We start from the raw sequence: 51,012 nt of genomic DNA, 5'->3' as shown, positions 1-51,012 counted from the left end.
CCTTTTGAGCACCACTGCATCCTCCCCACCTCCCAACATTCCTGGGGAAGAGCTTATGCTGGAAGCATGGATTCTCTTGCTCCTCATATACTGCTGCCTGACCGACTGATTTTCTAGCACCACACATTTTTACCCTTCAGGGCCCAGTCTACATAGTGCTGATCACAGTATGAAAAAAAAATAGAAAACTCAAGGAGGTTAGAAAAAAAATAGATGGAACCACAAGACCTTCATAAGCAAAAATGTTTACTTATTCAAAAACAGTTAGAAATGACAAGTACAATCAGACTCTTGTCTAATGCTGCAGTAGAAACCTGCAGCTTCAACTGGGATTTGCAGTCAATCTTTGGAGGTTTTAGAAGCTAGCCAAAATGATAGATTATCAGGAATTTTGTTGACCAAGCTTATCTAATGGATAGCAGCTGTTGAAAATTAAAGAAATGCAGCTGCCTTGAAATCCACCGTAAAGGTTCGACAGTTGCATAAAAGAATGTTCACATGTCCAAAAAGAATCTGACTTAGTCAGGAAAGAAAACCTGCATACTGACAACTGTTTATTCATCACCATGCACTGAAGCATCAAGAATAAGTGACATTGTACAAACTGGAAAGCCCTCAAATCAGAGGCAACTGTTAAGATTAAAGTCTCCAAGAAGATGCCATACGATTTCCTGTTTGTGGATTATTGCCAGATCTGAACTGTTTGAATCCAGAACTAGTTGTCATGTTCCATTGTACTAAAAACAAACCCACCAGTTTAAGTGGAAGCACCAGCTTTTGAGGAGTGGCCTCTTTATCAGGTGGTTGCAGAACGTGACCATACAATGCAGAATTTGTAGCGAAGGCGTTAGTGTCATGAGTTGTAGCAATATGTTCAACAACCAAAACTAAAGTTTAATATCTCATTACAACTGAATGACACTTACCCTTATGCTATAAATTCTGCATTGTATGGTCAGGTTCTGCAACCACCTGATGGAGGCCACACGTCAAGAGCTAGTGCTTCCAAATAAACTTAGATTAGATTACTTACAGTGTGGAAACAGGCCCTTTGGCCCAACAAGTCCACACACCCGCCGAAGCGCAACCCACCTATACCCCTACATTTACCCCTTACCTAACACTGCGGGCAATTTAGCATGGCCAATTCACCTGACCTGCACATCTTTGGACTGTGGGAGGAAACTGGAGCACCCGGAGGAAACCCACGCAGACACAGGGAGAACGTGCAAACTCCACACAGTCAGTCGCCTGAGGCGGGAATTGAACCCAGGTCTCTGGCAATGTGAGGCAGCAGTGCTAACCACTGTGCCGCCCCACTGTTGGACTATAACCTGGTGTTGTGTTATTTTAAATGTTGTCCAGCCCAATGCAACACCAGCAACTCCAAATCATGGTCCTGGATTGACACTGAAGTAAAGAGCTAGCCTGCTCCAGAGGAAGCTCCATTTTGAACTCTATTTCAATTAAAAGACCCTCACAGCATTGCAGAAAAATATTTCTGCAGGACACTGGTTTATTGATCAAATATGCAAGACTTGCCAAATACAACCTTCAACAGACTGACAGCTGTCTGGAATGAACGCCAGCAAGTCTATATAACAAACATCTGCACAACAATTGACCTACACATTTCTATGCATTAAAGACTTGCATGATCTAAACACAATCCAAGTGTTTGGACAACTACTTCCATTGACTTTGGCAGTTTCTGAACATCAACTGTTAGGACCATACAATGCACAGGCACTCAGTCAGTCAGTCATAGAGATGTACAGCATGGAAATAGACCCTTCGGTCCAACCTGTCCATGCCAACCAGATATCCCAACCCAATCTAGTCCCACCTGCCAGCACCCGGCCCATATTCTTCCAAACCCTTCCTATTCATATACCCATCCAAATGTTGCAATTGTACCAGCCTCCACCACATCCCCTGGCAGCTCATTCCATATGCATACCACCCTCTGCATGAAAACGTTGCCCCTTAGGTCTCTTTTATATCTTTCCCCTCTCACCCTAAACCTATGCCCTCTAGTTCTGGACTCCCCGACCCCAGGGAAAAAGAAAGACTTGGCCTATTTACCCTATCCATGCCCCTCAATTTTGTAAGCCTCTATAAGGTCACCCCTCAGCCTCCAATGCTCCAGGGAAAACAGCCCCAGCCTGTTCAGCATCTCCCTATAGCTCAGATCCTCCAACCCTGGCAATACCCTTGCAAATAGTTTCTGAACCCTTTCACGTTTCACAACATCTTTCCGATAGGAAGGAGACCAGAACTGCATGCAGTATTCCAACAGTGGCCTCACCAATGTCTTGTACAGCTGCAACCTGACCTCCCAACTCCAGTAGTCAATACTCTGACCAATAAAGGAAAGCATACCAAATGCTGCCTTCACTATCCTATCTACCTGTGACTCCACTTTCAAGGAGCTATGAACCTGCACTCCAAGGACTTTGTTCAGTAACATTCCCTAGGACCTTACCATTCCCTATACTTACTAGCCTTCCCTTTCACCCCTCCAGAGAAAGTATATTCCTGTCAGGGTGAAAAGGGAAGGCTGGTAGGTAAAGGGAATGCTGGATGACTAAAGAAACTGAAGGTTTGGTTAAGAAAAAGGAGGAAGCATGTGTCAGGTATAGAACCAACCAAAGCCAACAGCCACACCATAGAGACAGTTGTAACAGCTGGACTGCTAGTTTTGCCAGAATCCTGAAGAATCTGGCTGTGTTAATGGTAGTCAAAAAGAGGTCATAAGAAAAATTCTGAAGGCACCATCTAGTTTTGATGTTGTTTCCGTCCAGGGAAAAGCTTGCCAACGTTATTGCATCTGGCAGAACCAAACCTTTATGTCCAAGACAGCAGGTACAACAGGAAGGAGGAAAAATACCAAACCAATAACTCAAATGGCATCATATTCTATTCGGAGCAGGAACATCTGGAAGCAGAACAGGCTAGCAGTCACCTTACATGGCCACTGAACAAACCCCACTGGCTCCCCTAACCTTAAGCACCCAAAAATCAAGAGTTGATCTTTCAGTATAAAGAGGACATCAGTTTGCATGGCATTCCACCAGTCCCATTTTAAATAAGGGGTGGGTTGGTGTGGGCATGGCAGATGCCAGGTGGAAGTCAAGAGGTGGGTTCTCACTTCTTGAGGATTAGTCAATTTGCAAGAAAAAGTGGTGTTTGATCTTCATTACATACATTGTCTCAAGACCTTGCACACAAAGTCAGCTGAAATTCATAGATTGCCAGATTTGTTGAATGATCCCTCTCTCCACCATTCACATTAGCTTTTAATACTAGTGACCAGAGTCCAGAAATGCTTATACAACACCAGCAATTTAGATGCTTAGACACTTATTTGAACTTCCAGATGCCCAATTTACTTCAGTTTTGCAAAACAATGCAAGAATAGACAGTCAGATGTACAGCAAGGAAACAGACCCTTTAGGTCCAACTCTTCCATGCTAACCAGATATCTGCACCTAATCTAGACCCATTTACTAGCATTTGGTCCATATCCCTCCAAACCCTCTGTTCATATAGAAATCCAGGTGCTTTTTAAATGCTGCAATTGTACCAGTCTCCACCACTTACTCTGGCAGCTCATTCTATACACAGACTCCCTACCATAAAGCTCTTTCCACAGTTAAAATACCGAAGGCAGCTTTGTACTGGAAATTTGTTAAGACTAATTAAGCATGTACAACAGCCAGGAATGTATGTAAACCACTCGTAACTTGCAACAAAGCAATAGGCAACATTCTGACAAACAACTGACTTTTCTTCATGCACAACATACCAAATAGCTCAAAATCACTAATAGAAGGAAATGCAGGAGGCAGCTGGATCATCTTTAGCCTGAAGTTTTAAGAACGTATGACCGACCATCAATACAAAATTGCATCCCTTTTTAAGTGTAGCTATTTCAAGTTACAGCCTGATTTCCTTTCAACTTAAAGAGGTAGAACCCAGTAGATTACAGAAGTTCCATGACTTTTTAAACTTCTTATTCTTGGCTCATACTACAAAGTGATTGGGTGACATCTTAATTTTGAGAAAGGATTTAGTTTAGGGGAGTCTTAGTTATTTTATCTTGATTCTTACTTCAGCACAGAATAAAATCTTCTGCCTTGCCCACACCAACACCCCCACCTTCAAAAAAAAAGGAGACAGTGGAATGCCACTAATTCTTTTTTTTAAATATACTGAAGGACCAACTGTTCATTTGGGGTGTTTCAGATTGGGAATGGGGTTTGCCCAGAGGTCATTAAAGGTGGTTGCTAAGCCTGTTCTGCTTCCAGATGTTCCTGCTCCTCTTGCACTGGAGTGTCATTTGAGGAGGAGTGACATAGATGAAGACCATATCAAATGAGGCCTTCTGTTTGCAGATGAAATCTAAAATAACTAGATTGTTCTGAATTTGAGTTTGGGCTGGTGTTCAGATTAAGTTAATTTTGAACATTACAATATGATTAGAGTATCTGGTTATGTCAAAGAATAGCTCTGGGCATTAGTAATATTGAAGGGTTAAACTGTACTGACCAAACATTCTGGAAGTGGGTGGGGACAACATTTATGCAGGAATGTGGATGACTCCCACTCTTTCGACCGTAATTTGCTACTATTCCCCTGCTATCAAATTAAACTATCAGAAAAGCTTTCAATCATTCCCCAAAGCTAGGATATATCACACCTACATTGATTTCCCCCAAAACAGTCAGGAAATCATCTGTGTAACAATTCCCCAGGATTACGGTATTTACATTATCTGGGGATGACCGCATCCTACCATCGTACCTGGAGTAACATGTGACTGTGACAAAGTGGCTGGGGATGTCTTCAGTGGCACATTACTGTGGGGAGTGGCCAGAGTATCTGTATGCATTACCAACTGACCTGTATAAAGACATGTGTTTTCTTTGTTTGGGATCTCTTGACTCAACTTTGCATGCCTGCAAGCAGGGTCAAAGGGGGTCACCTAACTTGTGTGTAAGTTTTAATAAACTTACTGTTGGCAGAAGTTAGTGTGTGAATTGCATCTTGTGTGAAACCTCAGGAAAGAATACTACTGTGTGGAGCTTACGTACACAATCTGATCATATTTCAGGCATTACAACATATGACTCCACTCCAACAAAACAAAAAGGGAGATATGAAATTATGACCAATAATCTTATATTCAAGTGTTTGTACTTTTTAAAAATGTTACTTCTTGCTATCTTGACCTTTTATTTCAATTGAAGTTTGGCTGTTGTCAATGCAGAGGAATCTGGAGTCTTTCAGGCCTTGGTAAACAAAGGCAAACAGTCCAAAATTTTTAAAGCAGAGAATTTAAAAATATCTGACCGTAGCAAATTAAAGTATAATTTGTTCACAAGTCGTAGAAAAGGGCAACAGATAAAGAGGATACCTCGCAAGTCTGGAGTAGAATATTTGGGGCTTATTTCTAGTTTCCAGTCATTATGCTTCAATGATCAACAATACCATACTCAAAAAAAGCTGGCTAAGTACACCCCAGTTCAGCAAACTACTCAGGATTCCATCAATCAAAACAACTGCCCTAAAAGATTAAGGATATGCTCAACATCCAAGCCTGAGCAAATAGTCAAAATATATATGATTCAGTTATGGAAACACCAAACATTTTGTTCTGCAAATTTGATGGCATATTATTAGATAGCTCTAAGTGAAATAACTCATGATAGACCTGGGCATCAAATGCTTGGCCTTTCCCTTATTTATGTTCACATATCATTAATCACTCATTAGGCTATTTGTGACTCATCCTTAAAATCATTCTAAGAAAGGTGTTGGGGAGCAGTCATCTTCAATTCTAGGTGTAGGGACATGCTGTGGTCCATGGGAGTTAAGATTTTAAGCCAGTGAGAGAAGGAATAGCGACATAACTCCAAGTGAGGAGGGATAAACACTGAGGGGAATATGCAAATATTGTTACTATGCATCAGAACCCTTGTCCTTCCAGTTAGGAGAGATGTGTGTTGGAAGGTACTGTTGAAGGATTTAGATCTCCAGTACATCTTGCCCAGGACACTGCTGCCCACCTGCAGGAAAGGAATGCATATTGAAGGTAGTAGATGGGGTGCTAATCAAATAACCCTCGAATCCTGAAGTTACAAATTTATTTTTGGAGTTGCACTCATGTTGCCAAGCAATAAATACATCCCTCACTGACGTGTGCCTTGTATACAGCTATATTAGAGGCAAGTTACTGGTCACAGAATTCATGAAGCTATGACCTGCAATTATAACCACAGTATTCATATGGCTAGTCCAGTTCAATGGTTTACCTCCCTGTCTCGATTGTCAGATTCAACAATAGTAATACCATCGAACATCAAGGAGATGTTGTTTGATTCTCTGCACCACCAGGCAAGGCAAAGTTTCACTTCAAACAACTTTGGTACCACACATCTAAGATTTGGGTTTGATCCTTATCTTACATGCAATTTTATTTTGGAGATCTGTGCATTTCAATTTCCAAACAGTAACCTGCAGTAATTTGCATTTGCCATCATTCCAAAAGGAATCTGCATCCCAGTTTCACTCCTCCCCCTCAAATACACAGGTCAAATTAAAAAAAAAGACTGACATACTCAAACATAACCACACCGATCAATCATTCCCAACTCAGTTGATTCCAAAAAAACTATGCAGAGGACAAAACGCTGAGTGGGATGCCACTTTTTCATACAATACTGCTTTTATAAGATGCAACGTGATTAAAACGGTTTAAAAACTGCACAAAGGAAACTTTGATAAGACGCGCCCTGTTATGAACGGTCTCCAAACTGGAAGTACAGCTATAACACAAGCTGAGCAGCAGCTGCCATGTCTGGAATCCCCTTGCCCAGGAAAGATCAATCGCTTCAGGAGGTTGTTGTAAAACGCTAACTTTCTAACTGAACAATTAGAATTTTAAAAAGGAGGCAGAAGGTTCTAATTTGCTCGTCAGATCAGATAGAACTTAGTTGTAAACACAACGACGTTATACAAACAAGTGGGCAGTTCTGCGGGCTGTGTGGTGAGGTGATCAGAGAGAAAACAAAAACAAGCAATTAGGACCAAGTGCCCTAAGCTACAGGGAAAGGAACACAAGTCGACTAGCTCAGTGCCCAAAGATTATGCTTAGGTGTCACATATGGACACTTGGTCCATTTCCAGCCATTTGCCATACCCAGGACTGGCACAGGGAGCGGCAGACTACGAGCTCACTATTGTCTCCGTCTGATGTAGAGAATGTGGGCACCGGCACCTGAAATTCACGTCTCACCGCAAACAAAACTAATCGTGTGCAGCTTAAAAAAAAACCCATTCCGTATCAGTTATTCCACAGATAAAGAAATAAAGCGCTATCGATCAGTGATCGAGACGAATAAAAGCAAAATACTGCAGATGCTGGAAATCTGAAACAAAGTGCTAGAGAAACTCAGTAGATCTGGCAGCATCTGTGGAAAGGGGAATAGTTAACGTTTCGAGTCCAGCTTGACTCTTCGCCAAGAGAATGATCGAGACACAGTACTCGCCGACTGAGTGTTGGCCATCTTCAGAGTTTTCATTGTTCTGTTTTGGAGATGTGTTAGTGCGGCACTGTAGCGCTATTGATCGAGTATTGGCTCTGAAACCAGACGTTTCTCTAATGCAGCAGTAGCGTAACCCCGGGGAAGGACCCGCCTTCTCTACCTCCCCTTAAAACCCCACTAAAACTGACACCCTTAAAACAGCTGGAGGTTAAAATCCACTCGGCTCCAAAGCCTGGCCACATCTGCATGTCTCGTCCACGTCACCTTGCAGAGTTACACACATCAGGAAAGTCAATATTCCGTGCGTAACAGAGGGGAAAAAAGCCCTTCAGCCAAAAGACCACTGAACAACAAAAGAAAAAAAAAGTCAATTCTTCGCCAGATTCCGTCCCCCTCCCCCCACTTCATTTTACCTTTTTAAGCTTCTCCTCGGGGTTACTGGGCTCTTGCTTCGCTTCGTTAGTCGGGGGGCTTTTCTCCTCGGCAACTGCGGGTTCCTTCTCAGAGTTTTTAGTTGGCTCTTGATTCTGGAGATTTCCCTCTCCGGCTCCGATGTCCTCCACTGGCAGCTTGCCTTTAGCTTTCTCTGGCTCCTCATCTCTCTTCTCCGCTTGCTCTTCTTTCACATCTTCGGGCTTCTTCACCTCCTCGGAATCTTTCCTCTTTGGCTCCTCGTCGGCTTTACTCCCGTCAACTTTAGAACTCGCATCCTGTTCTTTAACACTAGGATCGGACGGTCTGAATCTCAGATATAAAGAAGCGATAATAACAGCCAGCACAGTGAAGAGCAGCGGGACAGCCACATAAACATCCACCGCTAGGTCCATTTTCTCTCTCTTCAAATACCAGAGCCCTGAACTGACTTAATTTCGTCTAGTCACTGCGTTTAAGTAGCTCTGTCGACGGATAACGCTGCTGGTCTAAATCACAGATGGCATGTAAAGATGAATCGGATTTTAAAACAGATCGTCATTTCCTTCATCCCGCCCTCCACTCTGGTATTTAAAGGCTCCGCCATAAACAGGCATCGTCATTGGATTGAACTGAATTGATTGTTCAAACGCCTAAAGGCTGTAATTGACTGGCGCTCCTTTAAATTAAATTTCCATGTTTTTATATTGCGAAACCCATTTCCATTATGGAGAATGACCTCTTTTGGTCTGAAGCCATATGGTAATATGAAATAATCCTGCGGCCCAGACTCATGTTGTGAGGGCACAGGTTCAATCCCACTGTGGCGAAATTCAATTTCAATTAATTCCTCATACTGGAATTAAAAGCGAGTCTCAGAGTCAGGAAACAATCTGATTAAGTGATTGTTGTAAAGCCCCATCTGCATCATACATGTTCACCACTCCCTTCTCAAAGACCGTTAGGTCTCTTTAAACTCTCCCCGAGGCATGGTGATCCTCAGGTTAAACCATCAGCAGTCATCTCATCGCTCTCTAATGAAAGAGCAGCCCTATGCTCCAGTAGGATTATGGTGACTTTAATTTATTACTGTTAAGGATTGAAAAAATATTGATTAGTTTCGAAAGATGTTGCATGATTCCAACTTTTGCTTTTTTTTTCATATTTCCCTTAACAACGAAATCCTTGAAAAGCTATAGCACCGCTTTCAATTAAATCTCGTGATGATGGAACAACCGAGAAGTTGAAGAGTGAATGTTAAAAACAGTTGGCACAAAAGTTGTACGTCTGCACCTGCCCATACTCCACTGAGTAATCATATCCACAATCTCAAGCACAACAATCTTGCAACAGTTCAGTGGTTCAAAGATTTCTCTATATTTTATTTTTCCATACGTTATATACAAAAGCCTATTTTCCACAATGGAAAATGACCTGCTGAATCTGAGTGAGATGGTACCTTGCTCGTAAACATCACCAGGTTGCTAATCCAGTGCAGCACAATATCTTTTTTATTTGTTCATGGGATGTGGGCATCATTGGTTAGTACAGCATTCATTACTCATCCTTAATTGTCTTTGAGAAGCTGGTGGTGAGTCTTCTTGAACTATTCCAGTAAGTGCATCCACAATACTGGTCGAAAGGGAATTCCAGGATTTTGACCCTGCAACAGTTAAGGATTTGTGATAAAATTCCGAGTCACACTAATGTGTAATTTGAAGCACTTGCAGGTGGTGGTATTCCCATGTATCTATTGCTCTTATCCCATTATGTAAGTAGTGGTCACAACTTTGGAAGGTGCTGTCAAAGGAGGGTTGGTGAGTTGCAACAGTGCATCTTGTAGATGATACACACTGCTGCCACTGTGATTTGATTGTGAAGTGACTATTTTAAAAATGTTGGATGGTGTACCAACCAAGCTTTATCAAGATGCTGCTGTGCTTGTTGGACCTGCACACAATCATGCACATGAATAATAGTCCATCACACCCCTGATTCAATTCTTGTAAATGGTGGGTCTGAATTGAAAAATAGGTGAGTTACTTGCTGCAGAATTGCAAGCCTCCAAACAGCTTTTGCAGCCCCAGTTTTTCTATATAGTCAAATTCAGTTTCTGGTGAATGGAAACCCCAGAAAGTGGATACTGGGCGATTTAATGTCATGAATTGTCTTGATTAGATTCTCTTTTGTTCGAGATGGCTGTTGCCTGATATTTTTATAATATGCGCACTACTTGATACTTCTCACCCAAACCTAGACATTATCCAGGTGTAGAGGCTGACAAGCACAGAATAATTCAGAATCTGAGTCGTCAGACATTATTTGGCATGTGTAATGTCACATTATGTATAATCATCAGAAAACATCCTCACTTCTGACCTTATGATAGAAAGAAGATCACTGATGAAGCAACATCAGCAACAGAGTGGCCTGGTGGAATGGAAACAGGTTATTGTTACACCAGTGGTGCTTATCACTAACCCCTTCCATCACTTTACTGATAACTGGAAAGAGACCGATGGAGTGGTAATTGGCTTTGTTGGATTTACTCTGCATTTGTGTACAAGCCAAACGTGAGCAATTTTCCATATTGTCAATTAGACACCCAATCTTGTCACTGTACAGCAACAGCTTGGCTAATGGCATGGCAAGTTCTGCAGCACAAGTCTTTCAGCACTATTGGCAGAATGATGTCACAGTCCATAAACTTTGTAGTATTTAATGCCTCCAGTTGTTTATTGACAACTTCCAGAAACTGACGTGTGGTGCTGGGGACCTCCAGAGATGGCGCAGACAGATCATCCAAATAAAAGCAAAATAATGTGGATGCTAGGAATCAGCTATTACAAGGGGGCATAGCTTTAAATTAAGGGGGGGGGTAGGTATAGGACAGATGTTAGGGGTAGGTTCTTTACTCAGCGAGTCGTGAGTTCATGGAATGCCCTGCCAGTAGCAGTGGTGGACTCTCCCTCATTATGGGCATTTAAGCAGGCATTGGATAGGCATATGGAGGATAGTGGGCTAGTGTAGGTTAGGTGGGCTTAGATCGGCGCAACATCGAGGACCGAAGGGCCTGTACTGCACTGTATTCTTCTATGTTCTATGAAATACAAACAGGCATTGCAACAGAAATTCAGCAGATCTGGTCGCATCTGTGGAGGGAGAAACAGAGTTAATGCTCAGCCCAGTATGACCTCTCCAGAACAGATGGACCATTCACTTGGCACTTCCAACTCAAGATTACTGCAAATACTTCTGTCTTGTTATCTGCACTCAGCTGGACTATCCACCATTAGTGAGGGTCAGGATATTTGTGGATCATATCAATTTGTTTAATTGTCTACCGCTATTTACATTTGCTTTTATGCTATAATCATGCAAGTAGTCCTGTGTTGTACCTTCATTAAGTTGACACCTCATTATTAGGGTAGGTGTGGTATCACAGCTGGTATCCTCTCCTGTACTCTTCATTGAAACAGAATGAATGCTGAAGGACTCATCTATTTATCCAGATCTATAGTCTGCAGCACCAAAACGAAGGAAATATAATTGACCTCGGCTTTCGCAATCCACCTGGTGCTGATGCATTGATACATGATATGATCAGTTAAGAAAATGAACTCTACGCAGTCCTGCGGAGAAGACGACCCATCCTTGTGCTCAGATTGGGTCTCCATTATACCTGTAATACTAGCCGGTAGTACACTGAGCTAAGTGGGATAAGTGCAGAATAGATGGCCTACCTCAGAGGGCATCCATGATATGCTGTGGGCAGCATCATTATATCCTAAAACAGTCAATGATCTCATGGCCTGCCATATTCTTCCCTCAATCACTTACGTCAAGCCAGGAGGCCAAATTTGGTTGAGTAATTCGTGTAATTGACAGGAATAGCACAAAGTTTCCTTAAAAGTGAGGTTCCAAGGTACTGAAGCTACAACATAGGACTACATGCATGTTAAGGAATGGAAAAAAAAGACATCTAAGCCATTTCACTAACTAACTGGTCAGACTTGTGCTTCACTCTATAACTGTTCCAAGCCAACTATAACACAGGAATCAACCTGAAATTTGAAATGCAAGGGCATAGAAATCAAAATTAAGAGAGAACTGTGGATACTGGAGAATTGAAACAAACAAAATCAGAACTTGGAGAAACTAAGCAGGTCTGGAAAGAAAGAATTAACGTTGAGTCCACTGACTTTCTTCAGAACAATAACTCAGTTTTCTCTCCACAGACACTGCCAGACCTGCTCAGTTAGTCCAGAAGTTGGTGTCTTTGCTTATTTCAGAACGACAGCATCCACTATCATTTTGTGTTTAATTCAATGCCACATCTCTTCCATGCATGTCCACCTTGAAGATGTTCTGCTCCTCTGACAGGATTTGTTTCATTCTTACTTTTTGTGCACTATTATTTTCATTTTTGCTCCTTGTCTTTGACAAGGTATTTGTTAAAACTCACTTCCATAGCTACTACTTGTTCCTGTGACTGACTCAACTCACTCATTCCACATGGATTTCAAATGAAGTTTCATCCTTCATGTTTTGAGTCTACCCAGAATCTCAGGTATCTCCATGTAGTACAAAATTCTTCAGAAAGCGGTTTTTGCCTCATCTACACTCCGTGCTGTCTGTCAGCATATGCACACACTCAAGCTCTCTCCTGCCCATCCCAGATCCACTTCATTCTTCAATTAGTTTGATACTTGAACAAGCAGCTTTTTCTCTTCCTTTCAGGCATTGCAAATTACAACTCCAAGATATCTATACGCCTCTGGAACTCTCCTCTTCCCTCCCTTCTTCTAACCTTGCCTCTTGTCAAGGTTTTACTAAATCCTGATTCACTGAACATTCTGTACTTGGCAAGGGACTTTTTATTCCTTTCGATCCTGACCTCAATGAGTTTCAGCTATGAAATGACCCTGAACACCACTTCTGTCATCTTTACATTATTTCTATGGACAAGAGTCCACTGCCTATCTCACAGACCCTTTAAACCAACTCCAAATTATCCCTCCACCTGGACCTCTTACCTGCACTCAGCTTGTAGATGTGACATTTTGACACCTTAATTTGTCTCCTGAGCCATTCCAAACTATCATCCTCTGAACTGACTGTTCTTAGATCCAATCATTGGACTCCAAACTTTAACTGTTTTCAATCCATAGATACTACCAGACTTGCTCAGATTTTCCAGCAGTTTGATTTTGTTTGTCACTGATGTTGTACTCCAATTATACAAAGCCCTGCCTGAACCACACTTAAGGACAAAAGATTATTACCCAAAGAACATAATATTGATTGATGAGTTTTCCTTAAAGTTTGCTTGTTGATACACTTTATTAATGGTGTTACTTTAATAATAACTAATATCTGATTTTAAGCCTCTTATTAATTTCTGTGAAGTGATTCTTACCTAGAATCGAGCACGCAGTTCTAGACACATCTTAGGATGTATATATTTGCCATTAAATGAGTGTGCCATAACTTTAGCAGATGATATCTGCATTTCACATGTTAAATTAAGAGGGAAGATTATGCAATATAGGATAGTTTTTCCTCTCAAGTTTAAAGATTAAAGGATGATTTTGATCAAAACTTCAAAGGGAAGAGTGAGTGAGATGAAGACAAAATATTTCTGCTGTTTGGGGAAAATGAGACTATGGATATAACCTCAAAACTATAGTAATAATTCAGGAGTGAAATTAGGAAATACTTTGACACACAAAGGATGCTTGAAATTTAGATCTCTTTTACAAAAGACAATTGATGTGAACTCAAGTCAACAAAATTCTATTAATCTTTGACAACTAAACTATTGAGACACAAAACAAAAGGCAGAGTTTCATTTCACGTGATCTCACTGAACCTTCAAGGATAAGGAGTGGACAATAGCTGCTTGTCTATCCAACAACACAACCATATCAAATTAATAATTTAAAAAATAAATCTCAATGACAATCCTGTTGTCATGAAGCTCAACAAACAATAATGAGTAAATTATATTTATTGAGAGCAAGGACCAGAGAGAAAATAGAAATGAGGTCAGAAGTATGTTAGAATAGTCAAATAAGAAAAACCACAGAGGATAGTCAATTTATCAATCGCTGAAACTAAAGGGCAGTTCAGCAAGATTAGAGCTCAGTCTACTTGACGATGTGTGAGTGCTCATCTTGTGGTCAAATATGATATCAAGGTTGCCAACAATCTGATTTTGTATCAGAAGGTTGAAAGATGACAAATTAGGTGATGATTCAGACACCAATCATAAACAATACATGTGCTTTGCATCTTAACTTTCCCCTCAACACAAAAGATACAATATTTCACAATTTATGGAAAACACAAACTCAAATTTAATCAAAGTAATCTCCTCATACAATCAGATTCTTTAAAAACAAATAACTTTACACGTGAGATGACATGGTCTTGTTTGGTGGTGATGTCTCTACCGCTGAAGCGAAGACCTGGGCTTGCATCCTATCTGCCCTGGTGTTGTCATAACAGGTTGATTAAAATTAGTTATGGGCTCGTCGCACAGTGATAATCTCCCTACCTTTGAGGTACAAGTTCCACTTGAGTTGTGTTATAACACATCTGAACTGGTTGATGTCTACAATGAAGCCTCGTTAACACTTGAACATCAGTGTTAACGAGGAATTTGGGGTATTGTGATTTTTGGAGACTGAGGGCAGTTCAGGGAACCAGTGTGAGGATGCATTTTCATAAAAGTCTTCAGTCTCAAGAGCTCCTGCTTCAGTGTGGCTCACCACTGACTTGGGGTGAAATTATATCTCTCTTTATCCTACTCCAGAGCTGGTTGCAACAGTGTATGAATGTCGAAGAAAGGTTGAATTGGCCATGTAATAAACAAACACTTTGCAGTATCCAGCTTGTTGTAAGAAACAATCTAGCCAGGTTCCCGAAGTTTACTAGTAAAGAGCAAATTTTATTGCTGAGACACAAAGATGTCGGTTTAAAACCTATCCAATTCCATTATCCACAAAAATGAAGGAAAAAAGGACAAAGATGATTCTGTAGACTATTGGATCCAAAATCTTGGACAAATTTCAAGTCAGAAAAGAAAAAAAGTAGACTGTTCAGACTTGCTGGCACATTCAAGAATCACATGCCACAGTAGTTGCTGGTACAGAGGTTCCTCATTGGAATAGTCACCACAGTTGTGCCTAATATAACGGATTGTGGTATTGCTTCAAAATTCTTCCTGAAGAACCCCTGGGTTGCAGAAATGAGGTTTTGTGATGGGCCTTCATATTCCAAACAGCTCAGATTTGAAGACAAGTTTAAAAGACAAGCTGTAAAGCCTTTACCCTTTCTCTCCTATGACAACTGCTCCAATTATTTGTTCGAAGAAAAAGCATCATCTTTCTCATGGGCAGAAGCTGAACATGTGACTTCTCTTGGCTGGTAACTCCTTTGGTGTCAAAAGTGCCAACATCTCTGCAACTTTATTATTAGTGAGCATAGCCTAACTGCCCAAACCTGGAGTCCTCCATCTTGTCTTACAAAACGTAATGGAAGGTTTGGTTGTGTCATAATTTTTGATTCCCTACCATACAACTCCAACTCCACCCGACCTTCTTCACCACCCATCTCATTCCCTTTCCCTTCTCCCAAAACAGTGCAAACCCTCACTTTATATCATCTTGCCCTCATTCTCAGACTCCCTCCATCCCACCCCGTCAGATCTGGGGTATTTTCCAGCACCAAAAATCAGCTTGCATCCCCGACCAAACAGTATTTTAGCTGCTTTGGGTCAGTGCTGTTTGCTTTCAAAAGTGCTCTATACCCAGTGATTAATATTACAAATTAAACTTTAGATGATGACATTTCCATCGCATTTTCAATGCACTGGATAGATTTTTAAGCACAATCCAGTGTTGTGTCACAATTACTGATAAAAGCATTTTATTTCATACTTGTTTAAGGAAATTGAAATTCTCCAGCTTCCATGGTGGGATTTGACCTGATGTCATCTCATTTACCAAGACCTCTGAATTAAATATACAATAAGTTGATGTGTTACCAAATGTCTGCTTTTTACCTTAAGGTCACACTGAGCAGTAATATCATCCATCAGCAATGGGTGCAATATTCATTTTCAGGAATTTGCGTACACCATCTCAACACCCCTGATGAGGATCAAAAGCAGCTCATCTATATTGTTCCAATAGGTATTTCATGGAATTTAATTAACATTTAATGTTTACCTGAACTTGCTAAGACTTTTCCAGTTATTCATCATTGTTAAGAGATAATCATTTTGTTTAAATTTAAGAATTGGAGATAAATAATAATTCTGGCAAATATTCCCATTTGTACATAACGTGCACATTTCTTATTAAAAGATCTGTTGAAAATGTCAGATGAGAACACCCATAATTGCAACACTGGCTTGAAGAATAATAAATGCAGACCAAGAATTAATTTTTAGACATGAACTGACTCAGTTACAAAAAGTACAAGAGCTGCATTTATGTAGTGCTTTGCATGATCACCAAGCATCCCATAGCACTTTGAAGAGTTTCCCACCATCCATGCACTTGCATAAATGTTTTTCATCAAATGAAAACACAGTCTCACCTAAAAACATGGGGCCCAATCTGTTGGGGATGTCTCTTAGCATTGCATAAGAGACACACTAACAGCCTGGACTTGCGTTCAAGTTCTCGAATGGAGCTTGAACCCACAACCTTGTGATTCAAACAAGTATGCTACCAACTGGGCCCCAATTGATTTGAAGTCAAAGTAGGCTTTTGAAAGGAATTTGAATTAAGTTATGCAAAATGAGCAAGTGATTTATAAATTGGGAACATCAAGATAAAAGAGATTTATTCAGTGTTCATTTTTATTTAGTTCAAGCTAAACTTGAACAGAAATATTGATCAACAGTAATAAAGGGTATCCAATATATCTGTACCAACACTGACTAATAATAGTCTTTAGCGCACTATTGTTAATTTAGGGATAGGTTTATAAAAATATCTTTCCAACACTAGATAATTTGATCTAAAAAAATCAATTATTAAACATTGTATGGTCTTAAATGGTTGTCCATGACATTTTGGTCTGGAATTACAATTACTACCAAGGAGGTAAATAAGATAGCTATACGAAACCGAAAAAAAATGTAGTAATTCAGAATTTAAAATCGAGTCTTAGACTGGCAATTATTTTTCATCTACTGCAGCTTTTGAAATTTATCTTACGATGCACTGCTGTTATCTTCGAGTCTTTGTCACCTGGATGAGCTGCGTTCTTTGCTCACACAGTCATCACGAGATTGAGAACTACCATCTTCCATCATATTGCAAGTTCTTCTTTTCTTCCTTTTGTGTGTCATTCCATCTCCTTCAGCACCAGAGTCACACTAGTTTTCAAACAAATAAAACTAGTTTAGGTTAACTGAAAGAAAGTGACCATAAAAAGGGAAATAAACAACCTCTTGCATTTATAAAACATCTTAATAGAAAAATGTATTTGTCAGAAGACATTAAGACACAGGAGCAGAAATTAGGCCACTCAGCCCATCGAATCTGCTCTGCCATTCAATCGTGGCTGACAAGTTTCTCAACTCCATTCTCCCACTTTCTCTACGTACCCCTTGATACTCAGTCTTAAATACACTCAATGACCCAGGCTCCATAGCCTTCTGTGGCAATAAATTCCATAGACTCACCATTCTTTGGCTGAAGAAGTTTCTCGTTATCTCGTTCTAAAAGGTCTTCCCTTTATTCTAAGGCTGCGCCCTCGAGTCCCAGTCTCTCCTACCAATGGAAATATCTTCCCAACATCTAGTCTGTCCAGGCCTTTCAGTATGCTGTATGTTTCAATTAGATCCCTCCCTCATCCTTCTAAACTCAAACCAGTATAGACCCAGAGTCCTCAAACATTCCTCATATGTTAAGATTTTCATTCCTGGGATCATTCTTGTGAATCTCCTCTGAACACACTCCACGGCCGATACATCATTCCTGAGAGATAGGGGCCCAAAACTATACACAATACTCCAAATACGGTCTGACCAGAAAAACAAATGTTTACATGAGTTTCCTTCCACAGTGCAAAGGTGTGCAGGTTAGGTGGATTAGCCATGGTAAAATTTGGGGTTATGGGGATACGGTAAGGGGCTGGATCTGGGTGGGATGCTCTTCAGAGGGTCAGCATGGAGACGACGGGCAAATGGCCTACTTCCACACTGTAGGGATTCTATGATAAAAAGATCAAATAAACTTCAACAAGCCACAAAAACATTTGGACAGATGACCAAAGTTTGGTCAAATAAAATTTAACAAGCATCCTAAACGTATGGCATATTACAACATTATATTCCAATAGTGTCTGAAGGTAATACTCATGAAATTACCTTCATGAGTAATTTCATGAAGGTAAAGAACGTACAACTTGTTTAAGTTCCTTCCAATCCACCACATTGCTGACAAGACAAACAAGAAATTCGCTATACATTCAGAATGGATTAATTCAACTTTAATTAAAAACCAGTCAGGCTCAAATATAACCAGTATTAACAGCCCTCTCCAGTGAAGAATTCTACAGATTCACTAGCCTAAAAAAAAACATTCCTCACACCTCTCTCACTTAAACAATGGTGGCTTAGCTGTTGGCTGGTTTGCAATACTACAGAAGGATATCAACAGCATGAGTTTAATTCGGACACTGGCTGAGGTTACCACAAAGGACTCACTGCCTCAACCCCTCCAATTGTCATAGAAATGGTGACTGTCATGTTAAACCATCACTAGAGAGCTGCTCTATGGTCCAGTAAGACCATGGCAACTTTACCTTTACTGCTTATCCTACAAATAAGCCCTCTGATAGCAAGGTTTGTAGCTCAGGTTGAGATTTAGGGTGTAGGTTTGCTCACTGAGCTGTAGGTTTGATATCCAGACGTTTCATTACGTGGCTAGGTAACATCATCAGTGGCGACCTCCAAGTGAAGCGAAGCTGTTGTCTCCTGCTTTCTATTTATATCTTTCTCCTGGATGGGGTTCCTGGGTTTGTGGTGATGTCATTTCCTGTTTGTTTTCTGAGGGGGTGATAGATGGCATCTAGATCTATGTGCTTGCTTATAGCGTTGTGGTTGGAGTGCCAGGCCTCTAGGAATTATCTGGCATGTCTTTGCTTAGCCTGTGAGGAGAAAGTGAAGTCTGCAGATGCTGGAGATCAGAGCTGAAAACGTGTTGCTGGAAAAGCGCAGCAGGTCAGGCAGCATCCAGGGAACAGGGGAAATCGACATTTCGGGCGTAAGCCCTTCTTTGCTTAGCCTGTCCCAGGATACATCTGTTGTCCCAGTCAAAAATGGTGGGTTTTTTTCATCCCTGTGTAGGGCTATGAGAGAGAGGGGGTCGTGTCTTTTTGTGACTAGCTGGTGTTCATATATCCTGGTGGCTAACTTTCTTCCTGTTTGTCCTATATAGTGCTTGTGGCAGTCCTTGCATGGAATTTTATAGATGACGTTGGTTTTGTCCATGGGTTGTACTGGATCTTTTAAGTTTGTTAGTTTACTAACAAACTAATTTACTAGTAAACTAACAAACTTAAAAGACCCAGTACAACCCATGGACAAAACCAACGTCATCTATAAAATTCCATGCAAGGACTGCCACAAACACTACGTAGGACAAACAGGAAGAAAGTTAGCCACCAGGATGCACAAACACCAGCTACCCACAAAAAGACACGACCCCCTCTCCCTCATAGCCCTACACACGGATGAAAAAAAACCCACCATTTCGACTGGGACAACACATCTATCCTGGGACAGGCTAAGCAAAGACATGCCAGAGAATTCCTAGAGGCCTAGCACTCCAACCACAACGCTATAAACAAGCACATAGATCTAGATGCCATCTATCAACCCCTTAGAAAACAAACAGGAAATGACATCACCACAAACCCCAGGAACCCCATCCAGGAAAAAAGATATAAATAGAAAGCAGGAGACAACAGCTTCGCTTCACTTGGAGGTCGCCACTGATGTTACCTAGCAAGGTAATGAAACGTCTGAATATCAAACCTACAGCTCAGTGAGCAAACCTACACCCTAAGCCCTCTGATCCTAGACTCTCCCACAAGAGGAAAAAAAAACCTCCTTGTACCTACCTTGTCAAACCCCCAGAGAAAACTCTAAGTTGCAATAAGATCATCACTCATTCTTCTAAACTGCAATGAATATCAGCCTCAGCCTCTCCTTTGACAGTCCCTCTATATGAAACCAATCAAGTGAACATCTCTGGACTTCATCTATCTATACCTTAGATAAAGGGGCCAAAAACTTTAAAATATTATAGGTGTTATCTGGCTAGTGTCTTGCATTGTTTTAGGAAGACCACGACCCCACTTTGGAACAAAAAATGAGTAAAAAGGCCAACAGTCTACTTGCTTTCCTTATAACCAGCCAAACCTGAATGCTAGCTTTTTGTAAATCATGTACAATGATCTTTGACCTCCTGCAATCTTGCCCAATTTAAACTATATTCAGCTCTTCTGGTCATAGAGTCAGTCATACAGCACAGAAACAGACCCTTTGGTCCAACCAGTCTATGCCAACCATGATCCCAAACTAAACTAATCTCATCTACCAGCTCCTTGCTCATATCCCTCCCAAACCTTTCCTGTTCATCAATCTATCCAAATAGCTTTTAAATGTTGTAATTGTGCCCACATCCATCACTTCCCTCCACCACATGGGAACCACCTTATGTAAAAAAAATGCCTGCCCAGTCATGTGTTATTGGAAAAGCGCAGAGGTCAGGCAGCATCAAAGGAACAGGAGAATCAACGTTTCGGGCATAAGCCCTGAAGAAGGGCTTATGCCCGAAACGTCAATTCTCCTGTTCCTTTGATGTTGCCTGACCTGCTGCGCTGTTCCAGCAACACATTTTTAAGCTCTGATCTCCAGCATCTGCAGTCCTCGCTTTCTCCCAGTCATGTCTTATGTAAATCTCTCTCCTCTCACTTCCAAAAAAAAGCCGCCTCGTCTTGAAATCCACCACTCTAGGGAAAAAAAAACAAACATTAACTATCTTCTTTTATAAACATATCATGTTGCGCCTCAACCTCCGACACTACAGTGGAAAAAGGTTACAACTTATCCAGTCTGTTCCAACTTAAACTTTCCATGCCTGGCAACATCCTGGTAAATTTCTTCTGAACCTTCACCAGCTTAATCTTTCCTATAACTGGGAGACCATAACTGGACACAGTATTCCAGCAGAGGCCTCATCAATGTCCTATACATTTGAACATGACTTTCAAACTCCTATACTCAAAGCAAAACAGAGAGAACGGCAGATGCTGTAAATCAGCAAAAATAACAGTTGCTGGAAAAGCTCAGCAGATCTGGCAGTATTTGTGCAGAGAAATCAAATTTAATGTTTTGTGTCTGGTGACCCTTCTTCAGACCCTTCCTATACTTAAAAGACTGAGCAATTAAGGCAAGCGTGCCAAGTGCCTTTTTAACCATCCTGTCTTGGTGTGATGCAAACTTTGAAGAATTATGGACCTGAACCCCTAGGTCTCTGTTCTACAACACCATGTAACACCCTACCATTAATTGTATAAGCCCTGCCCTCAACAAAAAATGACACTCTAATCAATTTGTGCCTGTCTAAATGTCCATAAATTCTTTTGTTTATAAGGATCTCCACCAATTTACCCATAACTGAAGTCAGACTCACAGGTCTATAGTTCCCCTTACAATCTTTCTATTAGAAAAGCTACATTAGCCACTCTCCAGTCATCAGGCATCTCACCTGTAGTTGATGATCCAAATATTTCTGCATAGGGTCGTGCAATTTCCTCTTACTTCCCACAATTCTTCCTGCCAAAGTACATAACCTCAAATTTTCCCCACATGTGTCTTTCCATCTGCCAAGTTTTTACCCAATCACCCTGTCATTTTCGCAACTTGTGTTCCCACCCACAAACCTGAAAAAAGTATATTCACTTTCGTTATTCAAATCATTTATATATTGGTAATATTTGTGGCCCCAACTCCAATCCCTGTGGTACTCTACAAGTTAGAAAATGCTTTTTTTAAAATCACAACTCTATTTGATTACTTAGCCAATCTTCTACTGAGGCATTAAACTTGTTTTCTAAAATGCTAAGAGGCATTCGATGGCCAAAAATCATTATTTTGTTAGGGTTAAAAAGGTTTCTCCTATGAACAAATTAAATTAATAATTCATCTTGCAAATCACAAGTTAGTAGAAAGGTTGTCAAAGATGGTTAGATGCTTTACTCCCATGTCTGTGCATACAAACCTCAAACAAAAATAATTAAGAATTAAGATAATGCTACATTCTGTTTGAAAAAATCCTAAGAAATGATATCATTAAGTTGCTGAACTGCAGCTATTAGAACGTACAAGTCCTCCCCAAAATAAATTCTTATGCCCTACTAGCTATTATCTTCGGTAAAGCTTTGTTTGGTCAAAAGTGGCCACAGCTGTTTCTTTCAGATGTGAAATTCACAACAAGGCAAACAAGTGTTTCATGCTGATACATCAGTTTATCGTGGACATAATTTGCATTTCCAGCAGCCTTTTTCAAACCACATAATTCCCACTCGCACATTTTCACTTTGTTTATATTTTCCTGTGATTAATTTAATTCCTTCCAGAAATTATCACGTGTCTTGGTTCTCATACCAAATTTTACAGCAAAGTAAAAGAAACAATGGAATAATGTAAATTAGAATAACACGTGAAACATCCAATAAAAATACTGGATAAACTAAAAATATAAAGGAGACAGGAATAGTTTATATTTCAGTGCACCGACTCCAACCGAACTGGGAAAATAGCCATTTTTTTGCACAAAGAGGTGAGAAACTCTGCTTCTGTCTCTCCACAGATGCTACCTGATCAGAGTATCTCCAAGTTTCTAATTTCTGATTTCAAGCATCTGAAGAAGGTTTGTTTATCTGCACTGGGTCATGCTATTTCATGCATCCTCCTGATTTGCAATGCCTCAACTCCAATTAACTGAATCATTAGCTTGCCTTGTATAATGCTATCATTCACATCCTGTGTCCCATGCCAAATAGCGTACCTTTACTGCTCGTCTTAATATTTTCTTGATCTAGATAACTGAATATATTAAAAGGTGAGATGTACATATTTTTATCACTCAGGTAATCAGCAAGTATAGAGACTAGGTGGGAAAGCATAATTAAAGCAAAAGATCTCCCCAGACTGTATTGTTCAGCAGGGAAGCCTCAATCCACTCTGTCAACTCCAGCTCCTCTGCATCTTAACGCAATTTGAAGAGGACTTGGACACATTTTCCACTTTACCTTTCTTAAAAACTATTGTAATTAGTTTACCTTTATCCCATTCAGTATTTTAAAATTCAGTTAAAATTGTTAAATTTCCTCAGCAGCCTGGAATCATTCTCTATCCTCAAGGAGCTCCAAAATATTTACTTCCCTTTTCCACTCAATAGATTCAAGTTAAAAATGTTTCTCCCATTCTTGTTTTACTCAGACTATTATAGTCTTGGAAGGCTCTTATTTACTTGCCACATTTATCTCCCAATACCAGGTCTCTCAAATGTTTCAGGGATTTCTGAGATTTCTGGTAAAATATAGCTTTATACTGCTTTCAGATTTTGCAATTGTTTCACATGTAAAGATGTTTAACACAATGATGTCAGAGTAATCATGTCAGCTAGAATGATACCAGTTTTTAGTAGCCCAACAGTGCTTTGTATCATGCATTTTCTTTTAGCTGTTAGCAGAATTAGCAATTTGAAGGCTTTCAACTTGAAGTCATCGGCACCCTCCCCAAGCCATCATTTCTTAGTCATCCAGGTTTATGTTACTGTTGTTCTACGAAGTAGGCATTCACTTGCTGCAGTTTTACTGACAGATTATTGTTCTATCGATTCCAAACTCCCTAATTTGATGGTTACCATTATTCTCTTACTACCTCTGTCATCTTAACTTAATAGGTTTTATCCTTGTTAACCATGCATTTGCTTTATTAACAAATATCTTTGTTTTCTCCAGTCAGATACAAGGCTTTTGCAGAAGTTACCATACCTCTAGATTGAGGTAGTTTATTTACACAGTGTGGAATCACTTTTCAATCAAATTTAAGAGTCATAGCATCAGATGTACAGCACTGAAACAGACCCTTTGGTCCAACTCGCCATGCCAACTAGACATCCTAAATTAATCTAGCCCCATTTGCCAGCATTTGGTCCACATCCCTCAATGCTTCCTATTCATATACACATCCAGATGCCTTTTAAATGTTGCAATTGTACCAGCCTCCACCACATCCCATGGCAGCTCATTCCATACATGCACTACCCACTGAGTGAAAAGGTTGCCCTTCAGGTCCTTTTTAAATCTTTCCCCTCTCACCTTAACCCTATGCCCACTCGTTTTGGACTCCCCTACCATGGGGAAAAACTTGACTATTCACCCTTTCCATGCCTCTCATGATTTTGTAAACCCAGATGGTCACCCCTCAGCCTCTGACACTCCAGGGAAAAAACAACCCAGCATATTTCGCCTTTCCACAAGACTTCGGAGTAGAAATTAGACCATTCAGCCCACCATTCAATCATGGCTGATATGTTTCTCAACCCTACTGTACCACTTTCTCCCCATAATTCTTGATAATCAAGGACATATCTCAGTCTTAAATGCACTCAGTGACCCAACCTCCACAGCCTTCTATGGCAATGAATTCCATCGATACACCATTTTCTGGCTGAAGTAGTTTCTCCTCATCTCCCTTCGAAAGTGTCTTCTTTTTACTCCAAGGCTATGCCCTCAGATCCAAGTATCTCCTACCAATGGAAACATCTTCCCAACATCTACTGTCCAGGCCATTCAACCTGACTCAACCTGCAAGTTTACCTTCAGACAACCCTGAACTACAATTCCCACGTCTCGCTGTACTTCAAACTTCTGAATTTTTTTCCCCATTGACAGAATAGTCCATGCCTCTATTCTTCCTACCAAAGTACATGACCTCATACTTTGCAACGTTGAATTGCATCTGTCACTTCTTTTCCCACTCTAACCTGGCCAAATCCTTCTGCTGCCTCCCTGCCTCCTCAATGCTTTCTGCCTCACAACCTATCTTTGTATTGTCTGCAAATTTAGCCAGAATGCCCTTAGCTCCTTCATGTAGTTCATTTAATGCAGAGCACCATGTCACCAGCTGCCATCCTGAGAAGGACCCTTTTATCCCTACTCTTGGGCTTTGTCAGACAGCCAAGCTTCTATGTTAGCATCTTGCCTCCAACACCATGGGCCCTTATCTGACTCAATCGTCTTTGTGCAGCACCCTGTCAAAGTCCATGTAGATAACATTCATTGGTTCTACTTGGTCTAACCTGCTCATGACTTCCTCAAAATAATTCTAGCAGATTTGTCAGGCATGACCGGCGCCCTGATGAAACCATGCTGATTTTGCCCTATTTTACCACATACTTCCAAGTATTGAGAAATTTATCCTCAATAATGGATTCCAGAATCTTACCCACAACCGAGGTTAGGTTAATTGATCCATAATTCTCCTTTTGCCTTTCCTTTTTAAACAGCGATTTTCCAGTCCTCTGACCCTCCCCGATTCTCAAGAATCCTCAAAAGGTGACCACTAACGCCGCCACTATCTCTGTTAGATCTCTGGGGTGTAGTCCATCTGGTTCAGGTGATTTATCCACCTTCAGGTGATTCAGTTTTTCTAGCACCTTGTGGCCATTACCAAGGTCATTACTCACCTCTGCCCTCTCATTCTTGAATTTTTGGGATATTACTAATGCCTTCCACCGTGAAGACGGACATGAAGTAATTGTTCGGTCCCTAAGCCATTTCCTTGTTCAACAATATTATCTCTCCAGTGTCATTTTCCAATGGCCCTATGTCCACTTTTGCCTCTCACAAAGAAACTCTTACAGTCTTCCTTTATATTACTGGCTAGCTTACCCTCATATTTAATCTTCTTTCTCCTTACTTCTTGTTTAGATGCCCTCTGTTGGACACTAATCTTCCCTATCCTCTGGTTTCCCACTGCCCTTTGCCATATGATATGCTTTCTCTTTTGACCTTATGTTATCCCCGACTTCCCTCGTCAGCCACGGTTGCTTCATCCTTCCTGTATTGTGATTCTGCCTCCTCAGGATGATTCTCTGATGTCTGATGAATTTCTCCCAGAAACTCCTGCCATTGCTGTTCCACCTTCTTTCCTGCCAGGCTCCTCTCCCAGTTCATTCTACCCAGTTCCTCCCTCATATCTCTGTAGTTGCCTTTATTCAGCTTCAATATTACCTCTATCTTCTCCCTCTCAAATTGCAGAATAAATTCAATCATATTACGATCACTGCCCAAGGGCTGCTTCACCTAAAGCTCCCTCATCTCACAACATTATATCCAGTATTGCCTGTTCCCTAATGGGCTCCACTGCAAGCTGTTCCAAAAAGCCATCTTGCAGACATTCCACAAATTCCTTTCCTTACAATCCACTACCAATCTGATTTTCCCAGTTCACCTGCATATTGAAATTCCCCAAGACCACTGTAACATCGCATTTCCTATGCATCTTTTCTATCTCCTGGTGTAGAGTCATAGACATGTACAGCATGGAAATAGACCCTTCAGTCCAACCTGTCCATGCCGACCAGATATCCCAACCAATCAAGTCCTACCTGGCCCATATCCCTCCATCCCTTCCTATTCATATACCCATCCAAATGCCTCTTCAATGTTGCAATTGTACGAGCCTCCACCACATCCTCTGGCAGCTCATTCCATACACGTACCACCCTCTGCGTGAAAAAGTTGTCTTGTGCCCCAGCTCCTAGTTACTATTTGGAGGCCTGTACATAATCCCAACTATGGCTTATTTCACCTCTGTGGTTCCTCAATTCTACCCACACAGATTCTACAGCATCTGACCCTACTTTGTTTCTTACTATTGAATTCCACCCCCCACCCCCACACCACCATGGGTGAAATCCACCAACCCTGCCAACATCTTTATAAATCTTTTCTGAACCCTTTCGTTTCACAACATCTTTCCTACAGCAGGGAGACCAGAGTTGAACCCAGTCTTCCAAAAGTTGCCTTATCAATGTCCTGTGCAGGTGTAATATGACAAACCAACTCCTTTACCCCATGCACCGACTCCAATAAAAAAGGCAAGCATACTTCTTGAAAAACTTTCTACCAAGGCCAAGCACAGCTAATGTGGTTCAAATTACAGTAGAAAACACTCAATAATTTTCAAAGGCAGAGTGAATCAGTATTGCTCCACAGTAGAATTGTTATTTTGATGACTTTTTTTTTAACTAGTTATTAATGCAGGCAAATACAATTCTCAATCATGGGATTAAAGAAACGTTGTATCATTACCTCTTCAATTGATACATACAGAAGAGAGTACAACATGCATCAGGTTATAGTTCTTCCAAGTTATCAAAACCTAACTTCTTTAACCACTAAAGTGTTCATTTTGGTTTTTCCATGTCTAACTGTATTGATAATTGAAAACAGATTTGTTTTGATGGCACGGTGACTCTGTGGGAATGGTGGTTCAATGGTACCTCTCAGCACAAGGAACCAAGGTTCAATTCCAGCCTTGGATGACTTTGTCCCTATTTCTGTGCGGGTTTCTGCCAAGTTTCTTTCCACAATCCAAAGATGTGCAGATTCAATGGACTGACCGTGCTTAATTACGTCCAAGGATGTGGAAGCTAGGTAGATTAGCTATGGTAAATGCAGGGTTGCAGGAATAGAGTTGAGTTTGGGTGGGATGTTCTTCGGAGTGTATGTGCAGACTTGATGAGTCAAATCATTCTTTGTACACTGAGATTCACTAAATATATTATAGCCTACAACAAATTATTGCAATCTCAACTGATAACTGTCTCCTTTTTTGGAGTGGAGTTAACTTAATTAGTTGCCAAACAGGAAATTAGTTCTCACCTCTGAGTCAGAGTCTGAGGAACTAGAACTTGATGAACTTGAAGAATCACTTGAACTGTCTGATGCAATACCAGTGGACTCCTGCAAGTCAACCAAATCTGCTGCTACAGCTAGTTCTGGACGTTCTTGCTTCAAAATCCTGCAAGAATACACAAGCAGAAAAAGGTTTGATTAGTCCCACTGAAGCAAAGAAATCCAGGTCAGTGACAAAGGGATCACATTCACCATTGATCAAGGAAGAATTTGGCAACATAGGTCAAGCTATCCTCGTACAACAGACTGAGCCTACCCCATGTCAGTTTAATTCTATTGCCAGCTACTGGGAAGGGCCCCACCAGTGGTGATGATTTCATCTTATTGGTTCCTTTTTTCCAATCACAAGAAAATTTTTATGAGCAGCAAACTGGTTTTAACCATTTAAAACATAAACAGAAAAAACTGGAGAAACTCAGCAGGTCCAGCAGCATCGGAGGAAAAAAGAAAGTTAACCTCTTGAGATCAACAATTCTTCTTTGGATTTGAAGGGAGTTGCCAAGTATCCTGTTGACAAGGCAGCAGTGATTCAGTGGTTAGCTCTGCTGCCTCTCAGCACCAGGGACACAGGTTTAGATTCCAGCCTCAGGCAACTGTCTGTGTTGAGTTTGCACATTATCCTTGCGTCTCAGTGGGTTTCCTCCCACAGTCCAAAAGCGTGCATGTTAGGCGAATTGGCTGTGGTAAATTGCCCATAGTGTTCAGGGATGCATTAGTTAACGTGTAGTAATAGGATAGGGGAATGGATCGAGTGGGATACCCTTTGGAATATCAGTGTGGACCAGTTGGGCCAAATGGCCTGTTTCCACACTGTAGAAATTCTATGATGATTCAAAGGCAGAGAGGAGGAGTGAGGGAAACAGAACAGATTCAGAGAGTGCCCAGAGCCCTAAGACAAATTCTCACTGTGCCAAAAGTATAAAACATTTTTTAGCTCCCTTCAGTTTCCGAAGGACCACCTTTGGACTTGAAATAAACTCCATTCTTTTCTTCACAGTTGATACCAGACCTGGAGAGTTAAGAGCATCTGCAATATTTTGCTTTTTATATAGTCATATAGATGTACAGCATGGAAACAGACCCTTCGGTCCAACCCGTCCATGCCGACCAGATATCCCAACCCAATCTAGTCCTACCTGCCAGCACCCGGCCCATATCCCTCCAAACCCTTCCTATTCATATACCCCTCCAAATGCCTCCCAAATGTTGCAATTGTACCAGCCTCCACCACTTCCTCTGGCAGCTCGTTCAAAATTGGATGATATGAATGTAAACATAAGGCCAGGTCCAACTTTGAAGCTGAGTTTCGGACTTAAAAATTGCTTTTTGAAAATGTATGAATTTTCATTATGAAATTGATGCATTAGACTAGTTTTTGAGAGTGTTTCTCTGGCAGAAATTGAGTAACACAACATGAATGAAATTTATCTGGTCCCTTAATAGGATTTAAGGCAATTTATATAAGATACAAAACAAGGAAATACTATTTTCTCATCAACATTTCTCTTGCATGTGCTAGCACTGATCCACCATAAGCAATACCAATACCTTGTTGCACTTCAGAAATTAACTCTCGAGCGATTACCTGTACCACTTTCTGGATAGTTTAGGACGCCCCCTAACTGTTTTATGCCAAACAACAGGAAAGTTGGTTGCACTGGCAAAGTTCTGTGTAACAGCAATAGTGTGATCCATATTGAGTACTACATGCCACCATCCACCTGAAAGACAAAAAGAATCATATGTAAGGAATACATTTCTAAATCTCAAATCAATTTTCAATAATCACATCATACTAGAGAGGGGGATCATATAAAATTATGCATAGATTAGATAGAAGCAGGGAGGTTGTTTCCACTGGCCAGTGACACTCAAAGTAGGAGGCATAGCCTCAAAATAAAGGAGGTGCAGATTTAGGACTGAGTTGAGAAGGGTTGTTAAACTGTGGAATTTCCTGCCTAGTGAAGCAGCTGAGGCTACCTCATTGAATATTTTTAAAGTAAAGATGGATAGATTTTAATAGTCAAGGAATTAAGAGTCCACAAAAAGATCAGCCATGATCATATTGAATGGTGATGCAGGCTGGACGGGCCATTAGGACTAGTATTTCTTATCAAGATATATAAAACATGTACATAATTAAGTCCTCATTTTGCTGCAACTTGTTCAAAAATGTTAGCTTTCGCAGCATAATCTGTCCTCCAATGAGGAACCCAAATCTTTCCAACTTCAAGAATCAATATTGTCAAACTGTGCAAGCCAGCATCCTTGAAAGGTTCCTTCTCCAAAGTCTGAGAATTGACATATCACTGTCCTAAGCAACTTACTCATCAAATTTTAGATTTGATCTCAAGACCATTCGTGTGACATCTTATAATCTGGCTGTGCATTCAGTGCAGGAGAGAGCAAAAAAATTTAACTTAATGTTATTCATCAAATATACTGCAGAACAATTGCAGCTCCCATAAGGTCAAAGCTAAGGGTGCTGGGGACAGATGGCACTTATGCACATTCTGACAAAATCCATAAAGATCATCAAGAAAATGAAACATGAATGAGTATTGAGATTTTCTTTGGAAAAGAAAAGATTGCTTACAAGATAACAGTCAACCATGGAGAACACATCACCTAACACTCGAGGGTTCTAACTTTCCCTTTAGACAACAAATTATTGTCTGAAATCCTTTCCAAGGAAACACGACCACTGTGCATAGCCTTACAGATTCCGAGGGCTGGAGAGCAATTAAAAATCATGACCAAAATGGTTCAAGTCAATGTAAAATTCTGAAGTCATTTTCAAAGAATGAGAACGTGCTCACTCCTGTTTTGGACTACAGGAGGAAGTTAGAATTTTCTGTTGCCTAAAAACAATAATATCAGTTTTTAAACAAAAATGATGCCTGTGTGTAATATGTGGAACAGAAAGAGTTCAATGATTTATAACAATGGTCCCTTTGGACAAAGACCTATATGAAGTCAACTTATCCTTTAAAAAATAAATCACCTGGTACAAAGACAGTCTCCCCTGGCTTCTGAAGGATTTCTAAGGGCTTAAACTCTTGGGGCCATGTCGAATGCTGTGTACGAGGGTAGACAATGACAAACCATGTAATCGCCTCATCTTGTTGGTTTCCACCTTCTTCCCTTGTTATCTTGATAAGTTCACGTGGTGTATTTGTAGGGAACAAACACCAACGCTTGTGACCGTGAACTAAAGCATTCCATGCACTTGTTCCTAAAGGATCAATATGGACACCAGTTCCAGACCTTGGAGGACCCATGACAAACCATCTAAAAAGACAAAACATTGGTATTATTTTTACATTTACTCTTCCAAAACATAAAACAAACCTTTTGTCAGTACCAACTGTCATGTTTTTAGTAAATCAACACACAACACATTTTTCCAATGTTCTTCTACAGGAGTGGTGTCTTTGCTTTATTCTTCATACAGATACCTAAGCAGTGATTAAGTATGTAACATTTCAATCCTCTTACAATTGGCACTCAGTAATACATACGCATAAGGCATGTGCAAACTGCTGAAAATGAGAAACTCATGTAAAAATGAGGATGGAATATTAACTTACCTTAATCAGTGTATTTGAAACTTCACTGCTCACATACCATCCCTCACTGACTCACACCTACTCATCACCCCTGTTGACCTCTGCCTAGTCTTTGTCCAAACACATTACATTAAATCTTTTGTCCTCTTCCTAATTTCCTGATTGGCCTTGTACTCCACTTTTTATCTCAACTTCCTGCCCTATTCCATTCACACGCCTTGGTATTCTGCTCTCTGTCAAAGTCTTCAATCTTCACTTTGTTCTCTCTGGAATTCACTCCCGAAATCCATTTATTCCAACTTTTCTCTTCCGTACAAAAAAAAATGCTTTGAGAAGGCTTAAGTGACTCATTCATGTCTAGAACTATTTACATGTTTTCATTATTATTGCTCTCTTATGAGAACTATGCTGGCATTCTTCCTTAAGTTTTCTCTTCTAAATGTAAAATTGACTGATTCCATAAAATATAGTTTAGTTTTTCAGGATTGGTCAAGACTGTCCTTAATATTTTGGGCTCAATCAAAACTATTTAATTACTCTAAGGAACTTTTGTAAAGTAAGCTACATCATTCTTGTTGTAATTCCAAGACATGAGATCGAAATACAACAGGACATTTGGTGGGACAAATGAAGTTGTTGCAGAGATGCAGACAATCATGATCTTCCTTGGGTGAGGTCTCAGGTATATGTTTGGGACAAAGTAAAGTGTTGCTCACATTTAACTGCACTACAAAGTAGTCTTAGAGTTCTTGATGCTGACACCACCAAAAATTTAAGAATTCCTCTAACATCTCAGCCTGCTCAACACAACTTAAAAGCAAAAATGTATATACACTTTCTACAGATTAAGACAAATTATGATCACAACAAATAGTCAAACAAGAATGTAATGAGATACTTGATAAGGAGATGGGGTAGGCCATTTAGACTTGAGATGAGGAGACATTTATTCACTTACTGACTGGTGAGGCTGGGGAATTCCCAGCCACAAAGCATGAGGCCAAAATATTGCATGCTTTCAAGGAATTTAATACAGTTCTGAGGGCTAAAGAGATCCAAGGCTACGTGAGAAAGCAAGAACAAAGGACTGAGTCAGATGGTCGGCCATACTCATTAAATCGCCAAGCATGTTCAAAAAGTATGAAAAGCCTACTCTTTCTATTTTTTACATTTTCAAATGGAAAATATTGTGGATTTTTGGCCATTTTCTTAAAATGAGATTCTGCATGTGTCTCTAAATATGCCATTTTTATTGACTACTTTGATGAAGATATTAAAAGGCTATTCATTTGAAAAGTTCTGTTGTGGTGAAAGGTTTTTACATTTCTGACAATCCAATACATGAAGTGTTAAAAAATATTAGGACTATCTATGGTTTAGGTTGTAAATTTGCTTGCTGAGCTGGCAGACTTCAAAGAGGATTGATGAGGGCAGAGCAGTAGATGTGAGCTATGTGGACTTCAGTAAGGCGTTCAACAAGGTTCCCCATGAGAGACTGATTAGCAAGGTTAGATCTCATGGAATACAGGGAGAACCAGCCATTTGGATACAGAAATGGCTCAAAGGCAGAAGACAGAGGGTGGTGGTGGAGGGGTGTTTTTCAGACTGGAGGCCTGTGACCAATTGAATGCCACAAGGATCAGTCCTCTACTTTTTGTCGTTTACATAAATGATTTGGATGCGAGCATAAGAGGTACAATTAGTAAGTTTACAGATGACACCAAAATTGGAGATGTAGTGGACAACGAAGAGGTTTACCTCAGATTACAACAGAATCTTGACCAGATGGGCCAATGGGCAGAGAAGTGGCAGATGGAGTTTAATTCAGATAAATGTGAGGTGCTACATTTTGGGAAAGCAAATCTTAGCAAGACTTATACACTTAATGGTAAGGTCCTAGGGAGTGTTGCTAGGTTCATAGCTCCTTCAAAGTGGAGTCGCAGGTAGATAGGATAGTGAAAGCGACATTTGGCATGCTTTCCTTTATTGGTCAGAGTATTGAGTACAGGGGTTGGGAGGTCATGTTGCGGCTGTACAGGACATTGGTTAGGCCGCTGTTTGAATACTGCGTGCAATTCTGGTCTCCTCCCTATCGGAAAGATGTTGTGAAACTTGAAAGGGTTCAGAAAAGATTTACAAGGATGTTGCCAGGATTGGAGGATTTGAGCTATAGGGAGAGGCTGGGGCTGTTTTCCCTGGAGCGTCAGAGACTAAGGGGTGACCTTATAAAGGTTCACAAAACCATGAGGGGCATGGATAGGGTAAATAGGCAAAGTCTTTTTTGGGGTCAAGGAGTTCAGAACTAGAGGGCATAGGTTTAGGGTGAGAGTGGAAAGATATAAAAGAGACCTACGGGGCAACTTTTTCACGCAGAGGGTGGTACATTATGGAATGAGCTGCCAGAGGAAGTGGTGGAGGCTGGTACAATTGCAACATTTAAGAGGCATTTGGATGGGTATATGAATAGGAAGGGTTTGGAGGGATATGGGCCAGGTGCTGGCAAGTGGGACTAGAAAGGGTCGGGATATCAGGTTGGCATGGACGGGTTGGATCGAAGGGTCTGTTTCCATGCTGTACATCTCTATGGCTCTGACATTTTGTCACCATGTTAGGTAATATCATCAGTGAACCTCCTGTGAAGCGTTGGTGTTCTGTCCCGCTTGTTATTTATCGGTCTCTGTTTGCTGTGGTCGGTGACATCATTTCCAGTTATTTGAGAGGTTGATAAACAGGGTACAAATCTATGTTTGTTAATGGAGTTCCGGTTTGAATGCCAGGCCTCTAGGTATTCCCATGCATATCTTTATTTTGCCTGTCCCAGGATTGATGTATTGTCCCAGTCCCATTTACCAACCTCTCAGAAACGGAACCAGAAATGATAACACCTACAACAACAAACCCGAGACAGGTAAATAGCAAGCGGGGCAGAACACCAATGCTTCACCAAAGGCTCACTGACAATGTTACCTAGCATGGTGACAAAACGTCCGAGAATCAATCTACCAGTTCAGTGCGCAAATTTACAACCAGAACTACAAAGTTTCTCCAATATCTCAAAGTCTATGGCTTGTTTCATGTAGAGAACATTTATCACTCAGCGGGATGAATGGCATCACAGAAGTACAGTTCTAATACTTTAGTCAAATGGAATGTTCATTTCTAGGACTCCAAAAGAGCTCTCCAACTAAGACTTATTCTGTGACACTAAACTCGCCACAGAAACAGTGGGATTCACGAAGAGACATTCTATCCAAACTTTGACCAACATTGTGGCTTTCCAGCAATTATGTATGAATGCTGGCAGTTTAAGTGTTTTTACCTGTATGGAGGTCTCCGCTTTTCCCCTGCAAACTGGAACAAATCATCCTTAAAATACTTTGGCACTTCATAATCCTCTAATAGTTTCTTCCTTTTAGGGTGTTCCCCATAACTGCTATCAAAAATGTAAAGAGGGCTATCATCTTTTGTAGTTTCCATGTAGTCAGCATAATACTTCATCTTCATTTTAACAGAGTAGCCATCATTGTCTTCACCACATTTAAATTTTTGATTTCTGTACTTGCGCTTTAATCGCTCTAGAGTCCACTTTTCATGTGCTGCCCACCCAAGTTCAGCATTTACCACCACCACAGGCTTATATGGTTTTTCATATTTCTCAATGAATTCTTCAACAGAAGTCTGGAGGGCGTCTATCCTTTCTACATTATCCTGTAACAAAAAGAAAAATTCAGTCAACATAAATCTTTTCAGCTTGGAAATGTTGGCAATGATAAAATCCTGATTGAGCCATTACAGGGAAATAGCTGTAAATTGGCCAATGCAAGTACATGTCCCACAAACTACAATATAGTTGTTAATTTCTCATTAGCAATTATAGACTTCTTGTACTTCAAAAACTCTCAATGAAAGAAAGACCTTGAAACTAATCAATAATTAAGTAAAAAATAAGTTATATTGTTTCCAAGGTCCATACAATTTTTACTGATATATTTTAATTTACATCTTCCTTCCGTCACCTGCAATTTATTACAGCAAATTAAGAATACTGGATTGTAATTAGAGGTTTATTCATTGTCATTGATATGTTAATGTATGATCTGAATATTATTTATAAATATAAATCAGAGCTGTGGGATAATTTAAGATACAGAATTTTTCCCTGTTGATATCTCCATTAATTGAATCAAGTCTCTTGACTACAACTGCAAAACCTTTTCCAATCTTGTCCGACAAGGATAATGAATGCAGTTTCATGAATTGCTCACAATTATCCTCTTGCCACCTTGAACAGCTAATAGTTCACATGCTGAAGATACACACATTGTCGTCAGCGAGTTGAACAATTTTAACCCAGTGACATTGAAGGACCAGTTACAGTGTGGGGCTTCGAAGGAAACCTGAAGGTGGTGTTCCCATGTACCTGCCCCCCTTTTTCTTGAGGCAACTGGTCACAGAATTTAGGTGGGTTTGTCAAAGGAAGGTTGATGCGTTGCTGTATTGTATCGATAGTACACACTACTATCACTGCACTTGTGGTGACTGTGGGATGCCAAACAACGAGGCTGCTTTGTCCCGTTTGGTATTAAGCTTGTGAATATTATTGGAGCTGCACTTCTCCAGGCAAATTGAGAGTTCTCCAAAATACTCCTAACTTAAATCTTGTACATGGTGGACAGGTATTAGGGAATCAGATGGGGAGTTATTTGTCCATTTCCTTTTGCAACACGTTGTGACAGGGTTACAAAACTGAACTCAGGACTACAAGCAAATGCTACTGCCAGACTATGATCCCATAACTCAGGAAAAAAAAAATTGAGATTTGTAATCCTGCTACAACTTGGCAGGGAGATTTTTCATCAACTCAAAAGGTGCGCAGCTCGAAAGATGCTAGTAATCAAGTCTAAATGAAGCATTCAGCAAGAGATTGCCTGGGCAGGGTGAAGACAGGCTCTGAAACGAAGGTTGAAGCAAGCAATCTTCATCATTAAGATGTGGCTTTGGAGCTCAGGAAAAAGAGATAATGGAATAGGATTATGTAAGCAAGGGCTTTCACCCAAAACAGATTCTCCTGCTCCTCGGATGCTGTCTGACCTGCTGTGCTTTTCCAGCAGCACCTCTCGACTCTACTCTCTAGCATCAGCAGTCCTCACTTTTGCCTTATCTGGGCAAGAGTCTTTTGGCAATTGGAGATTGTAGAGCACATTAAGGGCACTGGAACACAAACGTAGAAGATATTGGTTCAGGGCACAACTGCAGTCTTCTGGGTAGGATTCTGCTATAGCTATTCTGAAGAGATTGCTATGGATTTAGTGAATGCATTTTTATTATAACAAACAAGTTAAGAAGTGCACACAAATCCAAAAGACTAAAAGAAACAGCTGAGTACAGATTCATGTTGCAGTCCACAACGATCATGGTCAGAACATTTTGCCAAACAGCATGACTGACCCAACTCAGGCAAACAAGTTGTGCACCACATATTTGAAGACTTGAAGCAAAGGTGGGAGGGGCATGTACATGTTGACAGTGACCATGCAGTCCAAAAGCTGAACTATTAGGCTTGAATGTGAAATGGAGGCTCATCTTTCAAGGGAGAGGTGCAGAAATAAAGTAGGGTTGGAAGGGTAATGTGGACAGTTGAGGACAGAAAGGATGCACTCTGGCCTTGTTCATAATCAAGGCTACTTTTCCAATTTCCATATGAAATGATAAGTGTAAGGGGATGGCTGTGAATTTAAGTTGAATAGTTTACAAGGAGGGATCGGCCAAAGCAGGACAATTTGGCACATATCAAAGAAAGCAAGGCAAGTTAAGATGGCCGTTCAATTCAAGTCAAATTGTTTATTGCATTGATTGAAGAAAAGGGAGTGATCCTATCTGGATGCAAAATGCAGAAGACAACTTGGGGAGGCAGCAGCAGCAAATCAGATTTAAAAGACGAATAGCACCATAATGTATAATGATCAAAGGAAAAGAAGGTAATCTGGGAAACAATAGAAGAGCACGAGGAGGAATTTGATTAGTTTACAAAAATTGTTTGAGCATAGAAGGAAGTCAAAGGCACCTGGAAACATTTCAGCAAGGGTTAAGGTTCCAAAGTTCAAAGATAGAAGTGTGAAAGGGTTATATTGGCAAAATTGAAACAAACTGCATTGTAAACAGGACATGAAGATAGCTACATTAGTAAGAGTTAAGGAACGGCCTGGAGTCTTAAGAATGGAATTTGATAAAAACAGATTGTAGAGTTTTATTTACACAAATTGCCAAATTGATTCTCCAGCACAAAGCTTGTTCAGGTGTACATGAAATCTAACAGTTGAGAAAACGTGGCTCAGCGGTAGAGTTAATTCCATCCACAAGTTTTTTTTTAAAGAGTCGTAACTATTTTTAAGCTTTGCTGACAGGTCATGTTACTGTAAAATGACACTGGCCAACAAGTGAGCTCTTTTACTGATTGGTTTAAAGTAAGCATCAAAATAAGTACTGAATAAACAGATCATTGGTACTGTCACAATCCACACAAGACTGATTATGTTGAGTTGTGAGTTGTGGAACTACATACCCTCAAGGCCAAACAATTCTTCACCAAATATATCTGCAGCTATGTAACAGAAAAGGTAGAATCAGACTCAGAAGAGAAAGACTAATTTTGAGAAGAGTGTTAACCCACATGTTCTGTAGCCATTCATGTAATAAAATCACTCCCAAATGTAACCATGTTGGAATCAAAGTGAAGTTCAGGTGGATGCCATCATATTTTGTTCAAGACAGAAAAGCAACTCCTTTGTTTTGAGTTAAATTATTTAACATTTGAATTGACTTTCACCAAGATTTTTTTTCTCTACAGAGTGGCTCCCAATCCACCGCAGCTCCTCATTCCGTAAGAATAAAGCGTGTTGAAAATATTCTGGCAGCCGACTTGAGATTTTATCTTGTTTCCTCTCTCCAAGGCAACTGCTAGATTCAAGGAGAAAGTGAGGACTGCAGATGTTGGAGATTAGAGCTGAAAATGTGTTGCTGGAAAAGCGCAACAGGTCAGGCAGCATCCAAGGAACAGGAGAATCGACGTTGAGCATAAGCCCTTCTTCAGGAAGGGCTGAAGGGTTTATGCCCGAAAAGTCGATTCTCCTGCTCCCTGGATGCTGCCTGACCTGCTGCACTTTTCCAGCAACACATTTTCTGCAACTGCTAGATTCACCAAGGATTGGCAACACTAGTATATTTTGATTTCAGATTTCCAGTATTTTGCTGTTATTTTAGCTTTATCCCCCGCCCCCCACCACAAACACTCCAGCGAAGGTGCCTCAGAACAGATGAATTCCACAGATCAAACCTGCCTGCAGCCATAGCTGCTGCCCGGTGAGTTCAGTGCGGTGGGGAGAGACGGCTGCCCACCTCATCCTCCAGAACTGTCCCATCCTCGTGTGAGCCCCACCACATGGACCATGTTGGTTAAGAGCCAAAACAATCTCTTCACAAGACACCACCGTGCTCCCCCTCTTATGATGATGAGGGGGGGGGGGGGGGGGGGGAGAAAGGGAGCAGAGGTGAGGGCGGCGGGCCGGGCCAGGCCAGCCCTATCCACGTTAGCTGCATCCTCATGGAGCAGCCTGCCCCGCTCTCCACCTCCGGGAACGGAGGGAGGCCTGAGCGGTAACTCAATGGCGTCGTGCCCTGAGCGTGTACGTGCGGGACGTGCAGCCCTCGGGTATTGCGGGCGAGTAACAGTGGCCGGCCTCCCCTGGAAAGTGGCGGTAGGGGTGGCTGTGAGGTGGTGGTGGCGGGGGGGGCTTCCTTACCTTGACAGTGTCCAATGATAAAGAGAAAGTTTCGTAGTAGTTGTGCTTAGTCCAGTCGTAGGAATCCCTCAGCTCCGGGCGAGCACTGCGCTTAGCTTCTTTTATCCTCTTCTTCGCTTTGTGATTCATTTCTTAAAAACGAGCGACGCCACGCTTTCGCCAACCTTCCCCAGTACTGTCACGGCCGGCTGGAAGGAAGGAAGGGAAACCCTTCCAGAATCTTCACCCACGTCCCCCCGCACCGGGCCTGTCAATCAAACCGTGGGGAGGAAGTCCCGCCCACGACGGATGACTGGTCCCTTTCAACCCCGCCCCTTGAGGGGTGGTGGACACCCGATTGGTCCAGGCGACTGCCACTTTCGTGACGTCATGCGGAGACGCCCTCTCTCAGGCGGTGAGGCCCAGCCGATGTGATGCCATGAGTGGGGCGAGACTTCCAGGGGAGAAGCGGTTCGTTTTCGCTGAAGAAGGGCCTTCCAGGGTTGGCCCTGTTGAGTGGCTCGAAGTTGCTGTGCCTGAGGTGGCCGATGTTCTTCCTCATCTTGTTGCTGGGGAAGGAGGAGAGGAGGGAGACTAGGGCGCTGTGCGATTAGGGAAGAGGTCAAGCTAAAACAGAAAGTTGCCGGAGAAACTTGATAGGATTCAGGAAAGATTTACAAGGATGTTGTCGGGGACGCCTGTGTTCGACTGGGACGTGCAAAGTTAAAAATCACACAACGCCAGGTTATAGTCCAACAGGTTTAATTGGAAGCGCTAGCTTTTGGAGGGTGCAGCGCTTTGAAACCTGGTGTTGTGATTTTTAACGTTGCCAGGGTTGGAGGATTTGAGCTATAGGGAGAGGCTGAATAGACGGGCTGTTTTCCCTGGAGCATCTGAAGCTGAGGGGTGACCTTATAGAGGTTTATAATGTCAGGAAGTGTATGGATAGGATAAATAAACAAGGTCCTTTCCTTGGGTAGGTGAGTCTGGAACTAGAAGGCATAGGTTTAGGGTGAGGGGATAAAAATTAAAAGGGACATAAGGGGGTACTTTTTCACGCAGAGGATGGTGTGTGTATGGAATTAACTGCCAGGGGAAGTAATGGAGACTCATACAGTTACACCATTTAAAAGGCATCTAGAATAGTGTATGAATAGGAAGGGTTTGGAGGGGTGTGGGCGAAGTGCTGGCAAATGGGACTAAATTAGGTTAGAATATCTGGTTGGCATAGATGAGTTGGACCGAATGGTCTGTTTCTCTGCTGTTTATCTCTGACTAAGCTCAGTTGGTCTGGCAGTGTCTGGAGAGAGAGAAAGCAGAGTTAAACAAGGGATATGGAGATGTTTGGGGTACAGAACTTGAATTCTGAAGAAGTCATACCAGAGGAGGAACATTGGTCTCTTGTTATGGAGGGATATGGACCAAGATTAGAGTGGTGCTGGAAAAGCACAGCAGATCAGGTGTTATCTGAGGAGCATGGAAATTGACATTTCAGGCAAAAGCCCTTCATCAGGAATGAGATGTGGACCAATGGCAGGCATTAGTCTGACTTTGTGCCATGTTCTGCACAACATTGTGGGCAGAAGGACCCATTTTTCTATTGTACAGTTGTTTTCTCTCTCTGTAGATGCTGCCAGGTCTGCTGAGTTTCTTCAGCAACTTTCTGTTTTTGTTTCAGATTTCCAGCATTTGACTTTCTTTGTTCATTTTTCAAGAAATAAATTCAGGATGTGGTTGTCTTGGTTAATTCCACCATCTTCTCCTTTGTCCCCCTCCAATTTGGGAAATTAAATCAATAGAAGGTGATAATATTGTGATGCCTTTTTCCAGCCGCCTTTCTGCGTATGCCTCACACAAGCTATTGATTTTCCCGCCCTCACTGACTTTTGAAAGCTGAGAAGTATTTCTGTCTGAGCAAGAGGTGGGGATGTAGTGGGTATAGAACCAGTCCTGAGAGATGGGATGAATCTTTTCTGCATAAGACTGGCCCTTTGGGGTTGTACTGTGTCAATGAAAACATTTTCTCAGTATTGTGCTGTTTTTCCTGGCTTTCTCAGCATTAATTACCCATCCCAAGTTGCAGCTTGATTTACCTGCTTTCCTGGGACTATTTCAGAGAACTGTTAAAAGGCAAGCAAATTGCTGTGGATCCGGAGGTACATGTAGGCCAGACCATGAATTGTACTAATAATGTTAAATATGACAATATATTAGTTTGGCATTGGGTTATTACACTTAGCTATAAATCAGGTCTAATTTCAAGCCCTGTTCTATAATAGCACACACTTCTAGGCTGCTTTTTATAATTGATGGAAAGTTGCGTTGTCGTGTGTTTTTTTTTATATACACCTTGGAACCTTGATACTTGAACGCAGCTACCATGTTACCCTCTTGAAAACAGCCATTACACTGAATAGATCTGTGAACTGTTTTGGAACATCTTGAATATGTGAAAAGTATATAAAAATGCCTGCTGTTTCTTCTTAAATTTGAGCTTTCAAACTATTTTAACATTGATTTTTATGGCCGATGTGCAGGACTACTGTTAAATTGCAATAGTTATTGAAGAATCTGCGAGAACTGTCTGACTTTGCTTCTCAGCTTATCCACATTTCCCGTTTCTGACTTGCATCGCTTCCTTAATAATTCTTGCGTTCTTTGAAGGATGGGGAGCAACTTGTTAAGTAATGTGGTGGAAGTGTTTTCATTGTATCTACGACAGAGAGAGAGGGGTTCTTGATTAGTAAGGGGATCAGGGTTATGGGGAGAAGGCAGGAGAATGGGGTTGCAAAACATTCAGCTATGATGGAATGGCGGAGCTGACTCAGGCTGAATGGCTTACTTCTGCTCTATATCTTATTGCCTCACTAATATCATTAAATGGGAAGCTTCAGGGCTTTGACTTGGTGATGAAAGAGACAGATTCAGTGTTCAAACCAACAAGTTGTGGGACTTTGATGTAAGTGTTCTATTGTATCTCAATAAGACAGCTGTTGCTCCAACTATGCTGAAAGTGGGATTTAGTCCTAATAGTTGTGCACCAGATTCCTATATCAGCATTGACTACATAATGTGGGGAAATTGGGATGAGTGGCTGCATAAGTTTCCTGAGCTCGTAAGGTGGGGGTGGATGATGGCATAGTCGATAAAATGTGCAGCTGGAAAAAGCGAAGCAAGTCGAGCAGGAGAGTTGACGTTTTTAGCCCTAATGGGGAGTGATGGTGTCAAGATTGCTGAATTGCCAATTCTTGCATCAATGCCAATCTCCAGCAGCTTCATGTGGTCTGGGAAGCCAACACCATCTACATGCCCTTAAAGTTGTGATTCTACATTAATGTTAGCAGGAAATGGAAGAGAACAGCAAAGATGCCCATGTTGGTTGGCTATCTTTCACCAGTATTGTTTGCATGAGATCCTGGGTATCAAAGAGTGAAACAGCATCAGCAACAACTAAGCGCACTAGAGTTCTGGTCAAAGACATCTGCTAGATACTGTGATGCAGAGATGACTCAGAGTGGGAGAGCAGGTATTTTGCCTCTTGGGTATATTCGCTGCCACAGTCGAAGTGCAATGGTCACTCGAATTGGAAAAGATGAGATTGGTAAAGAAAGACCTGATAAAGTAGATCTGAAAATGACCTTCACTTAGGTTTGAGTAACATACTGCAGTGCATCCGTGGCACAACGGGAGGAACCAAGTCTTATTTTTGTGGGGTTTTTTTGTTTGCTGATTTCGCATGTAATTGTATGCCAATGATTGAAGGAGCCTTTTCCATTTTCAAATAATTGTACAGCATGTTATTCCAGAGTGTGTTTATTCTGTTTTTGATTTGTTTGAAGTGTAACATCAAACTGGCAACTGAGAATTTTTGGCAAGTAGGATAAATCCTGTGTTAACTGCTTATTTCAGGAAATTACTATCTACATTACTGAACAAAATGTTTCCTCAACAGATCAATTCATAAGGTAATTCCCACATTTCCTATCAGCAAAACGGGTCAAGGAAACCAAATGCCTGGTAGTATTATCCCATTTTTATTTCCTTCAGTTCCAGTCAGCCTTGCAATAAAATTTAACTCTGTTACTAAATATGATTCAGCATTCTCTTCATTATTAAAATATATTTTGTTAATTTAGGAGGTTGCATAAAACCAAAAGGTTATACGATACCAATCAAATATCAACATTTTATTTATCTGATTTTAATTTTACAGCTGTTATGTTTTAAAAATATAATTATACAAGATATAGAATAAACTGGAATTAGGGAGTAAATCACTAAACACCACACAGAAGAAGGGATTTGACCCACTGGATCTGGACAAACCATTGTGAGAATTTAGTCTCGCTCCTCTGCTCTTTTCCACAATTTTTTTTCAGGATTTTTACCCACTTCAGTTTGAACGCTATTGTTGAATCCTGGAATTATTAATCCTGCTATTATGGAGGTACTGTAAAAATTACTTGTGAAAGATGGCTCGATGAAGTAAAACAATGAAGGATTCAATAATGTGAATTTGCAAAGCAATGTGTTTTGTATCCTCAGAATAGATGGAATTTGTTTTATCATTGTGTGACATATTGCATCTGTGACATTGCACCACCTCCTTTGTACTATCAGTACCAAGTTGTCACTGGTTTCTAGAGTCAGCTTGAATCGAATGGCTTTGTCAATACTCCCATCTCTGGAAGTCAATGAACCATGGTTGACAAAGTGAGTTCATTTGTTTTGAAGAGTAAGTATCTTTCTTAAGTTAGCACAATTTTCACAATAGATTCCATAAACAACATTTGAAATACATGATCCTGTGTGTTATCTCTAGTTCTTGATCTTTTTCCAGCACTGAAATGGCTCTAATTAGTGACTGATGCACAATTCCCCTTGACTTATCTGCAGCCTTTGACACAATTTACTGCACCATTTCTTTGAATTTCTCTCCAGAATTGGGCAGGAAAGTGATATTCTAATCACCTGGTTCTATTTTACTTATTCAGTTAGAGCCAGATCTCATCTGGTGCATACGGGTGTGGGCAGATATGAGGACTTTTGTGGGTTTGCGTCTGGACCTGGCTGGTGGCAACAGATTTATTTCTTGTCCCTAAAAAATTACCTTTGGAGGTCACTGTGTCCAAACAATGCTCTGCATTTCTCAAAATCTGGGCAAACGTGAGGACTGCGGACGCTGGAAACCAGAGTCTAGATTAGAGTTGTGCTGGAAAAGTGCAGGTCAGACAGCATCCGAGGAGCAGGAAAATCGATGTTTCGGACAAAAGCCCTTATCAGGAAAGGAGGCAGGTTGGAGAGATAAATTGGTGGGGTGGGGATGCTGGGGAGAAGGTAGCAAAGAGTACAATAGGTGAATGGGGATAGGGTCAAAATCTGTCCTTTTTTGCATCCCTACTTCATCTGTCTCCTACTGACAGCTGTTCTTTCAGCTGCCTAGTCTCTAAACTCTGGAATTCCCTCCACAAGCAACATGTCTTCACTTTTCCAAGATGCTGCTTAAAGATCACCTATCATCAACTGCTTGATTACAAAGATAAATGTTTTCCCAAAAATGAAAATGATGCACATAGTCAATCAGGCAACATCTGTCAAGAGAAAGTATTTCAAGTTAATAGCCTTTCAGCAGAATGTTTTCCTCTGTAGCTTACCGTTTTCTGCTCGGTTAGGTTCCTGTGAAATGTCTTGGGATATTTTACCATGTTTAAGGTGCAATTTAAATGTAAGTTATTGCTTTTTTTGCTTCAGGTACCGGACCCCCAATATGGTATGTACGTATGGCCATGCGCTGTGGTATTGGCACAATATGTGTGGTTTTCTAGAAATACATTAAGAGGGAAGACCATTTTAGAGGTAAACTAAACTTAACTTGATTTTGAATTATGACACAGGTAGAAAATAGGTGATAAATTCGAATGCATATTAGATCATTCCATGTAATCTGCTTCAGTTCACTGCCTGTCTCTTACCAGAGCCTGATAAATGTTTGGAACAGGGTCAACTCAAGCTGGGTCTTCCTGCCTTCTGGAATTGTGGCTGTGGCCAGAGAGCCACTGCTCCAGAATCTGTAGTTCCACCATCACTGGTTTTGAGTATTTGGTGGAGGATGGAGCCTTAGACGTGGTGTCCATCAGTTCCCTCTACATTTCGAAAGAGGTGGACACTTTGTGGGATACGGTGCTTTATTTTCCCTCTGCTTTGAGTTAACCTCCCCCCACACAGTTTTATGGTTTGTATTGCCCCGAATGGGCTTGACTTGTAAATCTTCATTTGGCTGTACACATGTTTTACTGATGATGGACAGTAGGTTGAAAACAAAAAAAAACAGGTAATTTCAATGAGAAGATTGCTTAATTGTGAGATAAACCTTCTGGGTAAGAACGGAAAAAAAAAACAATTCTATGTCATCTTTGCTCCATAAGAGGATTGAATTTGAAAGAAAGTGACCCTTGCTACTCAAGACGAAGTCTTAAGGAAAATTTTTCACCAAAAAGTAGCAAACCTGACAAATACTGTATAGAAATATTCTTTAAAACATTACCAATGCTTATACAGAATTACATTCAAATTCTTAAACTGGAAAGCATGTTTAGTTTTTAAACTTATTGATATTCCATAAAGATTAGTCCTTCATGTACTTTGTTGCAAAAACATCACTGCTCTTGTATGTGTTGTCATCATTTACACATCTTGTTAGTTTAATTGAAGTATCCAAAAACAGTGATTCAATTTGCAAATACACATTCGCAAACCACAAAATAGTTTAAAATTATATTCCAAGTACAATATTTTCAATTTGCAATGATGTGGGAATTAATTTTGTTTTCAGATTGGGGCTGGTGCGGGCTTACCTGGCATAGTGGCAGCAAAATGTGGTGCCAATGTGATTTTATCCGACAGTGCAGAGATTCCGAATTGCTTGGATAACTGCCGCCTCAGTTGCCAGATTAATAACCTTGAAGATGTGCCGGTCATCGGTTTAACCTGGGGGCAAATATCACCTGATCTTGTGCTGCTACCTCAGATAGATATAATTCTGGGTTCTGATGTGTTTTATGACACTGAAGGTAAAAGTTTAATATTTGCAAAGCCTATATTTCTACATTATGATAGAAAGGAATATTGTCTCTTTTATGTATTTTGGATTGACTGAATAATGTTAGTTACTGCTATTTGTTCTCGAGGAAAAATACACACTTTCTCAGGCTAAACCTTTGATTTAATCAGAATCAAACATCATATTCAAAATGTTAACTCTGCTTTCTTCCCACAGATGCTGCCAGATGTAGAGTTTTGTCAGTAATTTTGATTTTTTTTGGTTTCCATCATCCACAGTTTTAAAATTTTATTTTGGTGTTCAGGAACTTGATCGAGCATTTCAATAGCAAGCTTTTTTGTCAATTAACTGTGTTGATTTTAACTAGTTAAAACATTCCCAAATGTTTTAAGGGAATAGAACGAAAGTTGCTAATTTTTGTTCTTGGAGAGTTAACTGAAGCTTGTTAATTTGCCATTTTTGTAGGAAAAGACACTATGGAAATACGCCTAAATTGAAACGAAAATTGTAAAGGAGTTTTTATAATCAGTCTCATCTCTTTGGTCTCTCCCATTTCTGGAGAGCAATGATAATATGGAACAGTTTTCCCTCTTCTGCATTGCTCTAGGAGAAAGTCTTCACTGTAACATGATGGGTGAATCTATGGATATCTGGTTATAAATGGGCACTATTCTTCAGTGGAGTGTAGTTGTCCATCACAACTTGCAGCAAGGCATATTTTTACTTCCACAGTGTTTTACACATGGCCTCTAATGCTGCTGCTCATATTAAGATCTCAAATGATTCAACATATTACTCAAGTATGATATTAATTCTTATACCGAGAATATGAAAATTGGAATTGGTTCACTTAAACATGGCATCCAGGGCATGGCTACTCCTACCAACAAGCTGAGTAACTGGAACACACAACTATTCATTTTTTTTACTTGAAATCTGATACAAAACACATTCTGAAACATTTAATAGGTCTAGCACTGTGGACATCAGTTGAAAAGTCAGCAACCTGGAAGTTTCTCTTCCTCCCTGCCATTTCAAATATTTAGTACTTGAATACTTGCATTATTATTGCTTTGTCTTTTATTTGAAATGTGCATCTTAAATTTACCATGACTGCCATTGGTTGCATGTAATTATGACTCCTGGAAATGTTAAACTAACTTTCAGGTGTTTATTGCTGAATGTGAAAACAAAATATCTTTTTTGGATGTAGGTTTGCTTGCTAAGCTGGAAGGTTAATTTCCAGATGTTTCGTCACCCTACTTGGTAACATCTTCTGTGGGCCTCAGGCGAAGCACTGCTGATAAGTTCTGCTTTCTATTTATATGTTTGGGTTGATGATGTCACTTCCTGTTCTTTCTCAGGAGTGGTAGAAACCCAAACATACACATAGAAAGCAGGACTTATCAGCAGTGCTTCGCCTGAGGGCCACTGAAGATGTTACCTCGTAGGGTGACGATACGTCTGGAAATTAACCTTCCAGCTCAGTGAGCAAACCTACATACAGAACCTCAACCTAAGCTACAAATCTTCTCTCCACTCGCCAAAATATCTTTTTCATTTTAAAATAGACTTCGAGAATATATTGACAACTGTTTTTTACCTCATCCGAAAAAATCCACATGCTCTTTTCTGGACCACCTATCAGGAACGCTGGTAAGTTTGTAAATTACTGCTTGTGCCTGAGCATTTTAATACCTTTTTGTTTGTATTTTTGATCAAAGCACTATTTCCAGTTGATTAATCAACTTCAGGCTTTGGGAATTGTGGCATTCTTCCCCTAGTCTAATATTTCTATTGCTAATTGTTAGATTATCTGCTGGCCAAAAAAGGGGGAGATACTGGCATTCTATCTGGTGACAACAAAACAAGCTTCAGTGAACTGGCTACCAAGTTCACCAGTTTGACTGCATTTATATTTTAACAGGACTACTCGTATACACTCTTTCATGACATTACTGTTTTCAGCTGAGGTATTAGGTTGGGGAAATTAAAGTGAATCCCTTACTACTTAGTCAGAACATTTTTTTTAATAACTAGGATCATGTTTAGAAACTGACTAGCATGCACAAATTAACTTATAGTCAAAGGTGAAACATTGGACGTACTAAAATTTTTGAAGCAGTTTTATTAGCAGAACTGCATCAAAATCTAAAAATTCTAGTCCATTACACTATTTATTCTATTCTACAAATATACTAGCACAACCGTGTAGTTTAACCTACGCTCTTCCATTTATGTGCACACATTGACCCTATAACACAAGCAGAAACTGTAGTTTTCAATTACAAGTCCTGATTTTGTGGGCATAGTTACTTGGTTTCCCACTTTCCTTAACAGTATAGTTTACACTTTCTTTATTGTCTACAAACTTAAGTCTACCTCTACTATTCCTGGGATACCACAATCCAATTGGATATTATTCCTGATCTTTGTTATTCTAGTCTCTTCAACATACTACACAACATTAACCTTACTGCAAATGAGAAAATTTCAGTTTTAGGAGTGTCCCTTTGCTGTAATTTCTGTTTTGTCTTTCTTCCAGTGCTGATTGGTCAATTGAATCATTATTGTATAAATGGAATTTGAAGTGTGTTCACATTCCTCTAGAAACATTCAAAGCAGATGAAGAATTCCTCGCTGGATCGAACCTGCCAGGAAGTCACTCTGTTCACATGATGATTATCACTTTAGAAACTAGTATTCTTTCAGTAACCTGAAGCTAATCTCCTGCAAAAGATTGTTTTAGAAATACTGCAATTGCTCTTTAGAATGATCTGTAAATGGATTGTGGATGTAAAGAAAATATTACCATGTCAAAAATTATATTTATGATAAACTATTTCACTGAAGCACTTTTGCTGTTGAAAGGATTGGTCTAGCATGGAAGGAACAAGAGTGACACTAAACCTTTTTAATAACAATATTAACTCACACTTCAAAGTTTGAAGTATCTCAGTTATTGTCTGAAACCAGTGCAGGGAACTAATCTTTTGTTTAGGGTCTTCAAACATGCCTTTACTAGCAAGTATATAATAGTGATTTGTTTTCCCTGCCGGACTTTTTTTTTAAAAACAAATTTCCTTTGTAAAGTGATTGCTGATTGTACCAGGGTAGAACAAATGTTTTTTAACTTGCATAATTTTGTCTTGAAGTAACAAGACCCTTTCCCATCCATTCTCACTGTTAAACATTTACAAATGTAACTATAGTGTTTCCCCATATATCAGAAATAAATGGGCATTTCTAATGTGCTTCAAGTGTTAAAACTGGACGATGGTTGTTTATTTCAGCATAGTTGTAGTTTGTCAACACTCTCATCACTTGTTCCTTTCCAGAGTAATTCCTGCTGCATTGAAATCCAGTTACTCCATGCTCTAAATTCGTAATGACAAAAAAAATCATGAGTTAACAGATCAGTAACCCTTCATAAGATTGCTGCAGACCTTGCATGCCAAACAACTGTTGCTAGTGCTGTAACATATTAGGTAAGTTATTTCACTATGTTTGGCTTAAAACATAGAATGTTACAGCACAGTGCAGGGCCTTCAGTCCTCCATTACACTGACCTGTGAAATTAATCTGATACCCATCTAACCTGCAGTTTCATTATCCCTACATATGTCCAATGCCCTTAACATCAGCGAGTCTACTTAGTTGTAGGGGCATGGAATGGCCTGCCTCCAACAGTAGTAAAGAAACTACCCCAGCCGTCCTAAATCTATCATCCCTCAATTTAAAGTTATGTCCTGTCATGTTGGCCTTCACCATGAGGAAAAAGGCTCTCACTGTCCATCCTGATTATCTTTTATGTCTCAATTAAGTTGCCCCTCAAACAAAAACAGCCTCGGTTCCCTCAGCCTTCCCTCACAAAACCCTCCATACCAGCAACCCCCTTTGCAAAGCTTCCACATCCTTCATATAATATGGTGACCAGAATTGTACAAAATACTCCCGGTGTGGCTTTCCCAGTGTTTTGTGCAACGGAGGCATAACCTTGTGGCTCTGAAACTCAATCCACCTACCCATAAACACCAAAACACTATGCCTTCCAACAACCCTGTGCACTTGGACACAGATCTCTCTTCACCTGTACCTGCAAGAATTTTACCATTAGCCCCATACTCTGCTTTCCTGTTACTTCTTCCAAAGTGAACTACCTCACACCTTGTCCCCAGCAAACTCCATTTGCCAGTTCTAAGCCCAGCTCTGCATCTTATCTACATCCCTCTAACCCACACCATCCTTTGGCACTATCCACAACTCTGCCTACCTTCTGTCATCCACAAATTTACTAATCCCTCCTTCTATGCTCACATCCAGGTCATTTATACAAGTGACAAACAGCAGTGGCCCAAAAAATGATCCTTGCAGTATCCACTGGTAACTGGGCTCTGTGGTGAAAGGGTTAAAATTATGTCCCAATACATGTGTGAATCTTATTATGAATATGTTACCGGAATGGAAGGTGTTGCTTAGTCTTGCCCTGTTGTTCGCATGAATGTTTAGATCTCGAAAGAGTATATAAGCTGGGAAAGTCCCCAGTTCGGTAGAGTCTGCTCCGGGTTACGTTTAACCGCCGAGCGTGGGTTGTTGGCAACCGCCCTACGAGAACTGAC

At 40.6% G+C, this 51,012-nt stretch overlaps 3 protein-coding genes across 16 annotated transcripts in view; 1 reads left to right on the top strand and 2 right to left on the bottom strand.

Moving 5' to 3' along the window:
* Nucleotides 1-8,525, bottom strand: part of LOC122562122 (matrix-remodeling-associated protein 7-like) — a 138,490-nt gene extending 129,965 nt beyond the window's left edge. For 3 of the 5 annotated variants that reach the window (XR_006315227.1, XM_043714669.1, XM_043714670.1), the window contains exon 1: nucleotides 7,964-8,522. Coding sequence is in view for 4 of the 5 variants with exons in the window: in XM_043714669.1 (XP_043570604.1) it covers nucleotides 7,964-8,377 (414 nt within the window). In the remaining variant the exon portion in view is untranslated. Of the gene's footprint in view, nucleotides 1-7,963 lie in introns of all 5 variants that reach the window. The other 2 variants (XM_043714667.1, XM_043714671.1) reach the window with 2 other exon arrangements.
* Nucleotides 8,526-16,815: 8,290 nt separating this feature from the next.
* On the bottom strand, nucleotides 16,816-39,626 carry jmjd6 (jumonji domain containing 6, arginine demethylase and lysine hydroxylase). The gene is made up of 6 exons (XM_043714656.1): nucleotides 39,355-39,626; nucleotides 34,875-35,263; nucleotides 30,991-31,277; nucleotides 29,572-29,707; nucleotides 27,954-28,092; nucleotides 16,816-17,355 (listed from the first exon to the last, which is right to left on the bottom strand). Exons 1-6 carry the CDS (start codon nucleotides 39,481-39,483, stop codon nucleotides 17,224-17,226), a joined length of 1,212 nt encoding a protein of 403 aa, XP_043570591.1. The 5' UTR covers nucleotides 39,484-39,626; the 3' UTR covers nucleotides 16,816-17,223.
* Nucleotides 39,627-39,712: 86 nt separating this feature from the next.
* LOC122562120 (methyltransferase-like protein 23) lies at nucleotides 39,713-49,662 on the top strand. 10 transcript variants are annotated; one of them, XM_043714660.1, is made up of 6 exons: nucleotides 39,816-39,874; nucleotides 43,286-44,046; nucleotides 45,085-45,189; nucleotides 46,166-46,403; nucleotides 47,965-48,049; nucleotides 48,939-49,662. In XM_043714660.1, the coding sequence occupies exons 2-6, from the start codon at nucleotides 44,035-44,037 to the stop codon at nucleotides 49,111-49,113; spliced, it is 615 nt and encodes a 204-aa protein (XP_043570595.1). In that variant the 5' UTR covers nucleotides 39,816-39,874; nucleotides 43,286-44,034; the 3' UTR covers nucleotides 49,114-49,662. The 10 variants fall into 10 exon arrangements, with proteins under 10 accessions (XP_043570592.1, XP_043570601.1, XP_043570600.1 ...); XM_043714659.1 differs by lacking the exon at nucleotides 39,816-39,874 and having other exon boundaries at nucleotides 40,585-43,780; nucleotides 43,879-44,046; XM_043714662.1 differs by lacking the exon at nucleotides 39,816-39,874 and having other exon boundaries at nucleotides 43,286-43,298; nucleotides 43,978-44,046.
* Nucleotides 49,663-51,012: the final 1,350 nt, after the last annotated feature.

This window comes from Chiloscyllium plagiosum, chromosome 24 (assembly GCF_004010195.1).
Source record: "Chiloscyllium plagiosum isolate BGI_BamShark_2017 chromosome 24, ASM401019v2, whole genome shotgun sequence".
NCBI classification, from domain to species: domain Eukaryota; kingdom Metazoa; phylum Chordata; class Chondrichthyes; order Orectolobiformes; family Hemiscylliidae; genus Chiloscyllium; species Chiloscyllium plagiosum.
This window is presented reverse-complemented; position numbering and strand designations above follow the sequence as displayed.

What these genes read in the sequence shown, in the direction of transcription:
- jmjd6 (XM_043714656.1), bottom strand. Translation starts at nt 39,483, where the DNA reads ATGAATCACAAAGCGAAGAAGAGGATAAAAGAAGCTAAGCGCAGTGCT. An exon ending in TATCATTGGACACTGTCAAG is followed by an intron (nt 35,264 to 39,354) that starts GTAAGGAAGCCC and finishes TTTTTGTTACAG; the next exon opens with GATAATGTAGAAAGGATAGA. An exon ending in GGAGACTGTCTTTGTACCAG is followed by an intron (nt 29,708 to 30,990) that starts GTGATTTATTTT and finishes TTTGTCTTTCAG; the next exon opens with GTGGATGGTGGCATGTAGTA.
- LOC122562120 (XM_043714657.1), top strand. Translation starts at nt 39,773, where the DNA reads ATGAGTGGGGCGAGACTTCCAGGGGAGAAGCGGTTCGTTTTCGCTGAA. An exon ending in TCGAAGTTGCTGTGCCTGAG is followed by an intron (nt 39,875 to 45,084) that starts GTGGCCGATGTT and finishes TTTTTGCTTCAG; the next exon opens with GTACCGGACCCCCAATATGG. An exon ending in ACCACCTATCAGGAACGCTG is followed by an intron (nt 48,050 to 48,938) that starts GTAAGTTTGTAA and finishes TCTTTCTTCCAG; the next exon opens with TGCTGATTGGTCAATTGAAT.